The sequence below is a fragment of the Ambystoma mexicanum genome, unplaced genomic scaffold (genome assembly GCF_040938575.1).
Source record: "Ambystoma mexicanum isolate Mex_15411 unplaced genomic scaffold, UKY_AmexF1_1 Mex_scaf5, whole genome shotgun sequence".
Taxonomy (NCBI): Eukaryota; Metazoa; Chordata; class Amphibia; order Caudata; family Ambystomatidae; genus Ambystoma; species Ambystoma mexicanum.
Window position 1 is genome coordinate 2,180,323 of NW_027182466.1, and position 72,089 is coordinate 2,252,411.

Here is a 72,089-nt window from a genome sequence, read left to right on the forward strand (position 1 = left end):
TGAGACACTTCCGATAGCATGAGATGTGATATCTCAATGCTTCTAATATCAAAACTGAGACCCTCCCTATAGCATGATATGTGATATCTAAGTCCTTCCCATTCCAATCCTGAGACCCTTCCTATAGCATGAGATGTGATATCTCAATGCTTCTACCAAACCTGAGACCCTTCCTTTAGCATGAGATGTGATATCCAACTCCTTCCCATTCCAATCCTGAGACCCTTCCTATAGCATGAGAGGTGATATCTCAATACTTCTAATACCAAACCTGAGATCCTTCCGATAACATGAGATGTGATATCTCAATACTTCTAATACCAAACCTGAGATCCATCCTATAACATGAGATGTGATATCCAAATCCTTCCCCTTCCAAACCTGAGACCCTCCCTTTAGCATGAGATGTGATATCCAAATCCTTCCCATTCCAATCCTGAGACCCTTCTGATAGCATAAGATATGATATCTCAATGCTTCTATACCAAACCTGAGATCCTTTTCCGATAGCATGAGATGTGATATCTCAATACTTCTAATACCAAACCTGAGATCCTTCCTATAACATGAGATGTGATATCCAAATCCTTATCTTCCAAACCTGAGACCCTCCCTTTAGCATGAAATGTGATATCCAACTCCTTCCCATTCCAATCCTGAGACTCTTCTGATAGCATAAGATATGATATCTCAATGCTTCTATACCAAACCTGAGATCCTTCTGATAGCATGAGATGTGATATCTCAATACTTCTAATACCAAACCTGAGATCCTACCTCTAACATGAAATGTGATATCCAACTCTTTCCCCTTGCAAACCTGAGAGCCTTCCTCTAGCATGAGATGTGATATCCAAGTCCTTCCCATTCCAATCCTGAGACCCTTCCTATAACATGAGATGTGATATCCAACTCCTTCCCATTCCAACCTGAGACCCTTCCTATAGCATGAGATGGGATATCCAACTCCTTCCAAATCCAATCCCGATACCCTTCCGATAGCATGAGATCTGATATCCCAATGCTTCTACCAAACCTGAGACCCATACTATGGCATGAGATGTGATATCAAACTCCTTCCCATTCTAATCCTGAGACCCTTCCTATAGCTTGAGATGTGATATCCAACTCCTTCCCATTCCAATTCTGAGACCCTTCCTATACCATGAGACTTGATATCTCAATGCTTCTAATACCAAACCTGAGACCCGTCCTATAACATGAGATGTGATATCCAAATCCTTCCCCTTCCAAACCTTAGACCCTTCCGATAGCAGAGATGTGATATCTCAATGCTTATACCAAACCTGAGATCCTTCCTATAACATGAGATGTGATATCCAACTCCTTCCCATTCCAATCCTGAGACACTTCCTATAGCATGAGATGTGATATCTCACTGCTTATACCAAACCTGAGACACTTCCTATAGCATGAGATGTGATATCCAACTCCTTCCCATTCCAATCCTGAGACCCTTCCTATAGCATGAGATGTGATATCTCAATGCTTCTAATATCAAACTTGAGACCCTCCCTATAGCATGAGATGTGATACCCAAGTCCTTCCCATTCCAATCCTGAGACACTTCCTATAGCATGAGATGTGATATCTCTATGCTTCTAATACCAAACCTGAGATCCTTCCTCTAACATGAAATGTGATATCCAACTCCTTCCCTTTCCAAACCTAAGAGCCTATCTATAGCATGAGATGTGATATCCAAGTCCTTCACATTCCAACCCTTAGACCCTTCCTACAGCATGCAATTTGATATCTCAATGATTCTAATAACAAACCTGAGACCCGTCCTATAACATGAGATGGGATATTCAACTCCTTCCCATTCCAATCCTGAGACTCTTCCGATAGCAGAGATGTGATATCTCAATGCTTATACCAAACCTGAGACCCTTCCTATAACATGAGATGTGATATCCAAATCCTTCCCGTTCCAAACCTGAGACCCTTCCTTTAGCATGAGATGTGATATCCAGCTCCTTCCCATTCCAATCCTGAGACACTTCCGATAGCATGAGATGTGATATCTCAATGCTTCTAATATCAAAACTGAGACCCTCCCTATAGCATGATATGTGATATCTAAGCCCTTCCCATTCCAATCCTGAGACCCTCCCTATAGCATGAGATGTGATATCCAACTCCTTCCCATTCCAATCCTGAGACCCTTCCTAAAGCATGAGATATGATATCTCAATACTTCTAATACCAAACGTGAGATCCTTCCGATAACATGAGATGTGATATCCAAATCCTTCCCCTTCCAAACCTGAGACCCTCCCTTTAGCATGAGATGTGATATCCAACTCCTTCCTATTCCAATCCTGAGACTCTTCTGATAGCATGAGATGTGATATCTCAATGCTTCTAATACCAAACCTGAGATCCTTCCGATAGCATGATATGTGATATCTCAATGCTTCTAATACCAAACCTGAGATCCTTCCTATAACATGAGATGTGATATCCAAATCCTTCCCCTTCCAAACCTGAGACCCTCCCTTTAGCATGAGATGTGATATCCAACTCCTTCCCATTCCATTCCTGAGACCCTTCTGATAGCATGAGATGTGATATCTCAATGCCTCTAATACCAAACCTGAGATCCTACCTCTAACATGAAATGTGATATCCAACTCTTTCCCCTTCCAAACCTGAGAGCCTTCCTATAGCATGAGATGTGATATCCAAGTCCTTCCCATTCCAATCCTGAGACCCTTCCTATAGCTTGAGATGTGATATCCAACTCCTTCCCATTCCAATTCTGAGACCCTTCCTATACTATGAGACTTGATATCTCAATGCTTCTAATACCAAACCTGAGACCCGTAATATAATATGAGATGTGATATCCAAATCCTTCCCCTTCCAAACCTTAGACCCTTCCTTTATCATGAGATGTGATATCCAACTCCTTCCCATTCCAATCCTGAGACCCTTCCGATATCATGAGATGTGATATCTCAAAGCTTCTAATATCAAACTTGAGACCCTCCCTATAGCATGAGATGTGATATCCAAGTCCTTCCCATTCCAATCCTGAGACCCTTCCTATAGCATGAGATGTGATATCTCAATGCTTCTAATACCAAACCTGAGACCCTTCTTATAACATGAGATGGGAATATCCAACTCCTTCCCATTCCAATCCTGAGACCCTTCCGATAGCAGAGATGTGATATCTCAATGCTTATACCAAACCTGAGATCCTTCCTATAACATGAGATGTGATATCCAACTCCTTCCCATTCCAATCCTGAGACACTTCCTATAGCATGAGATGTGATATCTCACTGCTTATACCAAACCTGAGACCCTTCCCATAGCATGAGATGTGATATCCAACTCCTTCCCATTCCAATCCTTAGACCCTTCCTATAGCATGAGATGTGATATCTCAATGCTTCTAATACCAAACCTGAGACTCTTCCTATAACATGAGATGGGATATCCAACTCCTTCCCATTCCAATCCTGAGACCCTTTTGATAGCAGAGATGTGATATCTCAATGTTTATACCAAACCTGAGACCCTTCCTACGGCATGAGATGTCATATTCAACTCCTTCCCATTCCAATCCTGAGACCCTTCCTATAGCATGAGATGTGATATCCAACTCCTTCCCATTCCAATCCTGAGACCCTTCCTATAGCATGAGATGTGATGTCTCAATGCTTCTAATACCAAACCTGAGATCCTTCCTATAACATGAGATGTGATATCCAACTCCTTCCATTCCAATCCTGGACCCTTCCTATAGCATGAGATGTGATATCTCAATGCTTATACCAAACCTGAGACCCTTCCTATAGCATGAGATGTGATATCCAACTCCTTCCCATTCCAATCCTGAGACCCTTCCTATAGCCTGAGATGTGATATCTCAATGCCTCTAATACCAAACCTGAGATCCTTCCTCTAACATGAAATGTGATATCCAACTCCTTCACTTTCCAAACCTGAGAGCCTATCTATAGCATGAGATGTGATATCCAAGTCCTTCCCATTCCAATCCTTAGACCCTTCCTACAGCATGCAATATGATATCTCAATGATTCTAATAAAAAACCTGAGACCCATCCTATAACATGAGATGGGATATCCAACTCCTTCCCATTCCAATCCTGAGACACTTCCGATAGCAGAGATGTGATATCTCAATGTTTATACCAAACCTGAGACCCTTCCTATAACATGAGATGTGATATCCAACTCCTTCCCGTTCCAAACCTGAGACCCTTCCTTTAGCATGAGATGTGATATCCAGCTCCTTCCCATTCCAATCCTGAGACACTTCCGATAGCATGAGATGTGATATCTCAATGCTTCTAATATCAAAACTGAGACCCTCCCTATAGCATGATATGTGATATCTAAGTCCTTCCCATTCCAATCCTGAGACCCTTCCTATAGCATGAGATGTGATATCTCAATGCTTCTACCAAACCTGAGACCCTTCCTTTAGCATGAGATGTGATATCCAACTCCTTCCCATTCCAATCCTGAGACCCTTCCTATAGCATGAGAGGTGATATCTCAATACTTCTAATACCAAACCTGAGATCCTTCCGATAACATGAGATGTGATATCTCAATACTTCTAATACCAAACCTGAGATCCATCCTATAACATGAGATGTGATATCCAAATCCTTCCCCTTCCAAACCTGAGACCCTCCCTTTAGCATGAGATGTGATATCCAAATCCTTCCCATTCCAATCCTGAGACCCTTCTGATAGCATAAGATATGATATCTCAATGCTTCTATACCAAACCTGAGATCCTTTTCCGATAGCATGAGATGTGATATCTCAATACTTCTAATACCAAACCTGAGATCCTTCCTATAACATGAGATGTGATATCCAAATCCTTATCTTCCAAACCTGAGACCCTCCCTTTAGCATGAAATGTGATATCCAACTCCTTCCCATTCCAATCCTGAGACTCTTCTGATAGCATAAGATATGATATCTCAATGCTTCTATACCAAACCTGAGATCCTTCTGATAGCATGAGATGTGATATCTCAATACTTCTAATACCAAACCTGAGATCCTACCTCTAACATGAAATGTGATATCCAACTCTTTCCCCTTGCAAACCTGAGAGCCTTCCTATAGCATGAGATGTGATATCCAAGTCCTTCCCATTCCAATCCTGAGACCCTTCCTATAACATGAGATGTGATATCCAACTCCTTCCCATTCCAACCTGAGACCCTTCCTATAGCATGAGATGGGATATCCAACTCCTTCCAAATCCAATCCCGATACCCTTCCGATAGCATGAGATCTGATATCCCAATGCTTCTACCAAACCTGAGACCCATACTATGGCATGAGATGTGATATCAAACTCCTTCCCATTCTAATCCTGAGACCCTTCCTATAGCTTGAGATGTGATATCCAACTCCTTCCCATTCCAATTCTGAGACCCTTCCTATACCATGAGACTTGATATCTCAATGCTTCTAATACCAAACCTGAGACCCGTCCTATAACATGAGATGTGATATCCAAATCCTTCCCCTTCCAAACCTTAGACCCTTCCGATAGCAGAGATGTGATATCTCAATGCTTATACCAAACCTGAGATCCTTCCTATAACATGAGATGTGATATCCAACTCCTTCCCATTCCAATCCTGAGACACTTCCTATAGCATGAGATGTGATATCTCACTGCTTATACCAAACCTGAGACACTTCCTATAGCATGAGATGTGATATCCAACTCCTTCCCATTCCAATCCTGAGACCCTTCCTATAGCATGAGATGTGATATCTCAATGCTTCTAATATCAAACTTGAGACCCTCCCTATAGCATGAGATGTGATACCCAAGTCCTTCCCATTCCAATCCTGAGACACTTCCTATAGCATGAGATGTGATATCTCTATGCTTCTAATACCAAACCTGAGATCCTTCCTCTAACATGAAATGTGATATCCAACTCCTTCCCTTTCCAAACCTAAGAGCCTATCTATAGCATGAGATGTGATATCCAAGTCCTTCACATTCCAACCCTTAGACCCTTCCTACAGCATGCAATTTGATATCTCAATGATTCTAATAACAAACCTGAGACCCGTCCTATAACATGAGATGGGATATTCAACTCCTTCCCATTCCAATCCTGAGACTCTTCCGATAGCAGAGATGTGATATCTCAATGCTTATACCAAACCTGAGACCCTTCCTATAACATGAGATGTGATATCCAAATCCTTCCCGTTCCAAACCTGAGACCCTTCCTTTAGCATGAGATGTGATATCCAGCTCCTTCCCATTCCAATCCTGAGACACTTCCGATAGCATGAGATGTGATATCTCAATGCTTCTAATATCAAAACTGAGACCCTCCCTATAGCATGATATGTGATATCTAAGTCCTTCCCATTCCAATCCTGAGACCCTCCCTATAGCATGAGATGTGATATCCAACTCCTTCCCATTCCAATCCTGAGACCCTTCCTAAAGCATGAGATATGATATCTCAATACTTCTAATACCAAACGTGAGATCCTTCCGATAACATGAGATGTGATATCCAAATCCTTCCCCTTCCAAACCTGAGACCCTCCCTTTAGCATGAGATGTGATATCCAACTCCTTCCTATTCCAATCCTGAGACTCTTCTGATAGCATGAGATGTGATATCTCAATGCTTCTAATACCAAACCTGAGATCCTTCCGATAGCATGATATGTGATATCTCAATGCTTCTAATACCAAACCTGAGATCCTTCCTATAACATGAGATGTGATATCCAAATCCTTCCCCTTCCAAACCTGAGACCCTCCCTTTAGCATGAGATGTGATATCCAACTCCTTCCCATTCCATTCCTGAGACCCTTCTGATAGCATGAGATGTGATATCTCAATGCCTCTAATACCAAACCTGAGATCCTACCTCTAACATGAAATGTGATATCCAACTCTTTCCCCTTCCAAACCTGAGAGCCTTCCTATAGCATGAGATGTGATATCCAAGTCCTTCCCATTCCAATCCTGAGACCCTTCCTATAGCTTGAGATGTGATATCCAACTCCTTCCCATTCCAATTCTGAGACCCTTCCTATACTATGAGACTTGATATCTCAATGCTTCTAATACCAAACCTGAGACCCGTAATATAATATGAGATGTGATATCCAAATCCTTCCCCTTCCAAACCTTAGACCCTTCCTTTATCATGAGATGTGATATCCAAATCCTTCCCATTCCAATCCTGAGACCCTTCCGATATCATGAGATGTGATATCTCAAAGCTTCTAATATCAAACTTGAGACCCTCCCTATAGCATGAGATGTGATATCCAAGTCCTTCCCATTCCAATCCTGAGACCCTTCCTATAGCATGAGATGTGATATCTCAATGCTTCTAATACCAAACCTGAGACCCTTCTTATAACATGAGATGGGAATATCCAACTCCTTCCCATTCCAATCCTGAGACCCTTCCGATAGCAGAGATGTGATATCTCAATGCTTATACCAAACCTGAGATCCTTCCTATAACATGAGATGTGATATCCAACTCCTTCCCATTCCAATCCTGAGACACTTCCTATAGCATGAGATGTGATATCTCACTGCTTATACCAAACCTGAGACCCTTCCCATAGCATGAGATGTGATATCCAACTCCTTCCCATTCCAATCCTTAGACCCTTCCTATAGCATGAGATGTGATATCTCAATGCTTCTAATATCAAACTTGAGACCCTACCTATAGCATGAGATGTGATATCCAAGTCCTTCCCATTCCAATCCTGAGACACTTCCTATTGCATGAGATGTGATATCTCAATGCTTCTAATACCAAACCTGAGACTCTTCCTATAACATGAGATGGGATATCCAACTCCTTCCCATTCCAATCCTGAGACCCTTTTGATAGCAGAGATGTGATATCTCAATGTTTATACCAAACCTGAGACCCTTCCTACGGCATGAGATGTCATATTCAACTCCTTCCCATTCCAATCCTGAGACCCTTCCTATAGCATGAGATGTGATATCCAACTCCTTCCCATTCCAATCCTGAGACCCTTCCTATAGCATGAGATGTGATGTCTCAATGCTTCTAATACCAAACCTGAGATCCTTCCTATAACATGAGATGTGATATCCAACTCCTTCCATTCCAATCCTGGACCCTTCCTATAGCATGAGATGTGATATCTCAATGCTTATACCAAACCTGAGACCCTTCCTATAGCATGAGATGTGATATCCAACTCCTTCCCATTCCAATCCTGAGACCCTTCCTATAGCCTGAGATGTGATATCTCAATGCCTCTAATACCAAACCTGAGATCCTTCCTCTAACATGAAATGTGATATCCAACTCCTTCACTTTCCAAACCTGAGAGCCTATCTATAGCATGAGATGTGATATCCAAGTCCTTCCCATTCCAATCCTTAGACCCTTCCTACAGCATGCAATATGATATCTCAATGATTCTAATAAAAAACCTGAGACCCGTCCTGTAACATGAGATGGGATATACAACTCCTTCCCATTCCAATCCTGAGACACTTCCGATAGCAGAGATGTGATATCTCAATGTTTATACCAAACCTGAGACCCTTCCTATAACATGAGATGTGATATCCAACTCCTTCCCGTTCCAAACCTGAGACCCTTCCTTTAGCATGAGATGTGATATCCAGCTCCTTCCCATTCCAATCCTGAGACACTTCCGATAGCATGAGATGTGATATCTCAATGCTTCTAATATCAAAACTGAGACCCTCCCTATAGCATGATATGTGATATCTAAGTCCTTCCCATTCCAATCCTGAGACCCTTCCTATAGCATGAGATGTGATATCTCAATGCTTCTACCAAACCTGAGACCCTTCCTTTAGCATGAGATGTGATATCCAACTCCTTCCCATTCCAATCCTGAGACCCTTCCTATAGCATGAGAGGTGATATCTCAATACTTCTAATACCAAACCTGAGATCCTTCCGATAACATGAGATGTGATATCTCAATACTTCTAATACCAAACCTGAGATCCATCCTATAACATGAGATGTGATATCCAAATCCTTCCCCTTCCAAACCTGAGACCCTCCCTTTAGCATGAGATGTGATATCCAAATCCTTCCCATTCCAATCCTGAGACCCTTCTGATAGCATAAGATATGATATCTCAATGCTTCTATACCAAACCTGAGATCCTTTTCCGATAGCATGAGATGTGATATCTCAATACTTCTAATACCAAACCTGAGATCCTTCCTATAACATGAGATGTGATATCCAAATCCTTATCTTCCAAAGCTGAGACCCTCCCTTTAGCATGAAATGTGATATCCAACTCCTTCCCATTCTAATCCTCAGACTCTTCTGATAGCATAAGATATGATATCTCAATGCTTCTATACCAAACCTGAGATCCTTCTGATAGCATGAGATGTGATATCTCAATACTTCTAATACCAAACCTGAGATCCTACCTCTAACATGAAATGTGATATCCAACTCTTTCCCCTTGCAAACCTGAGAGCCTTCCTATAGCATGAGATGTGATATCCAAGTCCTTCCCATTCCAATCCTGAGACCCTTCCTATAACATGAGATGTGATATCCAACTCCTTCCCATTCCAACCTGAGACCCTTCCTATAGCATGAGATGGGATATCCAACTCCTTCCAAATCCAATCCCGATACCCTTCCGATAGCATGAGATCTGATATCCCAATGCTTCTACCAAACCTGAGACCCATACTATGGCATGAGATGTGATATCAAACTCCTTCCCATTCTAATCCTGAGACCCTTCCTATAGCTTGAGATGTGATATCCAACTCCTTCCCATTCCAATTCTGAGACCCTTCCTATACCATGAGACTTGATATCTCAATGCTTCTAATACCAAACCTGAGACCCATCCTATAACATGAGATGTGATATCCAAATCCTTCCCCTTCCAAACCTTAGACCCTTCCGATAGCAGAGATGTGATATCTCAATGCTTATACCAAACCTGAGATCCTTCCTATAACATGAGATGTGATATCCAACTCCTTCCCATTCCAATCCTGAGACACTTCCTATAGCATGAGATGTGATATCTCACTGCTTATACCAAACCTGAGACCCTTCCTATAGCATGAGATGTGATATCCAACTCCTTCCCATTCCAATCCTGAGACCCTTCCTATAGCATGAGATGTGATATCTCAATGCTTCTAATATCAAACTTGAGACCCTCCCTATAGCATGAGATGTGATACCCAAGTCCTTCCCATTCCAATCCTGAGACACTTCCTATAGCATGAGATGTGATATCCAACTGCTTCCCATTCCAATCCTGAGACCCTTCCTATAGCATGAGATGTGATATCTCTATGCTTCTAATACCAAACCTGAGATCCTTCCTCTAACATGAAATGTGATATCCAACTCCTTCCCTTTCCAAACCTAAGAGCCTATCTATAGCATGAGATGTGATATCCAAGTCCTTCACATTCCAACCCTTAGACCCTTCCTACAGCATGCAATATGATATCTCAATGATTCTAATAACAAACCTGAGACCCGTCCTATAACATGAGATGGGATATTCAACTCCTTCCCATTCCAATCCTGAGACTCTTCCGATAGCAGAGATGTGATATCTCAATGCTTATACCAAACCTGAGACCCTTCCTATAACATGAGATGTGATATCCAAATCCTTCCCGTTCCAAACCTGAGACCCTTCCTTTAGCATGAGATGTGATATCCAGCTCCTTCCCATTCCAATCCTGAGACACTTCCGATAGCATGAGATGTGATATCTCAATGCTTCTAATATCAAAACTGAGACCCTCCCTATAGCATGATATGTGATATCTAAGTCCTTCCCATTCCAATCCTGAGACCCTCCCTATAGCATGAGATGTGATATCCAACTCCTTCCCATTCCAATCCTGAGACCCTTCCTATAGCATGAGATATGATATCTCAATACTTCTAATACCAAACGTGAGATCCTTCCGATAACATGAGATGTGATATCCAAATCCTTCCCCTTCCAAACCTGAGACCCTCCCTTTAGCATGAGATGTGATATCCAACTCCTTCCTATTCCAATCCTGAGACTCTTCTGATAGCATGAGATGTGATATCTCAATGCTTCTAATACCAAACCTGAGATCCTTCCGATAGCATGAGATGTGATATCTCAATGCTTCTAATACCAAACCTGAGATCCTTGATATAACATGAGATGTGATATCCAAATCCTTCCCCTTCCAAACCTGAGACCCTCCCTTTAGCATGAGATGTGATATCCAACTCCTTCCCATTCCATTCCTGAGACCCTTCTGATAGCATGAGATGTGATATCTCAATGCCTCTAATACCAAACCTGAGATCCTACCTCTAACATGAAATGTGATATCCAACTCTTTCCCCTTCCAAACCTGAGAGCCTTCCTATAGCATGAGATGTGATATCCAAGTCCTTCCCATTCCAATCCTGAGACCCTTCCTATAGCTTGAGATGTGATATCCAACTCCTTCCCATTCCAATTCTGAGACCCTTCCTATACTATGAGACTTGATATCTCAATGCTTCTAATACCAAACCTGAGACCCGTAATATAATATGAGATGTGATATCCAAATCCTTCCCCTTCCAAACCTTAGACCCTTCCTTTATCATGAGATGTGATATCCAACTCCTTCCCATTCCAATCCTGAGACCCTTCCGATATCATGAGATGTGATATCTCAAAGCTTCTAATATCAAACTTGAGACCCTCCCTATAGCATGAGATGTGATATCCAAGTCCTTCCCATTCCAATCCTGAGACCCTTCCTATAGCATGAGATGTGATATCTCAATGCTTCTAATACCAAACCTGAGACCCTTCTTATAACATGAGATGGGAATATCCAACTCCTTCCCATTCCAATCCTGAGACCCTTCCGATAGCAGAGATGTGATATCTCAATGCTTATACCAAACCTGAGATCCTTCCTATAACATGAGATGTGATATCCAACTCCTTCCCATTCCAATCCTGAGACACTTCCTATAGCATGAGATGTGATATCTCACTGCTTATACCAAACCTGAGACCCTTCCCATAGCATGAGATGTGATATCCAACTCCTTCCCACTCCAATCCTCAGACCCTTCCTATAGCATGAGATGTGATATCTCAATGCTTCTAATATCAAACTTGAGACCCTACCTATGTCACGCCGCGCGCTCGCTCGCGGGCGTCGGCGCCACTTACCTGGGTTCCTGGTCCACGGCCGCAGCAGTCTCCTCCTTCATGGAGGCTGTACCCGCGGTGGCGACTCTCTTCACGCCGACCCGCGGTTCGGATGGGCGCCGTGGACGCCGCCATCTTGCGAGGATCTGCGCATGCGCGGATCGTCAGTATTCGACGTCCCGCGCATGCGCAGCATCGGAACATGCGTTCCAAGCCTCGTTTTGACCCCGGACCATAAATAGGCATCGCATACACAGGGACAACGCGTCTCAACGCGGTTGTTACTGTGTATGCGCTGCTGGAGCCTGGTGCTAGGTTTTCAGCCCTCCAGTTTCCAGGTCTGCCTTTCCTGCTCAGTCCTGCCTTTTCTCCTTACTCCTTACTCCTTCTTGCTTCTGGTCCTCCTACCCTTTCTTCCCCTATCTTCGTTACTAGCCAGCCCCTGGTTCAGGGTGGAGGAGGTTTCGTCTGGGTTCCTAGTAGTAGTGGGGACCCCTGTCAGTACTGCTTCTTCTTGCAGTTTGCTTTCCTTTGCCTGTCTTGTGCCCTGCAAGTACCTGTGCCTTACTGCCTTGGAAGTTCCTGAGTTCCTCTCCGTTTTCATCGGTGATTTCATCAAGCCTTCTCAGCCAGTGGAAACACTGTCCCGACGTCACGCTAATCCTGAGAAGTGCCACCCGTGGCGTTGGGAGTTGGTTCAGTGCCATCCTGTCATATACCGTCAGGAGGGGATTGGGCTAATTCCTCGCGTTACTCTTTCATCGGCTATCAAGACTTCGACAGACTGGCAACCTCAACTCCACTGTCTACAGGAAAAAGAGGTAAACCACGATCCCGTGAAGATACGTTTAACAGATTGAGACGCCTTAACCCCAGTTCCGACATGGACGACATACAGGAACTACGTGAAGAAATGCGTGCCATGCGTCTTGAAATGACCACTCTCCGCCAGGAGAACAACACCCTCAGACAGGCATTGGATCGGTGTTTGGCTAGTCCCGCACAACCTGTCACACCGTCAGAGAACTCCATGGCTTACACGACTCCGATGAAGTATGATGGTGATCCGCGTCGAGTGGCTGAGTTCTGTACTCATTGTCGGATCCATTTCCAGTTCAGATCAACTCATTTTGCTCAAGACAAGGCCAAGATCGGGTACATCCTTGGCAATCTGACCGGCAATGCACTCGCCTGGGCAGCACCTCTAGTCTCTACTAACAGTCCTCTGTTGAGTGATTTCACTGCCTTTGAGAAGGCCTTTTTGGACGTCTTTAAACCACCCAATTTGGCAGCCATGGCTCAGAATCAATTAATGGAGATCAAGCAAGGGTCAGATGACATAATCCGCTACATCAGTCGGTTTCGACAATTAGCAACTGATTCACAATGGCCTGAAATTACTCAAAAAACCTTGTTTCGTCGGGGATTACGAGAGGAGTACAAGGATGAATTACTGCACATTCCGGAGCCAGAAACATTGCCTGCTTTGGTGGAACAAGTCTTACGCATTGACCACAGGTTGACCGAACGACGGAGTGAACGCCGCAGGTCTGCCAGGTATCAATCGATTCCTCTTGCACAGAACCCCGGACCAGCTGTTTCTACTGAAGTAGGTCCAGAACCCATGCAGTTGGGTGCCGTCCGTGGTCCGTTGTCCGAGACCGAAAAGAAAAGAAGACGACAGAAGAATTTGTGCCTGTATTGCGGTGGTTCTGACCACTTTTTAGGCACCTGTCCGCTGCGCCCGTTGAAGAAACAGGAAAACTAACAGGCCCGTTGTTTGAGGCGAAGGCAGCAACGGGCCGCCCTTCTGATTCCGTCCTTCCTCCCATGAACTCAGTACCTTTGTTGATCCTGAAAATCGGTGTTGCCTGGCTTGGAAAATGTGTGCAGACCTGGGCCCTTTTGGATTGCGGAGCATCCGGCAACTACATCGATGCTTCATTTGCGATTGCCAAGGGGATCCGTTTACATAACAAGGAACGACCTACAGTGGTTGAGGTGATCGATGGGTCTACTTTGTCTTCGGGTCCTGTTTGCCAACACTCTGATCCCTTGTGGCTCTCTGTAGAAGGGCATCTCGAACGTATCTCCTTGGACGTCATCAAATCCCCCTCATTTCCGGTGGTTCTGGGGTTACCATGGTTGTTGTATCACAATCCCCAGGTCGACTGGACCGCTCGCTCTTTGATGTTTACTTCGACACGTTGCCCTAGTGATTGCGTAATCCATGAAACCTTTCCTGCAGTTATGGAGTCCCTCAATCCTGCTGACGTGTCTACTCGTCTATGTGCCACTCAATCGGTACCTCATGAATATGCTGACTACCACAAGGCGTTCTCCAAGCCTGAGGACATACCATTACCACCTCATCGGTACTTTGATTGTTCCATTGACATTCTGCCTGGTGCGATCATTCCCCACGGCAAGATTTATTCGTTGACTCAACTCGAGAAAGGCATCCTACAGGAGTACATTACGGATTGCCTGAACAAAGGCTACATTATACCCTCCAAATCCCCTGCGGGATTCCCGTTATTCTTCGTCAAAAAGAAAGAGGGCACTTTGCGCCCTTGTATTGACTATCGTCAATTAAACGAAATCACGAGGAAAGACAGGTACCCGTTACCACTCATCCGGGACATCATCGAATCTCTGAAATCAGCACAGATCTTCACCAAACTGGATCTAAGAGGGGCCTATCACTTGGTGCGGATTAAGAATGGAGATGAGTGGAAGACGGCCTTCAAAACGCCTATTGGTCACTTCGAATACAGGGTGATGCCGTTTGGACTCTGCAATGCCCCGGCAGTCTTTCAACGGTTCATGGACGATGTCTTTTCTGACCTTATTGGGATTTCTGTCTGGGTTTACCTTGACGACATATTGGTTTTTTCTGACTCTCGTACTGCACACGTAGTGCATGTTCAGGAAGTCCTCCGGAGGTTAATACACAACGGCCTGTATACCAAAATCGAAAAATGTCAATTTCATAAGGAAAACATGGAGTTTCTGGGTTATGTGATCAGCAACACAGGAGTACAGATGGATCCCGCAAAACTGCAAGCTATACAAGAATGGAAACCACCACATGGCGTGAAGTCGCTTCAAAGGTTCTTGGGCTTTGCCAACTTTTATCGGCGTTTCATCCCACGCTTTTCTAAACTGGCCAACAGTCTAACCCGCCTGACCAGTACCAAGGTGCCGTTTATTTGGGACACGCAGGCCGAGGAGGCATTCCTGGAATTAAAGAAATCTTTCATGTCGGCTCCTGTTCTTAGACACCCAGATGATGAAAAACCATTTGTGGTTGAGACAGACGCTTCTGACTACGCAATCGGTGCGGTCTTACTACAGCAAGATGCAGTCACAGGAACAGAGCACCCGGTGGCATATTACTCAAGGAAATTGTCAGTGAGCGAGAGAAACTATGCAGTGATAGAAAAGGAACTACTGGCAATAAAAGCTGCCTTCGAGGAATGGAGACATCACTTGCTGGGTGGGAGGTACTCGGTGGTGGTTCGCACAGATCACCGCAATCTACAGTTCCTGCGCTCTTTGCAATGCAGAACTTCCCGTCATGCTCGTTGGGCCTTTTTCTTTTCACAGTTTGATTTCACTGTCACGTACATTCCTTGTTCCCAGAACACGAAGGCTGATGCCTTGTCTCGTTCTTTGGAAAATAACGTTGAAGGTGTCAATGAACCGGAACCTTTGATTGCATCCAAACATTTTCTATTGATGCTGACTCCCCGGCTCCAACAGTTTGTTGAGGCCACACGTACGGATCCCACAAGAGCACAGATACTACAACGTGCCGACATTAAGGAACGTGACGGCTTGTTGTTCTTCAAGAATCGTCTGTACGTTCCCACATTGGAACTCCAGAAAATCATTCTACAGAATTGCCATGATTCCGTCGTTTGCGGTCACCGTGGAGTCCGCACAACACAAGAACTGGTTGCACGACAGTACTGGTGGCCTGGATGGGCTACACTGGTAAAGCAATACGTGGACTCCTGTCCTGTATGTGCCCAGACCAAGATTCCTCGCAAAAGGCCAATTGGCCTTCTGAAACCCACGCCTACGCCTCCGTACCCTTGGCATACCATCGCCACGGATTTCATCGTTGACCTGCCCTTGTCCGGTGGATTTACCTGTATAATGGTGGTGGTGGATTGTTTCACCAAGACGGCTCATTTCTTGCCCTTTCCTAAGCTGCCCACTGCATCTCAGATGGCACGATGTTTTCTACATGAGGTGTAACGCCTTCATGGTCTTCCGGAGAAGATCTTGTCAGATCGGGGGTCTCAATACATCTCTTCCTTTTGGGGTCAACTGTGTCGGCATTTGGACATTCAGCGAGCCCTGAGTTCCGGCTATCATCCGCAGACTAATGGACAGACAGAACGTACCAATCAGACCCTTGAGCAATACCTACGTTGTTATGCCAATGCTACCCAAGACAACTGGTCGGAATGGTTGGACACCGCGGAAGCAGCTTACAACAACGCTGTTCATTCCGCTACTGGACTCAGCCCCTTTTTTTGCTCTACTGGTCTTCATCCTCGCCTGCTGCCTATTCATCCAACGTATTCCAGCACCGTTCCTTCCGCAGATGCCCTGGTGTCCCTGATCCGCGATCAACATCGTCTGGCGGCCAGTACCTTGGCAGCGGCACAAGCACATATGAAGGAGCAGGCTGACAAGAGACGGAGCCCGGAGCCTGTCCTTCATGTTGGGGACATGGTTTGGCTATCCTCCAAGAATCTACCGGTACGCAACTTACCTGTGAAACTAGCCCCCCGCTTTTTTGGTCCCTTCCGCGTCTCTGAGCGTATTTCCTCTGTTGCCTTTCGTTTGTCTTTGCCTCGCTCTTGGAGGATCCATCCTGTCTTTCATGTTTCCCTTTTAAAGCCCTATGTGCCCGATGTTATGGGTCGTACCTGTTCCCGTCCTGCCCCGCTACTGGTTCGGGGGGTCCCTGAATTTGAGGTGCAGGAGATTTGTGATTCATGAATACGGCGCGGTGTTCTGCAGTTCCTGGTCAGCTGGAAGGGTTATCCAGCTTGTGACCGCACTTGGGAACCGCGCTCCTTCGTGCATGCACCGCGCCTGGTTCGGGATTTCTATCTCCGCTTTCCTTGGAAACCCGGTGCTCCGGGGTTGTCCGGGAGGGGGTATGGTGTCACGCCGCGCGCTCGCTCGCGGGCGTCGGCGCCACTTACCTGGGTTCCTGGTCCACGGCCGCAGCAGTCTCCTCCTTCATGGAGGCTGTACCCGCGGTGGCGACTCTCTTCACGCCGACCCGCGGTTCGGATGGGCGCCGTGGACGCCGCCATCTTGCGAGGATCTGCGCATGCGCGGATCATCAGTATTCGACGTCCCGCGCATGCGCAGCATCGGAACATGCGTTCCAAGCCTCGTTTTGACCCCGGACCATAAATAGGCATCGCATATACAGGGACAACGCGTCTCAACGCAGTTGTTACTGTGTATGCGCTGCTGGAGCCTGGTGCTAGGTTTTCAGCCCTCCAGTTTCCAGGTCTGCCTTTCCTGCTCAGTCCTGCCTTTTCTCCTTACTCCTTACTCCTTCTTGCTTCTGGTCCTCCTACCCTTTCTTCCCCTATCTTCGTTACTAGCCAGCCCCTGGTTCAGGGTGGAGGAGGTTTCGTCTGGGTTCCTAGTAGTAGTGGGGACCCCTGTCAGTACTGCTTCTTCTTGCAGTTTGCTTTCCTTTGCCTGTCTTGTGCCCTGCAAGTACCTGTGCCTTACTGCCTTGGAAGTTCCTGAGTTCCTCTCCGTTTTCATCGGTGATTTCATCAAGCCTTCTCAGCCAGTGGAAACACTGTCCCGACGTCACGCTAATCCTGAGAAGTGCCACCCGTGGCGTTGGGAGTTGGTTCAGTGCCATCCTGTCATATACCGTCAGGAGGGGATTGGGCTAATTCCTCGCGTTACTCTTTCATCGGCTATCAAGACTTCGACAGACTGGCAACCTCAACTCCACGGTCTACAGGAAAAAGAGGTAAACCACGATCCCGTGAAGATACGTTTAACAACCTATAGCATGAGATGTGATATCCAAGTCCTTCCCATTCCAATCCTGAGACACTTCCTATAGCATGAGATGTGATATCTCAATGCTTCTAATACCAAACCTGAGACCCTTCCCATAGCATGAGATGTGATATCCAACTCCTTCCCATTCCAATCCTCAGACCCTTCCTATAGCATGAGATGTGATATCTCAATGCTTCTAATGTCAAACTTGAGACCCTACCTATAGCATGAGATGTGATATCCAACTCCTTCCCATTCCAATCCTGAGACCCTTTTGATAGCAGAGATGTGATATCTCAATGTTTATACCAATCCTGAGACCCTTCCTACGGCATGAGATGTCATATTCAACTCCTTCCCATTCCAATCCTGAGACCCTTCCTATAGCATGAGATGTGATATCCAACTCCTTCCCATTCCAATCCTGAGACCCTTCCTATAGCATGAGATGTGATGTCTCAATGCTTCTAATACCAAACCTGAGATCCTTCCTATAACATGAGATGTGATATCCAACTCCTTCCATTCCAATCCTGGACCCTTCCTATAGCATGAGATGTGATATCTCAATGCTTATACCAAACCTGAGACCCTTCCTATAGCATGAGATGTGATATCCAACTCCTTCCCATTCCAATCCTGAGACCCTTCCTATAGCCTGAGATGTGATATCTGAATGCCTCTAATACCAAACCTGAGATCCTTCCTCTAACATGAAATGTGATATCCAACTCCTTCACTTTCCAAACCTGAGAGCCTATCTATAGCATGAGATGTGATATCCAAGTCCTTCCCATTCCAATCCTTAGACCCTTCCTACAGCATGCAATATGATATCTCAATGATTCTAATAAAAACCCTGAGACCCGTCCTATAACATGAGATGGGATATCCAACTCCTTCCCATTCCAATCCTGAGACACTTCCGAAAGCAGAGATGTGATATCTCAATGTTTATACCAAACCTGAGACCCTTCCTATAATATGAGATGTGATATCTAACTCCTTCCCGTTCCAAACCTGAGACCCTTCCTTTAGCATGAGATGTGATATCCAGCTCCTTCCCATTCCAATCCTGAGACACTTCCGATAGCATGAGATGTGATATCTCAATGCTTCTAATATCAAAACTGAGACCCTCCCTATAGCATGATATGTGATATCTAAGTCCTTCCCATTCCAATCCTGAGACCCTTCCTATAGCATGAGATGTGATATCTCAATGCTTCTACCAAACCTGAGACCCTTCCTTTAGCATGAGATGTGATATCCAACTCCTTCCCATTCCAATCCTGAGACCCTTCCTATAGCATGAGAGGTGATATCTCAATACTTCTAATACCAAACCTGAGATCCTTCCGATAACATGAGATGTGATATCTCAATACTTCTAATACCAAACCTGAGATCCATCCTATAACATGAGATGTGATATCCAAATCCTTCCCCTTCCAAACCCGAGACCCTCCCTTTAGCATGAGATGTGATATCCAAATCCTTCCCATTCCAATCCTGAGACCCTTCTGATAGCATAAGATATGATATCTCAATGCTTCTATACCAAACCTGAGATCCTTCCGATAGCATGAGATGTGATATCTCAATACTTCTAATACCAAACCTGAGATCCTTCCTATAACATGAGATGTGATATCCAAATCCTTATCTTCCAAACCTGAGACCCTCCCTTTAGCATGAGATGTGATATCCAACTCCTTCCCATTCCAATCCTGAGACTCTTCTGATAGCATAAGATATGATATCTCAATGCTTCTATACCAAACCTGAGATCCTTCTGATAGCATGAGATGTGATATCTCAATACTTCTAATACCAAACCTGAGATCCTACCTCTAACATGAAATGTGATATCCAACTCTTTCCCCTTGCAAACCTGAGAGCCTTCCTATAGCATGAGATGTGATATCCAAGTCCTTCCCATTCCAATCCTGAGACCCTTCCTATAACATGAGATGTGATATCCAACTCCTTCCCATTCCAACCTGAGACCCTTCCTATAGCATGAGATGGGATATCCAACTCCTTCCAAATCCAATCCCGATACCCTTCCGATAGCATGAGATCTGATATCCCAATGCTTCTACCAAACCTGAGACCCATACTATGGCATGAGATGTGATATCAAACTCCTTCCCATTCTAATCCTGAGACCCTTCCTATAGCTTGAGATGTGATATCCAACTCCTTCCCATTCCAATTCTGAGACCCTTCCTATACCATGAGACTTGATATCTGAATGCTTCTAATACCAAACCTGAGACCCGTCCTATAACATGAGATGTGATATCCAAATCCTTCCCCTTCCAAACCTTAGACCCTTCCGATAGCAGAGATGTGATATCTCAATGCTTATACCAAACCTGAGATCCTTCCTATAACATGAGATGTGATATCCAACTCCTTCCCATTCCAATCCTGAGACACTTCCTATAGCATGAGATGTGATATCTCACTGCTTATACCAAACCTGAGACCCTTCCTATAGCATGAGATGTGATATCCAACTCTTTCCCATTCCAATCCTGAGACCCTTCCTATAGCATGAGAGGTGATATCTCAATGCTTCTAATATCAAACTTGAGACCCTCCCTATAGCATGAGATGTGATACCCAACTCCTTCCCATTCCAATCCTGAGACCCTTCCTATAGCATGAGAGGTGATATCTCAATACTTCTAATACCAAACCTGAGATCCTTCCGATAACATGAGATGTGATATCTCAATACTTCTAATACCAAACCTGAGATCCATCCTATAACATGAGATGTGATATCCAAATCCTTCCCCTTCCAAACCCGAGACCCTCCCTTTAGCATGAGATGTGATATCCAAATCCTTCCCATTCCAATCCTGAGACCCTTCTGATAGCATAAGATATGATATCTCAATGCTTCTATACCAAACCTGAGATCCTTCCGATAGCATGAGATGTGATATCTCAATACTTCTAATACCAAACCTGAGATCCTTCCTATAACATGAGATGTGATATCCAAATCCTTATCTTCCAAACCTGAGACCCTCCCTTTAGCATGAGATGTGATATCCAACTCCTTCCCATTCCAATCCTGAGACTCTTCTGATAGCATAAGATATGATATCTCAATGCTTCTATACCAAACCTGAGATCCTTCTGATAGCATGAGATGTGATATCTCAATACTTCTAATACCAAACCTGAGATCCTACCTCTAACATGAAATGTGATATCCAACTCTTTCCCCTTGCAAACCTGAGAGCCTTCCTATAGCATGAGATGTGATATCCAAGTCCTTCCCATTCCAATCCTGAGACCCTTCCTATAACATGAGATGTGATATCCAACTCCTTCCCATTCCAACCTGAGACCCTTCCTATAGCATGAGATGGGATATCCAACTCCTTCCAAATCCAATCCCGATACCCTTCCGATAGCATGAGATCTGATATCCCAATGCTTCTACCAAACCTGAGACCCATACTATGGCATGAGATGTGATATCAAACTCCTTCCCATTCTAATCCTGAGACCCTTCCTATAGCTTGAGATGTGATATCCAACTCCTTCCCATTCCAATTCTGAGACCCTTCCTATACCATGAGACTTGATATCTGAATGCTTCTAATACCAAACCTGAGACCCGTCCTATAACATGAGATGTGATATCCAAATCCTTCCCCTTCCAAACCTTAGACCCTTCCGATAGCAGAGATGTGATATCTCAATGCTTATACCAAACCTGAGATCCTTCCTATAACATGAGATGTGATATCCAACTCCTTCCCATTCCAATCCTGAGACACTTCCTATAGCATGAGATGTGATATCTCACTGCTTATACCAAACCTGAGACCCTTCCTATAGCATGAGATGTGATATCTCAATGCTTCTAATATCAAACTTGAGACCCTCCCTATAGCATGAGATGTGATACCCAAGTCCTTCCCATTCCAATCCTGAGACACTTCCTATAGCATGAGATGTGATATCTCAATGCTTCTAATACCAAACCTGAGACTCTTCCTATAACATGAGATGGGATATCCAACTCCTTTCCATTCCAATCCTGAGACCTTTTCGATAGCAGAGATGTGATATCTCAATGTTTATACCAAACCTGAGACCTTTCCTACGGCATGAGATGTCATATTCAACTCCTTCCCATTCCAATCCTGAGACCCTTCCTATAGCATGAGATGTGATATCCAACTCCTTCCCATTCCAATCATGAGACCCTTCCTATAGCATGAGATGTGATGTCTCAATGCTTCTAATACCAAACCTGAGATCCTTCCTATAACATGAGATGTGATATCCAACTCCTTCCATTCCAATCCTGGACCCTTCCTATAGCATGAGATGTGATATCTCAATGCTTATACCAAACCTGAGACCCTTCCTATAGCATGAGATGTGATATCCAACTCCTTCCCATTCCAATCCTGAGACCCTTCCTATAGCCTGAGATGTGATATCTCAATGCCTCTAATACCAAACCTGAGATCCTTCCTCTAACATGAAATGTGATATCCAACTCCTTCACTTTCCAAACCTGAGAGCCTGTCTATAGCATGAGATGTGATATCCAAGTCCTTCCCATTCCAATCCTTAGACCCTTCCTACAGCATGCAATATGATATCTCAATGATTCTAATAAAAAACCTGAGACCCGTCCTATAACATGAGATGGGATATCCAACTCCTTCCCATTCCAATTCTGAGACACTTCCGATAGCAGAGATGTGATATCTCAATGTTTATACCAAACCTGAGACCCTTCCTATAACATGAGATGTGATATCCAACTCCTTCCCGTTCCAAACCTGAGACCCTTCCTTTAGCATGAGATGTGATATCCAGCTCCTTCCCATTCCAATCCTGAGACACTTCCGATAGCATGAGATGTGATATCTCAATGCTTCTAATATCAAAACTGAGACCCTCCCTATAGCATGATATGTGATATCTAAGTCCTTCCCATTCCAATCCTGAGACCCTTACTATAGCATGAGATGTGATATCTCAATGCTTCTACCAAACCTGAGACCCTTCCTTTAGCATGAGATGTGATATCCAACTCCTTCCCATTCCAATCCTGAGACCCTTCCTATAGCATGAGAGGTGATATCTCAATACTTCTAATACCAAACCTGAGATCCTTCCGATAACATGAGATGTGATATCTCAATACTTCTAATACCAAACCTGAGATCCATCCTATAACATGAGATGTGATATCCAAATCCTTCCCCTTCCAAACCTGAGACCCTCCCTTTAGCATGAGATGTGATATCCAACTCCTTCCCATTCCAATCCTGAGACCCTTCTGATAGCATAAGATATGATATCTCAATGCTTCTATATCAAACCTGAGATCCTTCCGATAGCATGAGATGTGATATCTCAATACTTCTAATACCAAACCTGAGATCCTTCCTATAACATGAGATGTGATATCCAAATCCTTATCTTCCAAACCTGAGACCCTCCCTTTAGCATGAGATGTGATATCCAACTCCTTCCCATTCCAATCCTGAGACTCTTCTGATAGCATAAGATATGATATCTCAATGCTTCTATACCAAACCTGAGATCCTTCTGATAGCATGAGATGTGATATCTCAATACTTCTAATACCAAACCTGAGATCCTACCTCTAACATGAAATGTGATATCCAACTCTTTCCCCTTGCAAACCTGAGAGCCTTCCTATAGCATGAGATGTGATATCCAAGTCCTTCCTATTCCAATCCTGAGACCCTTCCTATAACATGAGATGTGATATCCAACTCCTTCCCATTCCAACCTGAGACCCTTCCTATAGCATGAGATGGGATATCCAACTCCTTCCAAATCCAATCCCGATACCCTTCCGATAGCATGAGATCTGATATCCCAATGCTTCTACCAAACCTGAGACCCATACTATGGCATGAGATGTGATATCAAACTCCTTCCCATTCTAATCCTGAGACCCTTCCTATAGCTTGAGATGTGATATCCAACTCCTTCCCATTCCAATTCTGAGACCCTTCCTATACCATGAGACTTGATATCTCAATGCTTCTAATACCAAACCTGAGACCCGTCCTATAACATGAGATGTGATATCCAAATCCTTCCCCTTCCAAACCTTAGACCCTTCCTTTATCATGAGATGTGATAGCCAACTCCTTCCCATTCCAATCTTGAGACCCTTCCGATATCATGAAATGTGATATCTCAATGCTTCTAATATCAAACTTGAGACCCTCCCTATAACATGAGATGGGAATATCCAACTCCTTCCCATTCCAATCCTGAGACCCTTCCGATAGCACAGATGTGATATCTCAATGCTTATACCAAACCTGAGATCCTTCCTATAACATGAGATGTGATATCCAACTCCTTCCCATTCCAATCCTGAGACACTTCCTATAGCATGAGATGTGATATCTCACTGCTTATACCAAACCTGAGACCCTTCCTATAGCATGAGATGTGATATCCAACTCCTTCCCATTCCAATCCTGAGACCCTTCCTATAGCATGAGATGTGATATCTCAATGCTTCTAATATCAAACTTGAGACCCTCCCTATAGCATGAGATGTGATACCCAAGTCCTTCCCATTCCAATCCTGAGACACTTCCTATAGCATGAGATGTGATATCCAACTGCTTCCCATTCCAATCCTGAGACCCTTCCTATAGCATGAGATGTGATATCTCTATGCTTCTAATACCAAACCTGAGATCCTTCCTCTAACATGAAATGTGATATCCAACTCCTTCCCTTTCCAAACCTAAGAGCCTATCTATAGCATGAGATGTGATATCCAAGTCCTTCACATTCCAACCCTTAGACCCTTCCTACAGCATGCAATATGATATCTCAATGATTCTAATAACAAACCTGAGACCCGTCCTATAACATGAGATGGGATATTCAACTCCTTCCCATTCCAATCCTGAGACTCTTCCGATAGCAGAGATGTGATATCTCAATGCTTATACCAAACCTGAGACCCTTCCTATAACATGAGATGTGATATCCAAATCCTTCCCGTTCCAAACCTGAGACCCTTCCTTTAGCATGAGATGTGATATCCAGCTCCTTCCCATTCCAATCCTGAGACACTTCCGATAGCATGAGATGTGATATCTCAATGCTTCTAATATCAAAACTGAGACCCTCCCTATAGCATGATATGTGATATCTAAGTCCTTCCCATTCCAATCCTGAGACCCTCCCTATAGCATGAGATGTGATATCCAACTCCTTCCCATTCCAATCCTGAGACCCTTCCTATAGCATGAGATATGATATCTCAATTCTTCTAATACCAAACGTGAGATCCTTCCGATAACATGAGATGTGATATCCAAATCCTTCCCCTTCCAAACCTGAGACCCTCCCTTTAGCATTAGATGTGATATCCAACTCCTTCCTATTCCAATCCTGAGACTCTTCTGATAGCATGAGATGTGATATCTCAATGCTTCTAATACCAAACCTGAGATCCTTCCGATAGCATGAGATGTGATATCTCAATGCTTCTAATACCAAACCTGAGATCCTTCCTATAACATGAGATGTGATATCCAAATCCTTCCCCTTCCAAACCTGAGACCCTCCCTTTAGCATGAGATGTGATATCCAACTCCTTCCCATTCCATTCCTGAGACCCTTCTGATAGCATGAGATGTGATATCTCAATGCCTCTAATACCAAACCTGAGATCCTACCTCTAACATGAAATGTGATATCCAACTCTTTCCCATTCCAATCCTGAGACCCTTCCTACAGCTTGAGATGTGATATCCAACTCCTTCCCATTCCAATTCTGAGACCCTTCCTATACTATGAGACTTGATATCTCAATGCTTCTAATACCAAACCTGAGACCCGTAATATAACATGAGATGTGATATCCAAATCCTTCCCCTTCCAAACCTTAGACCCTTCCTTTATCATGAGATGTGATATCCAACTCCTTCCCATTCCAATCCTGAGACCCTTCCGATATCATGAGATGTGATATCTCAAAGCTTCTAATATCAAACTTGAGACCCTCCCTATAGCATGAGATGTGATATCCAAGTCCTTCCCATTCCAATCCTGAGACCCTTCCTATAGCATGAGATGTGATATCTCAATGCTTCTAATACCAAACCTGAGACCCTTCTTATAACATGAGATGGGAATATCCAACTCCTTCCCATTCCAATCCTGAGACCCTTCCGATAGCAGAGATGTGATATCTCAATGCTTATACCAAACCTGAGATCCTTCCTATAACATGAGATGTGATATCCAACTCCTTCCCATTCCAATCCTGAGACACTTCCTATAGCATGAGATGTGATATCTCACTGCTTATACCAAACCTGAGACCCTTCCCATAGCATGAGATGTGATATCCAACTCCTTCCCATTCCAATCCTCAGACCCTTCCTATAGCATGAGATGTGATATCTCAATGCTTCTAATATCAAACTTGAGACCCTACCTATAGCATGAGATGTGATATCCAAGTCCTCCCCATTCCAATCCTGAGACACTTCCTATAGCATGAGATGTGATATCTCAATGCTTCTAATACCAAACCTGAGACTCTTCCTATAACATGAGATGGGATATCCAACTCCTTCCCATTCCAATCCTGAGACCCTTTTGATAGCAGAGATGTGATATCTCAATGTTTATACCAAACCTGAGACCCTTCCTACGGCATGAGATGTCATATTCAACTCCTTCCCATTCCAATCCTGAGACCCTTCCTATAGCATGAGATGTGATATCCAACTCCTTCCCATTCCAATCCTGAGACCCTTCCTATAGCATGAGATGTGATGTCTCAATGCTTCTAATACCAAACCTGAGATCCTTCCTATAACATGAGATGTGATATCCAACTCCTTCCATTCCAATCCTGGACCCTTCCTATAGCATGAGATGTGATATCTCAATGCTTATACCAAACCTGAGACCCTTCCTATAGCATGAGATGTGATATCCAACTCCTTCCCATTCCAATCCTGAGACCCTTCCTATAGCCTGAGATGTGATATCTGAATGCCTCTAATACCAAACCTGAGATCCTTCCTCTAACATGAAATGTGATATCCAACTCCTTCACTTTCCAAACCTGAGAGCCTATCTATAGCATGCGATGTGATATCCAAGTCCTTCCCATTCCAATCCTTAGACCCTTCCTACAGCATGCAATATGATATCTCAATGATTCTAATAAAAAACCTGAGACCCGTCCTATAACATGAGATGGGATATCCAACTCCTTCCCATTCCAATCCTGAGACACTTCCGATAGCAGAGATGTGATATCTCAATGTTTATACCAAACCTGAGACCCTTCCTATAACATGAGATGTGATATCCAACTCCTTCCCGTTCCAAACCTGAGACCCTTCCTTTAGCATGAGATGTGATATCCAGCTCCTTCCCATTCCAATCCTGAGACACTTCCGATAGCATGAGATGTGATATCTCAATGCTTCTAATATCAAAACTGAGACCCTCCCTATAGCATGATATGTGATATCTAAGTCCTTCCCATTCCAATCCTGAGACCCTTCCTATAGCATGAGATGTGATATCTCAATGCTTCTACCAAACCTGAGACCCTTCCTTTAGCATGAGATGTGATATCCAACTCCTTCCCATTCCAATCCTGAGACCCTTCCTATAGCATGAGAGGTGATATCTCAATACTTCTAATACCAAACCTGAGATCCTTCCGATAACATGAGATGTGATATCTCAATACTTCTAATACCAAACCTGAGATCCATCCTATAACATGAGATGTGATATCCAAATCCTTCCCCTTCCAAACCTGAGACCCTCCCTTTAGCATGAGATGTGATATCCAAATCCTTCCCATTCCAATCCTGAGACCCTTCTGATAGCATAAGATATGATATCTCAATGCTTCTATACCAAACCTGAGATCCTTCCGATAGCATGAGATGTGATATCTCAATACTTCTAATACCAAACCTGAGATCCTTCCTATAACATGAGATGTGATATCCAAATCCTTATCTTCCAAACCTGAGACCCTCCCTTTAGCATGATATGTGATATCCAACTCCTTCCCATTCCAATCCTGAGACTCTTCTGATAGCATAAGATATGATATCTCAATGCTTCTATACCAAACCTGAGATCCTTCTGATAGCATGAGATGTGATATCTCAATACTTCTAATACCAAACCTGAGATCCTACCTCGAACATGAAATGTGATATCCAACTCTTTCCCCTTGCAAACCTGAGAGCCTTCCTATAGCATGAGATGTGATATCCAAGTCCTTCCCATTCCAATCCTGAGACCCTTCCTATAACATGAGATGTGATATCCAACTCCTTCCCATTCCAACCTGAGACCCTTCCTATAGCATGAGATGGGATATCCAACTCCTTCCAAATCCAATCCCGATACCCTTCCGATAGCATGAGATCTGATATCCCAATGCTTCTACCAAACCTGAGACCCATACTATGGCATGAGATGTGATATCAAACTCCTTCCCATTCTAATCCTGAGACCCTTCCTATAGCTTGAGATGTGATATCCAACTCCTTCCCATTCCAATTCTGAGACCCTTCCTACACCATGAGACTTGATATCTCAATGCTTCTAATACCAAACCTGAGACCCGTCCTATAACATGAGATGTGATATCCAAATCCTTCCCCTTCCAAACCTTAGACCCTTCCGATAGCAGAGATGTGATATCTCAATGCTTATACCAAACCTGAGATCCTTCCTATAACATGAGATGTGATATCCAACTCCTTCCCATTCCAATCCTGAGACACTTCCTATAGCATGAGATGTGATATCTCACTGCTTATACCAAACCTGAGACCCTTCCTATAGCATGAGATGTGATATCCAACTCCTTCCCATTCCAATCCTGAGACCCTTCCTATAGCATGAGATGTGATATCTCAATGCTTCTAATATCAAACTTGAGACCCTCCCTATAGCATGAGATGTGATACCCAAGTCCTTCCCATTCCAATCCTGAGACACTTCCTATAGCATGAGATGTGATATCTCAATGCTTCTAATACCAAACCTGAGACTCTTCCTATAACATGAGATGGGATATCCAACTCCTTTCCATTCCAATCCTGAGACCCTTTCGATAGCAGAGATGTGATATCTCAATGTTTATACCAAACCTGAGACCCTCCCTACGGCATGAGATGTCATATACAACTCCTTCCCATTCCAATCCTGAGACCCTTCCTATAGCATGAGATGTGATATCTCAAGACCCTTCCTATAGCATGAGATGTGATATCCAACTCCTTCCCATTCCAATCCTGAGACCCTTCCTATAGCCTGAGATGTGATATCTGAATGCCTCTAATACCAAACCTGAGATCCTTCCTCTAACATGAAATGTGATATCCAACTCCTTCACTTTCCAAACCTGAGAGCCTATCTATAGCATGAGATGTGATATCCAAGTCCTTCCCATTCCAATCCTTAGACCCTTCCTACAGCATGCAATATAATATCTCAATGATTTTAATAAAAAACCTGAGACCCGTCCTATAACATGAGATGGGATATCCAACTCCTTCCCATTCCAATCCTGAGACACTTCCGATAGCAGAGATGTGATATCTCAATGTTTATACCAAACCTGAGACCCTTCCTATAACATGAGATGTGATATCCAACTCCTTCCCGTTCCAAACCTGAGACCCTTCCTTTAGCATGAGATGTGATATCCAGCTCCTTCCCATTCCAATCCTGAGACACTTCCGATAGCATGAGATGTGATATCTCAATGCTTCTAATATCAAAACTGAGACCCTCCCTATAGCATGATATGTGATATCTAAGTCCTTCCCATTCTAATCCTGAGACCCTTCCTATAGCATGAGATGTGATATCTCAATGCTTCTACCAAACCTGAGACCCTTCCTTTAGCATGAGATGTGATATCCAACTCCTTCCCATTCCAATCCTGAGACCCTTCCTATAGCATGAGAGATGATATCTCAATACTTCTAATACCAAACCTGAGATCCTTCCGATAACATGAGATGTGATATCTCAATACTTCTAATACCAAACCTGAGATCCATCCTATAACATGAGATGTGATATCCAAATCCTTCCCCTTCCAAACCTGAGACCCTCCCTTTAGCATGAGATGTGATATCCAAATCCTTCCCATTCCAATCCTGAGACCCTTCTGATAGCATAAGATATGATATCTCAATGCTTCTATACCAAACCTGAGATCCTTCCGATAGCATGAGATGTGATATCTCAATACTTCTAATACCAAACCTGAGATCCTTCCTATAACATGAGATGTGATATCCAAATCCTTATCTTCCAAACCTGAGACCCTCCCTTTAGCATGAGATGTGATATCCAACTCCTTCCCATTCCAATCCTGAGACTCTTCTGATAGCATAAGATATGATATCTCAATGCTTCTATACCAAACCTGAGATCCTTCTGATAGCATGAGATGTGATATCTCAATACTTCTAATACCAAACCTGAGATCCTACCTCTAACATGAAATGTGATATCCAACTCTTTCCCCTTGCAAACCTGAGAGCCTTCCTATAGCATGAGATGTGATATCCAAGTCCTTCCCATTCCAATCCTGAGACCCTTCCTATAACATGAGATGTGATATCCAACTCCTTCCCATTCCAACCTGAGACCCTTCCTATAGCATGAGATGGGATATCCAACTCCTTCCAAATCCAATCCCGATACCCTTCCGATAGCATGAGATCTGATATCCCAATGCTTCTACCAAACCTGAGACCCATACTATGGCATGAGATGTGATATCAAACTCCTTCCCATTCTAATCCTGAGACCCTTCCTATAGCTTGAGATGTGATATCCAACTCCTTCCCATTCCAATTCTGAGACCCTTCCTATACCATGAGACTTGATATCTCAATGCTTCTAATACCAAACCTGAGACCCGTCCTATAACATGAGATGTGATATCCAAATCCTTCCCCTTCCAAACCTTAGACCCTTCCGATAGCAGAGATGTGATATCTCAATGCTTATACCAAACCTGAGATCCTTCCTATAACATGAGATGTGATATCCAACTCCTTCCCATTCCAATCCTGAGACACTTCCTATAGCATGAGATGTGATATCTCACTGCTTATACCAAACCTGAGACCCTTCCTATAGCATGAGATGTGATATCCAACTCCTTCCCATTCCAATCCTGAGACCCTTCCTATAGCATGAGATGTGATATCTCAATGCTTCTAATATCAAACTTGAGACCCTCCCTATAGCATGAGATGTGATACCCAAGTCCTTCCCATTCCAATCCTGAGACACTTCCTATAGCATGAGATGTGATATCTCAATGCTTCTAATACCAAACCTGAGCCTATAAAGGCCTCGTACACAAAGATCAATGTCCACACATCTCATTGGATGATTATGAAATGTTTATAGCATATGTGAAATTATGTTACACACCCCATCGACCCGCCACCCAAGTGAGCCCAACACACCCCCTCCACCCTCCTACCTCCCCCCCGAACACCAGTGTCCGAAGATGCTCATTGTCAGTGGGCAGACGCTATTGCAAGCCCCCTCTCCGGGTATCAGGGGCACCCCTGCCTGTGGAGCGCAGGTTCCTCCCAGATCTACGTTGGGGGCTGCCCTGGACGGAACTTGCAACGGATGATGTCTCTGCCTCTCACGTCCATGCATGTCCCTAAGGGTTTGTGAGAGCTCAGTGAGCACACGGCGCACAGCGGCAAGTTCAGCACATACGTCTTTGGACGTCGCATGCAGTTGCCCCCTATGGCTCTCGGTGCTTCTCTCCATTTGTGCCCTTAGTGTCTCTGTACTTCTCTCCATTTCTGCCCTAAGTGTCTCAGTTGATGTTTCTATGGCTGCCTTGGTGCCCCCACATTCATCAGCATGGTCCTTGAGGAGCGTGGCCAGTTGCTGCTGTTGCACGATCACCTGGTCGAGGGACTGTTGCCTCTGCTGTGCCATGGCCATTTGCGGTGGTGTCACAGAGGGGCTGGACACCTCATGTTGCCTTGCCACAGGGCTTGTGGGGGATGGCCAGTCGTCGTCTTGTGGGTTCCCCTGCGTGGTATATGCTATAGGGAGGGTCTCAGTTTTGATATTAGAAGCATTGAGATATCACATCTCATGCTATCGGAAGTGTCTCAGGATTGGAATGGGAAGGAGCTGGATATCACATGTCATGCTAAAGGAAGGGTCTCAGGTTTGGAACGGGAAGGAGTTGGATATCACATCTCATAGTCTTCAGTAGGCCGAATGCCTGTTCTATGACTACACGGGTACGTGAGTGGGCATGGTTGTAGTCCTCCTCAGGCTGGTTCTGTGGGTTCCGGAGTGGTGTAAGGAGCCATATCTTCAGTGGATACCCGGCATCACCTGTATGTGGACAATAAAGGATGTTTGTGGAATGACATTGCTACGTACGCCCCCCCCCTCCTGCCAGGTCATTGCCGCATCACATACCCCACATTATCATGCATGAAATGAGACTCACCGAGTAGCCAGGATCTGTTCCCTGCGTGTCGCTCCATGTAGCGTGGTATTCTAGAGTTCCTCAAGACCATAGAATCATGGGTTGATCCAGGAAAGCGTGCACAACAATGTGTAATGATCCTGTTGGAGTCACACACCATTTGTACATTAAGAGAATGAAATTGTTTTCGGTTGCGGTACTGAGCCTCCATGGCATGTGGGACGACCAATTCAACATGGGTGCAGTCGATGGCACCAATGCAACCCGGTATGCCGCCAAGTGCATGGAATCCCACTTTTGTGTTCGTAATTTCCTGCTCCGAGCGTGGTAGAGAGATGTAGTCGTCTGCGTGCTTCAGGAGGGCATCGAGCACTTACAATAGTGTCCGTGAGAACACTGGCTGTGAAATGCCATGCAACTGTCCGACTGTGTGCTGGTAGGTGCCTGTGGCCAGGAAGTGGAGTACAGACACCACCTTCAGTAGGGGTGGGATGGCGGTTGGGCTATCTATCATGCTGACAAGGTCAGCCTGTGTCATGTCCACAATGGCGGTTATGGTGTCCCGGTCCAAACGGTAGAGGGTGTGGATCTGCTCATCCGTGAGGTTGAACGGATGTGCTCGGAGGCGTGGGATTGCGGGCTGCCTGCGTGGTGGTAGTGGCTGTGCTGGCGGGCCTTGCTGGCCCTGCCTTGCCCTCCTCCTCCTCCTGCGTCTCCTCTGTGCGGCCGGTTGTTGTAGTAGTTGGTGTTCGTCTTCTTCTTGAAGTTGGAGTACTTGCAGTGCTATCAGGTCCCCCAGGGCCAACATCGCTAGTCCTGCCGGTAGCATTTTGGAGTGGGTGTGGTTGTGTGAGGGGGTTGGGTGTGCAATTTATGTGTTTTCAAGCTGTATTGCCTCCACCTGTGGTGATTCATTCCACCTGTGCAAGCTGCAATCCCCTTTGGGCGAGCACGTCCCGCACGCAACGCTGCAATTCGACGCATGGCATCTTGCTATTACAATCATGTATTTGATCCCGATGGCAGTGAAATATTGGTTCATATGTTCATTCTGCTATGGTCCCATTGTTTCACATACTATCTTTGCAGTCGCGAACAAACTTGTGAAGGGTCAGTGGAATGTAGTACTCGATTAACGGTGGACCCTCATGCAGCACTGTACCGCGGTTCACCGACGGGCGGGGCGTCCCATTTGTGAGTGAAGCCACTTTGCATTTTCACACATTGCCGCACTACATGGATGGATTTGTTATTTCAAGCGGTCACAGATGCCTTTTCGACGTGATGTTGCAAATGAGGAATTCGAAGGACGGCGCTTTCGGTCTTCAGCTAGCGGCGAGGAGACGCCCACAGGTCTGACTGCAAATATAACGTTCTATTGTTTAATGTCCTTGGGACAGGGGCCATGGCGAGAATGCAATGATTGATATGAATAGTATGGGATGCGCAATAGCGTGGTGGACGATAAGTCAGGACGTTCCCAAATACATGTTACTTCACAACACTGGAATTCCGGCCTGGAGCACAGTGGATTTTGCAGACTGCATTGCGCACAGACTCAATGGAAATTTCACATGTTATGTGAGTACATAATCAGGCGTTTTCATACCGGGATGAGGGAATGATGTATGGATGCATGGACAGATGATTTGATGGAGAGTTTGCCATGTACAGGGCTTTTTGGAATCTATCCACCTCCCCTGCGCTATGTGATGCAGAGCTGCCATAGTGGGACCATCGTCTATCTGGCCTTGTTGAACCCTCCCTGTCTCGACGCGCCTTCAAACACTTGTGTCTATGCACGTTACTAATCCCATCGAATGGATTCTGTTTTGACAGACGCATGCACACAAACACTCGTTTGTAATAGTGTTTTCACCTCGATATTTATAGTTATGATTCGCAAGTGATATTTGGGTGGGAATAATCCTTTGGAGTGGGCTAGCATGCATATGGCTGTAGATTTAGTGTGATCATTGAAGTGAGTAATACAAATCAAGTTCTGATGGCCATACTATTCTTTTTCATTTCATTTGGGTGACAGGTATCTCCTCCCCTTTTGCCGCTGCCATCTGTATGCCACTCCTGCAGATGGCTTTTACTCCCGACACCTGCTGCTTCGAGTTAATCAGTGGAGCACCATTACGATCTTATGGGACGATCGCCAATGGGCCACATGCCCTTACGCGGTACTAGTGGCTAGGAGCAACATTTCGACCTTTCAGCTGGACTAGTGCCTACCTAATGGGACGGCCCTGCGGTTCTAGGCGCTTCCATGTTGCCTTTTTTAACGTGAATGTAGCCCCTGTGTACCATGAAGGAACAGGGCGTCACACAAGAAGAAGCTGGTCATTTATTGCGGATGCAGCCCACAATGATGAAATATATTTTGGGGTTCATGACCTAATGGCTGTATGGGCTTGGTGATTTTGTGGTGCATTAAATTTCTATTCTGATATTAACCGTGTAGCGTTATTCTTTGCAAGTAATGTAGCATATTCCTATTTGTGGAGCGATGTATTGTGAGTAGATCTGCATTGGGTTCCGGCTTATGAGTATAGTTGCGTGGTACTGTACTGGCCGCGTTTGCCTACGAAGCCCAGTGTGGTCAGGGATAGGGGCTACCATTATGACTGTTTTGATGATGTCATGCTCAGGGGCGGGGGATTAGCTTTTGTGTAACAGATGCCGGTCAGCCAGGTGGATTGGTGGAATGATGTGATTATCAGTATATGGCTGGTCACAGGTGCCTGTGTTTGCGTGCGCTTCTTGGAGGGAGACTGAGGTCATGTCCATTGGAATAGCTTCTGTATTCGTGCCATCTGTGCCCTGCAGCTCCCATTGGCCCCTCTTGAGATGTGCCTGGCTGCTCAGTCACTCTGCCAACTTGTGTGGTACATGCTTATGCTGATGGTTGGTTTGTTTACTGGCAGGAGTACAGGGCTGGTGCAGTCTCACTCAGGATACTGCTTTGAATGTTGCCTTACACTGGTGTCAGTCGATGGGGGGGCCTGTTTTTGTTTGTCTCATTTTTCTGCTCATGTTGCTGTACTTGAACCTTCACATGCCTGTGCTGCATCAGTGCGGCAATGGTGCCATGGCAAATATGGATGGCCACTCACAGGGTGTTAAGACGGATTTCTGAACTCTGTCCTGGTGGCGCAGAGGTTCAGAAGGCCAACCTAATTACTTGGAACAGGGTAACCTCTGGACAAGCCAGACCAATCAAGGTAGCGATCGCGGCGGTCAAGACTAGGTCTCAAGAGGGGTGAGGGTGACTGAAAGCCCGCAATGAGCACACAAAGCAAGAGCGCTTACAAACTACTCCAAACAGTTGTTTATATCAAAAATAGATACACATTTATTATAAGGCCTTGAAACTAATAACCACAGTAAAAGCAGCAATATACAACGATATTAAACCAACACATACACTATCCACCCAATATATATACAGAATACACAGTTTCACAGCATTAGCAGCACGAAATATGTTATCCACCTGCAGGGGAAGGAAAACAGGCAGTGCGAACCAATGCGAGTGATATGTCCGCCTTCTGAGGCCCCTAACTGGATGGTAGTCCAATCCCTACGAAGAGTGGAGCCTAGCGCTCAAAAGTACCTGCACACGCCGGTGCCAATGGGCAGAAGGTGAAGCTCTTCGGAGGACGTTGAACAGCTCTGTAGGGAGCTCTAATGAAGGAGAACACGGTCCGCGACTCTAGCGCAGCCTCCACTGTGAGGCAGAAGCCGGGCGCGAGTACGGACAAGGGGTGCTGTATTCACAGCGGGGAAAAGCAAAGGGCACTGCAGGAGGGCGACCAGATCCTAGCTAATCTACTCACCGGTCCCCGAAGCAAGCAGGCCCGAGCTTCTCCTCGATAGATGCAGCTTCTGGCAGGTTCTGAAGAGCAGGGAACGTCTCGTCGTCGTGCAGAGTAAAAAGACGTCCCGATCGAAGAAACAAGCACAGTTTTGTCGCCACCGCAGGGCAACGGAACGGCCGGGTGTATTCAAGCCAAACGAGCACCGCTCACCTCTAGCTTAGGACTGCTAAGCAAACGAAGCGTGTGAGCATGCCCCGGACTCAGAATACCACCCAACCTGTCGGCGATTACAGAGCAGGCCTCCTTAGTAAGCTGGTCAGTCAACTGGATGGCCCAGAGACACTTCCGAAGGCTTACAGCAGGAGTTGATGAAGGTGCCGGGAATAGCTGGTCCTGCTATTCCAATAGGTCGAAGCGCCAGTACAGGCCTTCTTGTTCGATCTTAGGTGGAAAGGGCTTCACCGGACGACAGCAATGAGGAGCAGAAGTTCTTCAGGGGGTCACCAGTGATTCCTCGGTCCAGCCTCGTGTTCGCAGGATACTTGGCTCCTGTATCCCTGGGTTCGTAAGAACTCAGGAGATCGACATGGTAGTGGTGTTTCCAGCTCCCTCTTATCCACGGTTCCCTTCGCGCCAAAACGGAGGGGAGCCAATGGGAGATCCGCTCATCAACACCCATACCATACGTGGACCAATCACGGACCACAGTGGTCCCAGGCATTCACACCACCCTAGACTCTCTGGCACCCAGGATGTGTATTGGGACCAGACAGCCCAGCCCACATCCTGGGGGCACTCAAACGACATGTAGAAGCCCGCGAAAGCAACCGTGTTTCGCGGGAAACTACATGCCCAAATAAGGAAGGCCCCGGGTCGCCTGACCTGGGGGAAGGTAAAGGGAGCAAGACGGACAGTGGACGAGACAAAGGAGCCTCGTGGTCCGGCCATTTTGTGTAGCCGGGCCACCCTTTTGTGTTCGCGGCAAAAACGTGCTCAGAACGGCAAAAGGAGCTCAAAATAAACCAAATGATCGCTGCCACCAGCCCAGTCCCTGAATGACTTGCACCGATCCAAAAACCATCCTACAAGAGTGTCTAGGGTCTGTAGAAGGCTAGAGACCCAAGAGAGCTGTAACTTAGCTTACAGTGCCCTCTTGTGTCGTGTTGCACTAAAATGGCGACACGATAAGAGAAACTACGGGAAACAGCGTTCCCCGGTACTGACTGTCTTAAGGGCATGTCAGTTTCCCCGTAAGAAAGGAGCGAAAGCCCAGAGGAGTACAGCAGAAGGCTGCACTTCTCTGGCAAAGTCAAGAAAACAGGTTGAAAACAATAGCAAAAAGTTTAGGGGTTGCCACATGGAAGGAAAGTTCCCTACAATAACGAAATCTTTCCTAACACTCGCCCCTCCCAGACTATGGACAGGGGGAACTAATCCACCCCTGGATGAGTCTCTTGTTCAGGTCGGTAAAACATTCGGGACAACCCATCAGCATTGCTATGTTGGACACCTGGCCTATGCTCAATAGTGAAGTCGAAGCCTTGTAGACTTATGGACCACCTAAGCAACTTTGGATTCTCCCCCTTCATGTTCATTAGCCACTTTAACGGCTTATGGTCAGTCTGCACAGTGAAGTGGGTCCCATAGAGGTAGGGCCGCAGCTTCCTTAGGGCCCACACAACAGAGAAACATTCTTTCTCTACCGTGGACCATCTGAGCTCTCTGTCCTTAAGCTGGCGACTAATAAAACCGATAGGGTGTTCCTTACCCTTCTCATCTACTTGTGATAGTACAGCTCCTATCCCAGTGTCAGAGGCATCCGTCTGCACGATAAAAGGTCTTTGATAATCAGGGGCCCTGAGCACAGGGGCCTGGCACAAGGAGTCTTTCAAGCCATTGAAGGCCTTCTCACACTCGTCAGTCCAAGTTACCTTCTTGGGTTTCTTCGGAGTTGTGAGGGCAGTCAGAGGAGCAGCTATGGTGCCATAGTCTGCCATAAAATTGCGGTAATAACCCGTGAGTCCTAAGAAGGCTCTCACTTGGGTTTGTGTAGTGGGGGTAGGCCAGTCTTGTACTGCTTGTACTTTACTGGGGAGAGGCTGTATCCTTCCTCCACCTACTTCATGCCCAAGGTAAACCACTGAGCCTTGTCCAATCTGGCATTTACTCGCCTTTATGGTCAAGTGGGCTTTCTGAAGAGCCTGGAGCACAATCCCGAGGTGTTTCACATGGTCTTCCCAGGTGGCACTGAAAACTGCTATATCGTCCAGATATGCAAGACAGAATTCGTCCAACCCATTCAACACATGATTCACAAGCCTCTGGAAAGTGGCAGGTGCATTCTTCAATCCGAACGGCATTACCCGGAATTGGTAAAGCCCGTCGGGAGTTGAAAATGCTGTCTTCTCCTTGGCATGTTCTGCTAAAGCTATTTGCCAATAGCCCGCAGTCAGGTCAAACGTGCTGAGGTACTTGGAGGCACCCAAGGTATCCACCAGCTCGTCAGTTCGAGGCAAGGGGTGAGCGTCTGTCTTGGTGACAGCATTCAGAGCCCTGTAATCCACGCAGAACCTCAATTCAGAGGTGCCTGCCTTTGGAACCAGAACCACAGGACTGGACCAAGGACTACTAGAGGGTTCAATCACCCCAAGGTCTAACATCTTGTTGACCTCGGTCTTAATATAAGACCGTACTTTATCCGACATCCTGTATCCCCTACTTTTGGTAGGTACACTGTCTCCTGTGTCAATGTTATGTTTGCACCAAGGTGTCAAACCAGGCGACTGTGAAAACAGGGGGGAAAACTGCCTAAGCAAACTTTTCACCTCAGCCTGCTGATCAGAAGTCAGGTGAGGGGCCACTCGGACACCCTCAACGGAGCTATCTGAAGGACCGCTTTGGAACAGGTCGGGAAGAGGTTCTGACTCCTCTTCCTCAACGTCTGACGCCAGTAGCAGTGCTTCGATTTCGACTCTTGGGACGAAAGCCTTCAGCCTATTTACGTGGAACACTTTTGGGGCCTGTCCAGGCCTTCCAAGGTCCACTAAATAGTTCACCTCACCCAGGGGCTCCACCACTGTGTAAGGGCCTGACCATTTGTCCTGTAAAGCGCGAGGCCTTATAGGGTTCATGATCAGGACTTGCTGACCAGGGGTAAAGTGAATTAAGGAAGCTTTCTGGTCGTACCAATGTTTCACCAGCGCTTGTCCTGCCTTCAACTTTTCACTAGCCAAGCCCATCAGGAGTACCATCCGTTTTCTGAGCCCTAGCACATAGTCAACTACATTGGTAGTAACCGGGGGAGTGGGCATCTCCCATCCCTCTTTGACGATGGCTAAGGGTCCCCGTACGGGATGACCGAACAGAAGTTCGAAGGGGCTGAAGCCAACACCCTCCTGTGGTACCTCTCTGTAGGCAAACAACAAGCATGGTAAAAGAAGGTCCCATTTCCTCCTCTGGGGCTCCTCCAGAGCCCCAATCATGCTCTTTAACGTTCTGTTGAAACGTTCCACCAGACCATTGGTCTGGGGGTGATATGCAGAAGAGAACTTGTAGGTGACCCCACATTCTTTCCACATAGCCTGCATATACTTCGACATAAAGTTGCTGCCACGATCTGACACAACTTCTTTAGGGAAGCCAACCCTAGTAAATATGCCGAGTAACGCTTTTGCAACTGACTTGGCAGTTACAGTCTTTAATGGGATGGCCTCAGGATACCTGGTTGCATGGTCGACCAGCACCAGGATAAACCTATTGCCTGAGGATGTTTGCGGGTCAAGGGGACCAACGATGTCGATCCCTACCCTTTCAAATGGTACCCCCACAACTGGGAGCGGTACCAACGGAGCTTGGATTGTCGCGCCAACCTTACCAGACAACTGGCAGGAGGCACAACTCCTGCAGTGACTTTCTACTTGCACCCCCATCTTGGGCCAGTAGAAGTGCATAGATAACCTTTGCTTGGTCCTCTTCATTCCAAGGTGACCAGCAAGGGGAACTTCATGCGCCAACTGCAGGAGGAAGGGTCTAACAGAAAGGGGAACCACCAACCTCCTATGGTCTCCTTCTGTAGACTCTGTGGGCTCACTGTACAGGAGTCCACCTTCCCAATAAATCCGATGCTTCCCAGGAGGTTCACCCTCAAGCTGGGAGCAGGCCTGTCTCCTTAGGCCTTCCAGAGATGGGCACTCACGTTGGCCCTTACTGAAGTCGTCCCTATCAGGACCTCCTTCAACTAACAAGTCTTTTAGTTCAGGATGGTCGTTGGGGTCGAACACTTCAGGCATCGCCACCTCCTCGTCAGGCTCGGGCGATTGACCAACTCCCTCCACCGCAGTGGTAGGCGAGCTCGGGGGAATATTCTCTTTCCCCCGTCGGGACTTGTTGACTCCTTTCGCCTTGGGTTTCCCCTTCGGCTGGGGCGGCGTATTGGACTTGGCCAATGCTGCCCGTGCTTGAGACCGTGTGTAGGGTCTTTCGGCAGTGTCTCCTACGAGCCCTAGAGCTCTGAGATCATTGCCCAACAAGACCTTTCCCGGGACGTTTCTCTGAATGCTCACTGGAATCCTAACTGCTGTACCATTTAAAGTTAGATTAACAGGGATCACGGGAAACATACGGAGGGGGCCGTCAGCCAACTTAGTGGGCATCAGAGTAGCTCTGGCAACTTCCTCTGAGTCTACCAAGGTAGAATCCACTACAGTTCGACTGCACCCACTATCCCTAAGAGCTGGAGTATCCACTCCATTGATCAGCACACTGTCTTTAAAGTAGTGCTTGGTATTATCCGGAATCCTAGCATACGCCTCTGCGACTTTAGGCTCCCAGGAACCCAGGGACACTAAAACTACCTCAGCCTCTATTCCGCTGGGAAATGAGTCTGAGGAGAAGGATGCTCCTGTAATCTCTTCTTCCTCGTAGGAGGAGAAGGCCAGATTAGCGGAGTGGACCCCCAAAGGTCTAACCTTACAACGGGGATCCCCCTTCACATGGTCAGTTGCTCCACAAGAAAAACAAGCCCCATTGGGTCTGTTTACGTAGGGAGGCTTATTATAACCAGAGTTCTGTTTCGGAGGCGAACCTCCACTACCCTGTGAGTTCTCGGATGGCTTACCCTTATTTTTCTTTTTGTGGCCCTTATGGGAAGAAGATTTAGCAGATTCCCCACCCTCCATATCTTTGGACTTTTTCCCTTCCTCCTGCTTACCAGGATGAGTTTTGTCCTTATGGGACACTCGATGTGACACCCATAAGTCTGCTGCAATGGCCAGCTTCTTAGGATCTATCTCCTTCGAATCGGCCAAATGCTGCTTAAGCTCCGGGGAAGAAGAAGCAAAAATGTGTTCCAGCATGACCAGATTGATCATGCCTTCGAAGGTAGAAACCTTATAACCTTCAACCCAGCCAGTCAAGTTTTTCAGGGACTCAGCTACATACGACACCCAAGTACCACCTTCCTTTTTCTTATACTCTCTAAACCTTTTCAAATATTGGGTCGGAGTCTTCCCAAACTTTAAAATGAGAGTCTGCTTCAACATTGCAAAATCAGCGCGCTCAGCCTTCGACATTTCCATAATGGCACTGCAACCAGAATGGGGCAGTCTGCTGAGTAACCATGCAATCTTATCCGCATTATCAACCTCCTGAACCTCGCATGCATACTCAAACGCATTTAACCAGTCCATAATGTCATTTCGTTCCTCATACACACTGAGCAGATCTTTTGGAAACCGTGGATGAGAGGAAGCCCCAGAACCATGTCCAGGACCCTTGGACCCATTTGCGAACTGAAGCTTGGCCAGTTCCAACTGGTGATCCCTGTCTTTTTGTTTTTCTGCCTGGTCGATTTTCAGTTTGGCTATGCTGAATTCAAGCTCCTGCTGCCTAAACCGCAGCTCTTGCTTCTTGAATTCAAGCATAGCCTCCCCATCAACACTGGCAGAGGAAACGTTAGACATTACATCCTCCCTGTCCTCGTGGTCGTGATGGATCAGTGCAGCGGCAGAACCGTCGGTTCTGCCAGTGAGAGCAGCCCCACCACCTTCTGCACTGTCCTCGGAAGTTATAGCGTCAAGCTGCGCTTCTTGCCACGCCACGATTCTCTGGATCATTTCCAATTTAGTGCCTTGAGAGGAAACCCCTCTCTCCGCACACATCTTCCCCAATGTTTCAGATTTCGAAGCATTTAAGGTTAATAAAGTATTCGTTTCCATACTGTTGATAGGACTATGGCCTTTTTAACGTTATATTCAATACTTTACTGCGTGTCCTGGTTGGAATAACCTGAAAACGCCTTAGCTCGTGCGCAACACTGGATACCTTCAGTCGTATCCCACCGCTGTACACCAATTTGTTAAGACGGATTTCTGAACTCTGTCCTGGTGGCGCAGAGGTTCAGAAGGCCAACCTAATTACTTGGAACAGGGTAACCTCTGGACAAGCCAGACCAATCAAGGTAGCGATCGCGGCGGTCAAGACTAGGTCTCAAGAGGGGTGAGGGTGACTGAAAGCCCGCAATGAGCACACAAAGCAAGAGCGCTTACAAACTACTCCAAACAGTTGTTTATATCAAAAATAGATACACATTTATTATAAGGCCTTGAAACTAATAACCACAGTAAAAGCAGCAATATACAACGATATTAAACCAACACATACACTATCCACCCAATATATATACAGAATACACAGTTTCACAGCATTAGCAGCACGAAATATGTTATCCACCTGCAGGGGAAGGAAAACAGGCAGTGCGAACCAATGCGAGTGATATGTCCGCCTTCTGAGGCCCCTAACTGGATGGTAGTCCAATCCCTACGAAGAGTGGAGCCTAGCGCTCAAAAGTACCTGCACACGCCGGTGCCAATGGGCAGAAGGTGAAGCTCTTCGGAGGACGTTGAACAGCTCTGTAGGGAGCTCTAATGAAGGAGAACACGGTCCGCGACTCTAGCGCAGCCTCCACTGTGAGGCAGAAGCCGGGCGCGAGTACGGACAAGGGGTGCTGTATTCACAGCGGGGAAAAGCAAAGGGCACTGCAGGAGGGCGACCAGATCCTAGCTAATCTACTCACCGGTCCCCGAAGCAAGCAGGCCCGAGCTTCTCCTCGATAGATGCAGCTTCTGGCAGGTTCTGAAGAGCAGGGAACGTCTCGTCGTCGTGCAGAGTAAAAAGACGTCCCGATCGAAGAAACAAGCACAGTTTTGTCGCCACCGCAGGGCAACGGAACGGCCGGGTGTATTCAAGCCAAACGAGCACCGCTCACCTCTAGCTTAGGACTGCTAAGCAAACGAAGCGTGTGAGCATGCCCCGGACTCAGAATACCACCCAACCTGTCGGCGATTACAGAGCAGGCCTCCTTAGTAAGCTGGTCAGTCAACTGGATGGCCCAGAGACACTTCCGAAGGCTTACAGCAGGAGTTGATGAAGGTGCCGGGAATAGCTGGTCCTGCTATTCCAATAGGTCGAAGCGCCAGTACAGGCCTTCTTGTTCGATCTTAGGTGGAAAGGGCTTCACCGGACGACAGCAATGAGGAGCAGAAGTTCTTCAGGGGGTCACCAGTGATTCCTCGGTCCAGCCTCGTGTTCGCAGGATACTTGGCTCCTGTATCCCTGGGTTCGTAAGAACTCAGGAGATCGACATGGTAGTGGTGTTTCCAGCTCCCTCTTATCCACGGTTCCCTTCGCGCCAAAACGGAGGGGAGCCAATGGGAGATCCGCTCATCAACACCCATACCATACGTGGACCAATCACGGACCACAGTGGTCCCAGGCATTCACACCACCCTAGACTCTCTGGCACCCAGGATGTGTATTGGGACCAGACAGCCCAGCCCACATCCTGGGGGCACTCAAACGACATGTAGAAGCCCGCGAAAGCAACCGTGTTTCGCGGGAAACTACATGCCCAAATAAGGAAGGCCCCGGGTCGCCTGACCTGGGGGAAGGTAAAGGGAGCAAGACGGACAGTGGACGAGACAAAGGAGCCTCGTGGTCCGGCCATTTTGTGTAGCCGGGCCACCCTTTTGTGTTCGCGGCAAAAACGTGCTCAGAACGGCAAAAGGAGCTCAAAATAAACCAAATGATCGCTGCCACCAGCCCAGTCCCTGAATGACTTGCACCGATCCAAAAACCATCCTACAAGAGTGTCTAGGGTCTGTAGAAGGCTAGAGACCCAAGAGAGCTGTAACTTAGCTTACAGTGCCCTCTTGTGTCGTGTTGCACTAAAATGGCGACACGATAAGAGAAACTACGGGAAACAGCGTTCCCCGGTACTGACTGTCTTAAGGGCATGTCAGTTTCCCCGTAAGAAAGGAGCGAAAGCCCAGAGGAGTACAGCAGAAGGCTGCACTTCTCTGGCAAAGTCAAGAAAACAGGTTGAAAACAATAGCAAAAAGTTTAGGGGTTGCCACATGGAAGGAAAGTTCCCTACAATAACGAAATCTTTCCTAACACAGGGCACTTGGAGCCCCTAGATTCATTTGTTCGTTGGCATGCATGGGTGACTTGTACATTTGACTGGTTGCATTGTGTGACTTCATTGCACCTACGAGGAGTTGTGCAATGTGGCCAGGGAGTGGTGTACAGGCACTCAGTAGGGCCGTTTACGGTTGATTCGCGATGCCGTACTTCTCACCATGGCGGAATGGTACTTTCCGCCATGCTTGATGGCGTTAGGTACATGTCCGCTAGGGTCAGAATTCGCGTACCATTGCGCCATGGTGGTAATTACGGTTTGGCATGGCGCGCGTGCGCGTACTTGGTGCAGTTAGCGTTGGCGTTCACTACGGTGTCGCTAATGGCATCGTACTTTACGGTGACGGGTCATAATCGCACCGAGCGCTATTCGATGGCGGTATTCCATTTCCGCCATCGTTTTTCGATTTCCGCCAGGGTCGTTATGAGGGCCACTGTCTTTAAAGTAGTGCTTGGTATTATCTGGAATCCTAGCATAAGCCTCTGCGACTTTAGGCTCCCAGGAACCCAGGGAAACTAAAACTACCTCAGCCTCTATCCCGCTGGGAAATGAGTCTGAGGAGAAGGATGCTCCTGTAATCTCTTCTTCCTCGTAGAAGGAGAAGGCCAGATTAGCGGAGTGGACCCCCAAAGGTCTAACCTTACACGGGGATCCCCCTTCACGTGGTCAGTTGCTCCACAAGCAAAACAAGATCCATTGGGTCTGTTTACATAGGGAGGCTTATTGTAACCAGAGTTCTGTTTCGGAGGCTGACCTCCACTACCCTGTGAGTTCTCTTGTGTCTTACCCTTATTTTTCTTTTTGTGGCCCTTTTGAGAAGAAGATTTATCAGATTCTCCACCCTCCTTATCTTTGGACTTTTTCCCTTCCTCCTGCTTACCAGGATGAGTTTTGTCCTTATGGGACACTCGATGTGACACCCATAAGTCTGCTACAATGGCCAGCTTCTTAGGATCTATCTCCTTCGAATGGGCCAAATGCTGCTTAAGCTCCGGGGAAAAAGATGCAAAAATGTGTTCCAGCATGACAAGCAGGAATCGCTGGTGACCCGCTGAAGGACTCCTCCTTTGCACTGCTGTCGTCCTGTGAAACCCTTTCCTCCTTTGATCGAACCAGAAGGCCTGTACTGGTGCTTCGACCTTTGGAATAGCAGGAACAGCTATTCTCGGCGACTTCATCATCTCCTGCCAGTAAGCCTTCGGAAGCGTCTCTGGGCCATCCAGTTGACTGACCAGCTTACACGGGAGTCCTGCTCTGTAACCGCCGCCAGGTTGTGTTGTATTTCGAGTCCTTGTCACTCTCACACGCTTAGTACACTTGGCGTTCCCAAGTCTGAAGTGAGTAGTGTACATTTGGCTCAGATAAACACGGCCGCTCCGTTGCCCTGCTGTGGTGACAAAACTGTGCAGGTTTCTTCGATTGGGACGTCTTTTTTCTCTACACGACGACAAGGCATTCCCGGCTCTTCTGAACCTGCCAGCTGCTGAAACTAACGTGGAGAAACCTGGGTCTGCTTGCATCGGGGACCGGTGAGTAGTATAGCTAGGATCTGGTCGCCCTCCTGCAGTAGCCCATTGCTTTTCCCCGCTGTGTAAAAACAGCACCCTTTTGTCCGTACTAGCGCTCTGCTTCTGCTCACTGTGGAGGCTGCGCTTGAGTCGCGGAACCTGTTCTTCTTCTGTTGTGCACTAACCCGAACTGCCTGACTTCCTCCGAAGAGCTTCTCCTTTTGCCCGTTGGCACCAGCGTGTGCAGGTACTTTGAGCACAAGGCTCCACTCTTCGCAGGGCTCGGACTTCCATCTAGTTAGGTGCCCCTGAAGGCGAACTGAGTCTAAAGCATTATCGCACTGCCTGTTTTCCTTCCCTTTCAGGTGGACTACACATTTCGTGCATATAACGCTTGCGACTGTCGTATTTGTATATATATTGTGTTGATATGGTATGTGTTGGCTTAATATTGTGATATTGTGATTTTCTCGCTACGGTCATTGTTTTAAAGGCCTTAAAATAAATTTGTATATATTTTTGATATAACAACTGTTTGGAGTAGTTTGTAAGTGATCTTGCTTTGTGTGCTCATTGCGGGCTTTCAGTCACCCTCACCCCTCTTGAGACCTAGTCTTGACCGCCGCGATCGCTACCTTGATTGGTCTGGCTCGTCCAGAAGTTACCCTGTTCCAAGTAATTAGGTTGGCCTTCTGAACTTCTGCGCCACCAGGACAGAGTTCAGAAATCCGTCTTAACAAATTGGTGTACAGTGGTGGGATACGACTGAAGGTATCCAGTGTTGCGCACGAACTAGGGCATTTCAGGTTATTCCAACCAGGACACGTAGTGAATTGTTGTAGTATAACTTTAAAAAGGCCATAGTCCTATCTAACAGTATGGAAACAAATACCTTGTTAACTTTAAATGCTTCCAAATCAGAAACATTGAAGAAGATGTGTGCGGAGAGAGGTGTTTCCTCTCAAGGCACTAAATTGGAAATGATCCAAAGAATCGTGGCGTGGCAAGAAGCGCAGCTTGACGCTATAACTTCTGAGGACAGTGCAGAAGGTGGTGGGGCTGCTCTCACTGGTAGAACCGACGGTTCTGCCGCTGCACTGATCCATCGCGACCACGAGGACAGGGAGGATGTGATGTCTAATGTTTCCTCTGCCAGTGTTGATGGGGAGGCTATGCTTGAATTCAAGAAGCAAGAGCTGCGGTTTAGGCAGCAGGAGCTTGAATTCAGCATAGCCAAACTAAAAATCGAACAGGCAGAAAAACAAAAAGACAGGGATCACCAGTTGGAACTGGCCAAGCTTCAGTTTGCAAATGGGTCCAAGGGTCCTGGACATGGGTCTGGGGCTTCCTCTCATCCACGGTTTCCGAAAGATCTGCTCAGTGTGTATGAAGAAAGGAATGACATTATGGACTGGCTGAATGCGCTTGAGTATGCATGCGAAGTTCAACAAGTTGACAATGCTGATAAGATTGCCTGGTTACTCAGCAGACTGCCCCATTCTGGCTGTAGTGCCATTATGGAAATGTCGAAGGCTGAGCGAGCTGATTTCGCAATGTTAAAGCAAACTCTCATTTTAAAGTTTGGGAAGACTCCGGCCCAATATTTGAAACGTTTCAGAGAGTATAAGAAAAAGGAAGGTGGTACTTGGGTATCTTATGTCACTGAATCCTTGAAAAACTTAACTGGCTGGGTCGAAGGTTATAAGGTTTCTACCTTCGAAGGCATGATAAATCTTGTCATGCTGGAACACATTTTTGCTTCTTCTTCCCCGTAGCTTAAGCAGCATTTGGCCGATTCGAAGGAGATAGATCCTAAGAAGCTGGCCATTGCAGCAGACTTATGGGTGTCACATCGCGTGTCCCATAAGGACAAAACTCATCCTGGTAAGCAGGAGGAAGGGAAAAAGTCCAAAGATATGGAGGGTGGAGAATCTGCTAAATCTTCTTCTCATAAGGGCCACAAAAAGAAAAATAAGGGTAAGACACAAGAGAACTCGCAGGGTAGTGGAGGTCCGCCTCCGAAACAGAACTCTGGTTACAATAAGCCTCCCTATGTAAACAGACCCAATGGATCGTGTTTTGCTTGTGGATCAACTGACCATGTGAAGGGGGATCCCCGTTGTAAGGTTAGACCTTTGGGGGTCCACTCCGCTAATCTGGCCTTCACCTCCTATGAGGAAGAAGAGATTACAGGAGCATCCTTCTCCTCAGACTCATTTCCCAGCGGGATAGAGGCTGAGGTAGTTTTAGTGTCCCTGGGTTCCTGGGAGCCTAAAGTCGCAGAGGCTTATGCTAGGATTCCGGATAATACCAAGCACTACTTTAAAGACAGTGTGCTGATCAATGGAGTGGATACTCCAGCTCTGAGGGATAGTGGGTGCAGTCGCACTGTAGTGGATTCTACCTTGGTAGACTCAGAGGAAGTTGCCAGAGCTACTCTGATGCCCACTAAGTTGGCTGACGGCCCCCTCCGTATGTTTCCAGTAATACCTGTAAATCTTACTTTAAATGGTACAGCAGTCAGGATTCCAGTGAGCATTCAGAGAAATGTCCCGGGAAAGGTCTTGTTAGGTAATGATCTCAGAGCTTTAGGGCTCGTAGGAGACACTGCCGAAAGACCCTACACACGGTCTCAAGCACGGGCAGCATTGGCCAAGTCCAATACGCCGCCCCAGCCAAAGGGGAAACCCAAGGAGAAAGGAGTCAACAAGTCACGACGAGGGAAAGAGAATATTCCCCCGAGCTCGCCTACCACTGCGGTGAAGGAAGTTGGTCAATCGCCCGGGCCTGACGAGGAGGTGGCGATGCCTGAAGTATTTGACCCCAACGATCATCCTGAACTAAAAGACTTGTTAGTTGAAGGAGGTCCTGATAGGGACGAATTCAGTAAAGGCCAACGTGAGTGCCCATCTCTGGAAGGCCTAAGGAGACCGGCCTGCGCCCAGCTTGAGAGTGAACCTCCTGGGACGCATAGGATTTATTGGGAAGGTGGACTCCTGTATAGCGAGCCCACAGAGTCTACAGAAGGAGACCATAGGAGGTTGGTGGTTCCCCTTGCTGTTAGGCCCTTCCTCCTGCAGTTGGCGCATGAAGTTCCCCTTGCTGGTCACCTTGGTATGAAGAGGACCAAGCAAAGGTTATCCATGCACTTCTACTGGCCCAAGATGGGGGTGCAAGTAGAAAGTCACTGCAGGAGTTGTACCTCCTGCCAGTTGTCTGGTAAGGTTGGCGCGACAATCCAAGCTCCGTTGGTACCGCTCCCAGTTGTGGGGGTACCATTTGAAAGGGTAGGGATCGACATCGTTGGTCCCCTTGACCCGCAAACATCCTCGGGCAATAGGTTTATCCTGGTGCTGGTCGACCATGCAACCAGGTATCCTGAGGCCATCCCATTGAAAACTGTAACTGCCAAGTCAGTTGCAAAAGCTTTACTCGGCATATTTACTAGGGTTGGCTTCCCTAAAGAAGTTGTGTCAGATCGTGGCAGCAACTTTATGTCGAAGTATATGCAGGCTATGTGGAAAGAATGTGGGGTCACCTACAAGTTCTCTTCTGCATACCACCCCCAGACCAATGGTCTGGTGGAACGTTTCAATAGAACGTTAAAGAGCATGATTGGGGCTCTGGAGGAGCCTCAGAGAAGAAAATGGGATCTTCTGTTACCATGCTTACTGTTTGCCTACCGAGAGGTACCACAGGAGGGTGTTGGCTTCAGCCCCTTCGAACTTCTGTTCGGTCATCCCGTACGGGGACCCTTAGCCATCGTCAAAGAGGGATGGGAGATGCCCACTCCCCCTGTTACTACCAACGTAGTTGATTATGTGCTAGGGCTCAGAAAACGGATGGTACTTCTGAAGGGCTTGGCTAGTGATAAATTGAAGGCAGGGCAAGCGCTGGTGAAACATTGGTACGACCAGAAAGCTTCCCTCATCAACTTTACACCTGGTCAGCAAGTCCTGATCATGAATCCCATAAGGCCTCGAGCTTTACAGGACAAATGGTCAGGCCCTTACACAGTGGTGGAGCCCCTGGGTGAGGTTAACTATTTAGTGGACCTTGGAAGGCCTGGACAGGCTCCAAAAGTGTTTCACGTAAATAGGCTGAAGGCTTTCGTCCCAAGAGTCGAAATCGCAGCACTGCTACTGGCTTCAGATGTTGAGGAAGAGGAGTCTGAACCTCTCCCCGACCTGTTCCAAAGCGGTCCTTCAGATAGCTCCTTTGAGGGTGTCCGAGTGGCCCCTCACCTGACTTCTGATCAGCAGGCTGAGGTGAAAAGTTTGCTTAGGCAGTTTTCCCCCCTGTTTTCACAGTCGCCTGGTTTGACACCTTGGTGCAAACATAACATTGACACAGGAGACAGTGTACCTACCAAAAGTAGGGGATACAGGATTTCAGACAAAGTACGGTCTTATATTAAGACCGAGGTCAACAAAATGTTAGACCTTGGGGTGATTGAACCCTCTAGTAGTCCTTGGTCCAGCCCTGTGGTTTTGGTTCCAAAGGCAGGCACTTCTGAATTGAGGTTCTGCGTGGATTACAGGGCTCTGAATGCTGTCACCAAGACAGATGCACACCCCTTGCCTCGAACAGATGAGCTGGTGGATACTTTGGGTGCCTCCAAGTACCTCAGCACGTTTGACCTCACTGCTGGTGGTCAAGACTAGGTCTCAAGAGGGGTGAGGGTGACTGAAAGCCTGCAATGAGCACACAAAGCAAGGACACTTACAAACTACTCCAAACAGGTGCTATATTAAAAATATATACACATTTATTCCAAGGCCTTTAAAACAATGACCGTAGTGAGAAATCACAATACAACTCTAGTAAACCAACACATACCATACCAATACAATATATATACAAATACAAACAAGTCTCAAGCGTTAGATGCACGAAATGTGTAGTCCACCTAAAAGGGAAGGAAAACAGGCAGTGCGAAATAATGCTTAGACCCAGTCCGCCTTCAGAGGCACCTAACTAAAAGGAAGTCCGAGCCCTACGAAGAGTGGAGCCTTGTGCTCAAAAGTACCTGCACACGCTGGTGCCAACGGGCAAAAGGGGAGTCTCTTCGAGGGAGATCAGGCAGTTCAGTTTAGTGCACAAACGAAGAAGAACAGTGTTCCGCGACTCAAGGGCAGAAGCAGAGCGCGAGTACGGAGAGGCGTGCTGTTTTGACACAGCGGGGAAAAGCTATGGGTTCCTGCAGGAGGGCGACCAGTTCCTAGCTATGCTACTCACCGGTCCCCGATGCAAGCAGACCCAGGCTTCTCCGCGTCAGTTTCAGTCGCTGGCAGGTTCAGAAGAGCAGGGGATGTCTCGTCGTCGTGTTGAGTCTGCAGCAGCAGAGTTGAGTAAAAGACGTCCCAAACGAAGGAACCCGCACAGTTTGTTACCACAGCAGGGCAACGGAGCGGCCGTGTGTATCTGAGCCAAATGTACACTACTCACTTCAGACCTGGGAACGCCAAGTGTACGAATCGTGTGAGAGTGACAAGGACTCGATATACTACACAACCTGGTGGCAGTTACAGAGCAAGACTCCTGTGTAGGCTGGTCAGTCTGCTGGATGGGCCAGAGACGCTTCCGAAGGCTTACTAGCAGGAGCTGGTGAAGATGCCGAGAATAGCTGTCCCCGCTATTCCAAGGGTCGAAGTACTAGTACAGGCCTTCTGGTTCGATCAAAGGTGAAAAGGGTTTCACAAGGCGACAGCAGTGCAGAGGAGCAGTCCTTCAGCGGGTCACCAGCGATTCCTCGGTTCAGCCTCTTGGTTGCAGGATACTTGGCTCCTGTATTCCTTCGTTCGTGAGAACTCAGGAGATCGACATGGTAGTGGTGTTTCCAGCCCCCTCTTATCCACGGTTCCCTTCGCGCCAAAACAGTGGGGACCCAATGGGAGATCCGCTCATCAACACTCACACCATTCGTGGACCTATCACGGACCACGGTGGTCCCAGGCATTCACACGGGACCAGACATCCCAGCCCACATCCTGGAGGCACACACAAGACATGTAGAAGCCCGCGAAAGCATCCGTGTTTCGCGGGAAAGTACATGCCCAAATAAGGAAGGCCCCGGGTCGGCTCGACCTGGGGAAGGTGAAGGGAGCAAGACGGTCAGTGGACAGGACAAAGGAGCCTCGTGGTCTGGCCAATTTTGGGAGCCAGGCCATCATTTTGGGTTAAGTGCGAGAAACGCGCTTAGAACGCCAAAAGGAGCTCAAAACACAAGAAACGATCGCTGCCACCATTCCCGTCCGTGAATCACTTGCACCGATCAGTTACAATCCTGAAAGAGTATCTAGGGCATGTAGAAGGCTAGAATCCCAAGAGAGCAGTAACTTAGCTTACAGTGCCCTCTTGTGTCATGTTGCACGAAAGCCGCAACATGATAAAAGAAACTACGGGAAACAGCGTTCCCCGGTGCTGAATGTCTTAAGGGCATGTCAGTTTCCCCGTAAGAAAAGAGCGAAAGCCCAGAGGAGTGCGGCAGAAGGCTGCACTTCTCTGGCAAAGTCAAGAACAAGGTGAAAAACAACAGCAAAAAGTTTAGGGGTTGCCACATGGAAGGAAAATTACCTACAATTACGAAATCTTTCCTAACAGATATCACATCTCATGTTATAGGAAGAGTCTCAGGTTTGGTATAAGCATTGAGATATCACATCTCTGCAATCGGAAGTGTCTCAGGATTGGGATGGGAAGGAGTTGGATATCCCATCTCATGTTATAGGACGGGTCTCAGGATTGTTATTAGAATCATTGAGATATCATATATATTGCATGCTGTAGGAAGGGTCTAAGGATTGGAATGGGAAGGACTTGGATATCACATCTCATGCTATGGATAGGCTCTCAGGTTTGGAAAGGGAAGGAGTTGGATATCACATTTCATGTTAGAGGAAGGATCTCAGGTTTGGTATTAGAGGCATTGAGATATCACATCTCATGCTATAGGAAGGGTCTCAGGATTGGAATGGGAAGGAGTTGGATATCACATCTCATGCTATAGGAAGGGTCTCAGGTTTGGTATAAGCATTGAGATATCACATCTCATGCTATAGGAAGTGTCTCAGGATTGGAATGGAAGGAGTTGGATATCACATCTCATGTTAAACGAAGGATCTCAGGTTTGGTATTAGAAGCATTGAGACATCACATCTCATGCTATAGGAAGGGTCTCAGGATTGGAATGGGAAGGAGTTGGATATCACATCTCATGCTATAGGAAGGGTCTCAGGCTTGGTATAAGCATTGAGATATCACATCTCATGCTATCGGAAGGGTCTCAGGATTGGAATGGGAAGGAGTTGTATATGATATCTCAAGCCATAGGAAGGGTCTCAGGTTTGGTATAAGCTTTGAGATATCACATCTCTGCTATCGGAAGGGTCTCAGGATTGGAATGGGAAGGAGTTGGATATCCCATCTCATGTTATAGGAAGAGTCTCAGGTTTGGTATTAGAAGCATTGAGATATCACATCTCATGCTATAGGAAGTGTCTCAGGATTGGAATGGGAAGGACTTGGATATCACATCTCATGCTATAGGGAGGGTCTCAAGTTTGATATTAGAAGCATTGAGATATCACATCTTATGCTATAGGAAGGGTCTCAGGATTGGAATGGGAAGGAGTAGGATATCACATCTCATGCTATAGGAAGGATCTCAGGTTTGGTATAAGCATTGAGATATCACATCTCTTCTATCGGAAGGGACTCAGGATTGGAATGGGAAGAGTTGGATATTCCATCTCATGTTATAGGAAGGGTCTCAGGTTTGGTATTAGAAGCATTGAGATATCACATCTCATGCTATAGGAAGGGTCTCAGGATTGGAATGGGAAGGACTTGGATATCACATCTCATGCTATAGGGAGGGTCTCAAGTTTGATATTAGAAGCATTGAGATATCACATCTCACGATATCGGAAGGGTCTCAGGATTGGAATGGGAAGGAGTTGGATATCACATCTCATGATAAAGGAAGGGTCTAAGGTTTGAAGGGGAAGGATTTGGATATCACATCTCATGTTATAGGACGGGTCTCAGGTTTGGTATTAGAAGCACTGAGATATCAAGTCTCATGGTATAGGAAGGGTCTCAGAATTGGAATCAGAAAGAGTTGGATATCACATCTCAAGCTATAGGAAGGGTCTCAGGATTGGAATGGGAAGGAGTTTGATATCACATCTCATGCAATAGTATGGGTCTCAGGTTTGGTATAAGCATTGGGATATCACATCTCATGCTATCGGAAGGGTATCAGGATTGGATTTGGAAGGAGCTGGATATCCCATCTCATGCTATACGAAGGGTCTCAGGTTGGAATGGGAAGGAGTTGGATATCACATCTCATGTTATAGGAAGGGTCTCAGGATTGGAATGGGAAGGACTTGGATATCACATCTCATGCTATAGGAAGGCTCTCAGGTTTGGAAGGGGAAAGAGTTGGATATCACATTTCATGTTAGAGGTAGGATCTCAGGTTTGGTATTAGAGGCATTGAGATATCACATCTCATGCTATCAGAAGGGTCTCAGGATTGGAATGGGAAGGAGTTGGATATCACATCTCATGCTAAAGGGAGGGTCTCAGGTTTGGAAGGGGAAGGATTTGGATATCACATCTCATGTTATAGGAAGGATCTCAGGTTTGGTATTAGAAGCATTGAGATATCACATCTCATGCTATCGGAAGGATCTCAGGTTTGGTATTAGAAGCATTGAGATATCACATCTCATGCTATCAGAATGGTCTCAGGATTGGAATCGGAAGGAGTTGGATATCACATCTCATGCTAAAGGGAGGGTCTCAGGTTTGGAAGGGGAAGGATTTGGATATCACATCTCATGTTATCAGAAGGATCTCAGGTTTGGTATTAGAAGTATTGAGATATCACATCTCATGCTATAGGAAGGGTCTCAGGATTGGAATGGGAAGGAGTTGGATATCACATCTCAAGCTATAGGAAGGGTCTCAGGTTTGGTATAAGCATTGAGATATCACATAACATGCTATAGGAAGGGTCTCGGGATTGGAATGGGAAGGAGTTGGATATCACATCTCATGTTATAGGAAAGATCTCAGGTTTGGTATTAGAAGCATTGAGACATCACATCTCATGTTATAGGAAGGGTCTCAGGATTGGAATGGGAAGAAGTTGGATATCACTTCTCATGCTATAGGAAGAGTCTCAGGTTTGGTATAAGCATTGAGATATCACATCTCATGATATAGGAAGGGCTCAGGATTGGAATGGGAAGGAGTTGTATATGACATCTCATGCCATAGGAAGGGTCTCAGGTTTGGTATAAGCATTGAGATATCACATCACATGCTATAGGAAGGGTCTCAGGATTGGAATGGGAAGGACTTGGATATCACATCTCATGCTAAAGGGAGGGTCTCAGGTTTGGAAGGGGAAGGATTTGGATATCACATCTCATGTTATAGGAAGGATCTCAGGTTTGGTATAAGAAGCATTGAGATATCACATCTCATGCTATCGGAAGAATCTCAGATTTGGTATTAGAGGCATTGAGATATTACATCTCATGCTATCAGAAGAGTCTCAGGATTGGAATGGGAAGGAGTTGGATATCACATCTCATGCTATAGGAAGGATCTCAGGTTTGGAACGGGAAGGAGTTGGATATCACATCTCATGTTATAGGAAGAGTCTCAGATTTGGTATAAGCATTGAGATATCACATCTCTGCAATCGGAAGTGTCTCAGATTTGGGATGGGAAGGAGTTGGATATCACATCTCATGCTATAGGAAGGGTCTCAGGTTTGGAACGGGAAGGAGTTGGATATCCCATCTCATGTTATAGGACTGGTCTCAGGTTTGGTATTAGAAGCATTGAGATATCACATCACATGCTGTAGGAAGGGTCTCAGGTTTGGAATGGGAAGGAATTGGATATCACATCTCATGTTATAGGAAGGGTCTCAGGTTTGGTATAAGCATTGAGATATCACATCTCTGCTATCGGAAGTGTCTCAGGATTGGAATGGGAAGGAGTTGGATATCACATCTCATGTTATAGGACGGGTCTCAGGTTTGTTATTAGAATCATTGAGATATCATATTGCATGCTGTAGGAAGGGTCTAAGGATTGGAATGGGAAGGACTTTGATATCACATCTCATGCTATAGGTAGGCTCTCAGGTTTGGAAAGGGAAGGAGTTGGATATCATATTTCATGTTAGAGGAAGGATCTCAGGTTTGGTATTAGAGCCATTGGATATCACATCTCATGTTATAGGAAGGGTCTCAGGATTGGAGTGGGAAGGAGTTGGATATCACATCTCATGCTATAGGAAGGGTTTTAGGTTTGGTATAAGCATTGAGATATCACATCTCATGCTATAGGAAGGGTCTCAGGATTGGAATGGGAAGGATCTGTATATGACATCTCATGCCATAGGAAGGGTCTCAGGTTTGGTATAAGCATTGAGATATCACATCTCTGCTTTCGGAAGGGTCTCAGGATTGGAATGGGAAGGAGTTGGATATCCCAACTCATGTTATAGGAAAAGTCTCAGGTTTGGTATTAGAAGCATTGAGATATCACATCTCATGCTATAGGAAGTGTCTCAGGATTGGAATGGGAAGGACTTGGATATCACATCTCATGCTATAGGGAGGGTCTCAAGTTTGATATTAGAAGCATTGAGATATCACATCTCATGCTATAGGAAGGGTCTCAGTATTGGAATGGGAAGGAGTTGGATATCACATCTCATGCTATAGGAAGGGTCTCAGGTTTGGTATAAGCATTGAGATATCACATCTCTGCTATCGGAAGGGTCTCAGGATTGGAATGGGAAGGAGTTGGATATTCCCATCTCATGTTATAGGAAGGGTCTATCAGGTCTTAGCATGAGACTCTTCCTATAACATGAGATGTGATATCCAACTCCTTCCCATTCCAATCCTGAGACCCTTCCGATAGCTTGAGATGTGATATCTCAATGCTTCTAATATCAATACTGAGACCCTCCCTATAGCATGAGATGTGATATCTAAGTCCTTCCCATTCCAATCCTGAGACCCTTCTGATAGCAGAGATGTGATATCTCAATGCTTATACCAAACCTGAGACCCTTCCTATAGCATGAGATGTGATATCCAACTCCTTCCCATTCCAATCCTGAGACCCTTCCTATAGCATGATATGTGAAATCTCAATGCTTCTACCAAAACTGAGACCCTTCCTTTAGCATGAGATGTGATATCCAACTCCTTCCCATTCCAATCCTGAGACCAGTCCTATAGCATGAGATGTGATATCTCAATGCTTCTAATACCAAACCTGAGATCCTTCCTATAACATGAGATGTGATATCCAACTCCTTCCCATTCCAATCCTGAGACCCTTCCTATAGCATGAGATGTGATATCTCAATGCTTCTAATACCAAACCTGAGATCCATCCGATAGCATGAGATGTGATATCTCAATGCTTCTAATACCAAACCTGAGATCCTTCCTATAACATGAGATGTGATATCCAAATCCTTCCCCTTCTGAACCTGAGACCCTCCCTTTAGCATGAGATGTGATATCCAACTCCTTCCCATTCCAATCCTGATACCCTTCTGATAGCATGAGATGTGATATCTCAATGCCTCTAATACCAAACCTGAGATCCTAACTCTAACATGAAATGTGATATCCAACTCCTTCTCTTTCCAAACCTGAGAGCCTTCCTATAGCATGAGATGTGATATCCAAGTCCTTCCCATTCCAATCCTGAGACCCTTCCTATAACATGAGATGTCATATCCAACTCCTTCCCATTCCAACCTGAGACCCTTCCTATAGCATGAGATGGGATATCCAACTCCTTCCAAATCCAATCCTGATACCCTTCCGATAGCATGAGATGTGATATCCCAATGCTTCTACAAAACCTGAGACCCATACCATGGCATGAGATGTGATATCAAACTCCCGTCCTATACCATGAGACTTGATATCTCAATGCTTCTAATACCAAACCTGAGACCGGTCCAATAACATGAGATGTGATATCCAAATCCTTCCCCTTCCAAACTTTAGACCCTTCCTTTATCATGAGATGTGATATCCAAGTCCTTCCCATTCCATTCCTGAGACCCTTCCTATAGCATGAGATGTGATATCTCAATGCTTCTAATACCAAACCTGAGACCCTTCCTATAACATGAGATGTGATATCCAAGTCCTTCCCATTTCAATCCTGAGACCCTTCCTATAGCATGAGATGTGATATCTCAATGCTTCTAATACCAAACCTGAGACCCTTCCTATAACATGAATTCTGATATCCAAGTCCTTCCCATTCCAATCCTGAGACCCTTCCAATAGCAGAGATGTGATATCTCAATGCTTCTAATATCAAACCTGAGACCTGTCCTATAACATGAGATGGGAAATCCAACTCCTTCCCGTTCCAAACCTGATACCCTTCCTATAGCATGAGATGTGATATCCAATTCCTTCCCATCCCAATCCTGAGACACCTCCGATAGCAGAGATGTGATATCTCAATGCTTATACCAAACCTGAGACTCTTCCTATAACATGAGATGTGATATCTAACTCCTTCCCGTTCCAAACCTGAGACCCTTCCTATAGCATGAGATGTGATATCCAACTCCTTCCCATTCCAATCCTGAGACCCTTCCTATAGCATGAGATGTGATATCTCAATGCTTATACCAAATCTGAGACCCTTCCTATAGCATAAGATGTGATATCCAACTCCTTCCCATTCCAATCCTGAGACCCTTCCTATAGCATGAGATGTGATATCTCAATGCTTCTAATACCAAACCTGAGATCCTTCCTATAACATGAGATGTGATATCCAACTCCTTCCCATTCCAATCCTGAGACCCTTATGATAGCATGAGATGTGATATCTCAATGCCTCTGATACCAAACCTGAGATACTTCCGATAGCATGAGATGTGATATCTCAATGCTTTTAATACCAAACCTGAGATCCTTCCTATAACATGAGATGTGATTTCCAAATCCTTCCCCTTCCAAACCTGAGACCCTCCCTTTAGCATGAGATGTGATATACAACTCCGTCCCATTCCAATCCTGAGACCCTTCTGATAGCATGAGATGTGATATCTCAATGCCTCTAATACCAAACCTGAGATCCTACCTCTAACATGAAATGTGATATCCATCTCCTTCCCTTTCCAAACCTGAGACCCTGCCTATAGCATGAGATGTGATATTCAAGTCCTTCCCATTCCAATCCTGAGACCCTTCCTATAGCATGTGATGTGATATCTCAATGCGTATACCAAACCTGAGACCCTTCCTATGGCATGAGATGTCATACACAACTCCTTCCCATTCCAATCCTGAGACTCTTCCTATAGCATGAGATGTGATATCTCAATGCTTATACCAAACCTGAGACCCTTCCTATAGCATGAGATGTGATATCCAACTTCTTCCCATTCCAATCCTAAGACCCTTCCTATAACATGAGATGTGATGTCTCAATGATTCTAATACCAAACCTGAGATCTTTCCTATAACATGAGATGTGATATCCAACTCCTTCCCATTCCAATCCTGAGACCCTTCCTATAGCATGAGATGTGATATCTCAATGCTTATAGCAAACCTGAGACCCTTCCTATAGCTTGAGATGTGATATCCAACTCCTTCCCATTCCAATCCTGAGACCCTTCCTATAGCATGAGATGTGATATCTCAAGGCCTCTAATACCAAACCTGAGATCCTTCCTCTAACATGAAATGTGATATCCAACTCCTTCCCCTTCCTAACCTGAGACCCTTCCTATAGCATGAGATGTGATATCCAACTCCTTCCCATTCCAATCCTGAGACCCTTCCGATAGCTTGAGATGTGATATCTCAATGTTTCTAATATCAATACTGAGACCCTCCCTATAGCATGAGATGTGATATCTAAGTCCTTCCCATTCCAATCCTGAGACCCTTCCGATAGCAGAGATGTGATATCTCAATGCTTATACCAAACCTGAGACCCTTCCTATAGCATGAGATGTGATATCCAACTCCTTCCCATTCCAATCCTGAGACCCTTCCTATAGCATGATATGTGAAATCTCAATGCTTCTACCAAAACTGAGACCCTTCCTTTAGCATGAGATGTGATATCCAACTCCTTCCCATTCCAATCCTGAGACCAGTCCTATAGCATGAGATGTGATATCTCAATGCTTCTAATACCAAACCTGAGATCCTTCCTATAACATGAGATGTGATATCCAACTCCTTCCCATTCCAATCCTGAGACCCTTCCTATAGCATGAGATGTGATATCTCAATGCTTCTAATACCAAACCTGAGATCCTTCCGATAGCATGAGATGTGATATCTCAATGCTTCTAATACCAAACATGAGATCCTTCCTATAACATGAGATGTGATATCCAAATCCTTCCCCTTCCGAACCTGAGACCCTCCCTTTAGCATGAGATGTGATATCCCACTCCTTCCCATTCCAATCCTGATACCCTTCTGATAGCATGAGATGTGATATCTCAATGCCTCTAATACCAAACCTGAGATCCTCCCTCTAACATGAAATGTGATATCCAACTCCTTCCCTTTCCAAACCTGAGAGCCTTCCTACAGCATGAGATGTGATATCCAAGTCCTTCCCATTCCAATCCTGAGACCCTTCCTATAACATGAGATGTCATATCCAACTCCTTCCCATTCCAACCTGAGACCCTTCCTATAGCATGAGATGGGATATCCAACTCCTTCTTATGCCAAACCTGAGACCCTTCCTATGGCATGATATGTGATATCCAACTCCTTGCCATTCAAATCCTGAGACCCTTCCTATAGCATGAGAAGGGATATCCAACTCCTTCCCAATCCAATCCTGAGACCCTTCCGATAGCAGAGATGTGATATCTCAACGCTTCTACCTAACCTGAGACCCTTCCTATAAGATGAGATGTGATATCCAATTCCTTCCCATTCCAAACCTGAGACCCTTACTATTGGATGAGATGTGATATCCAACTCCTTCCCATTCCAACCCTGAGACCCTTCCTATACCATGAGATGTGATATCTCAATGCTTCTAATACCAAACCTGGGTCCCGTCCTATAACATGAGATATGATATCCAAATCCTTCCCCTTCCAAACCTGAGAACCTTCCTTTAGCATGAGATGTGATATCCAAATACTTCCCATTCCAATCCTAAAACCCTTCCTATAGCATGAGATGTGATATCTCAATGTTTCTAATAAAAAACCTGAGACCCTTCCTATAGCAAGAGATGCGATATCCAAATCCTTCCCATTCCAATCCTGAGACCCTTCCTATAACATGAGATGTGATATCCAACTCCTTCCCATTCCAACCTGAGACCCTTCCTATAGCATGAGAAGGGATATCCAACTCCTTCCCAATCCAATCCTGAGACCCTTCCGATAGCAGAGATGTGATATCTCAATGCTTATACCAAACCTGAGACCCTTCCTATGGCATGAGATGTGATATCCAACTCCTTGCCATTCAAATCCTGAGACCCTCCCTATAACAAGAGATGTCATATCCAACTCCTTCCCATTCCAAACCTGAGATCCTTCCTTTAGCATGAGATGTAATATCCAAATCCTTCACATTCCAATCCGGAGACCCTTCCTATAGCATGAGATGTGATATCTCAATGCTTCTAATACCAAACATGAGATCCTTCCTATAACATGAGATGTGATATCCAACTCCTTCCCATTCCAAACCTGAGACCCTTCCGATAGCATGAGATGTGATATCTCAATGCTTCAAAAACCAAACATGAGAACCATCCTATAACATGAGATGTGAAATCCAAATCCTTCCCTTCCCAAACCTGAGACTCTTCCTATAGCATGAGATGTGATATCTCAATGCTTCTACCAAACCTGAAACCCTTCCTATAGCATGAGAAGTGATATCCAACTCCTTCCCATTCCAATCCTGAGACACTTCCTATAGCATGAGATGTGATATCACAATGCTTCTAATACCAAACCTGAGACCCGTCCTATAACATGAGATGTGATATCCAAATCCTTCCCCTTCCAAACCTTAGACCCTTCCTTTATCATGAGATGTGATATCCAAGTCCTTCCCATTCCATTCCTGAGACCCTTCCTATAGCATGAGATGTGATATCTCAATGCTTCTAATACCAAACCTGAGACCCTTCCTATAACATGAGATGTGATATCCAAGTCCTTCCCATTCCAATCCTGAGACCCTCCCTTTAGCATGAGATGTGATATCCAACTCCTTCCCATTCCAATCCTGAGACCGTTCTGATAGCATGAGATGTGATATCTCAATGCTTCTAATACCAAACCTGAGATCCTTCCGATAGCATGAGATGTGATATTTCAATTCTTCTAATACCAAACCTGAGATCCTTCCTATAACACGAGATGTGATATTCAAATCCTTCCCCTTCCAAACCTGAGACCCTCCCTTTAGCATGAGATGTGATATCCAACTCCTTCCCATTCCAATCCTGAGACCCTTCTGATAGCATGAGATGTTATATCTCAATGCCTCTAATACCAAACCTGAGATTCTACCTCTAACATGAAATGTGATATCCAACTCCTTCCCCTTCCAAACCTGGGAGCCTTCCTATAACATGAGATGTGATATCAAAGTCCTTCCCATTCCAATCCTGAGACCCTTCTTATAACATGAGATGTGATATCCAACTCCTTCCCATTCCAATCCTGAGACCCTTCCTATAGCATGAGATGTGATGTCTCAATGCTTCTAATACCAAATCTGAGATCCTTCCTATAACATGAGATGTGATATCCAACTCCTTCCATTCCAATCCTGAGACCCTTCCTATAGCATGGGATGTGATATTTCAATGCTTATAGCAAACCTGAGACCCTTCCTATAGCATGAGATGTGATATCCAAATCCTTCCCATTCCAATCGTGAGACCCTTCCTATAGCATGAGATGTGATATCTCAATGCCTCTAATACCAAACCTGAGATCCTTCCTCTAACATGAAATGTGATATCCAAATCCTTCCCTTTCCAAACCTGAGAGCCTACCTATAGCATGAGATGTGATATCCAACTCCTTCCCATTCCAATCCTGAGACCCTTCCTATAGCATGAGATGTGATATCTCAATGCTTATACCAAACCTGAGACCCTTCCTATAGCATGAGATGTGATATCCAAATCCTTCCCATTCCAATCCTGAGACCCTTCCTATAGCATGAGATGTGATATCTCAATGCCTCTAATACCAAACCTGAGATCCTTCCTTGAACATGAAATGTGATATCCCACTCCTTCCCTTTCCAAACCTGAGAGTCTACCTATAGCATGAGATGTGATATCCAAGTCCTTCCCATTCCAATCCTTAGACACTTCCTACAGCATGAGATGTGATATCTCAATGATTCTATTACCAAACCTGAGACCCGTCCTATAACATGAGATGGGATATCCAACTCCTTCCCATTTCAATCCTGAGAAACTTCCGATAGCAGAGATGTGATATCTCAATGCTTAGACCAAACCTGAGACCCTTCCTATAACATGAGATGTGATATCCAACTCCTTCCCGTTCCAAACCTGAGACCCTTTCTATAGCAAGAATCTAATATCCAACTCCTTCCCATTCCAATCCTGAGACCATTCCTATAGCATGAGATGTGATATCTCAATGCTTCTAATACCAAACCTGAGACCCTTCCTATAACATGAGATGTGATATCCAAGTCCTTCCCATTCCAATCCTGAGACCCTCCCTTTAGCATGAGATGTGATATCCAACTCCTTCCCATTCCAATCCTGAGACCGTTCTGATAGCATGAGATGTGATATCTCAATGCTTCTAATACCAAACCTGAGATACTTCCGATAGCATGAGATGTGATATCTCAATGCTTTTAATACCAAACCTGAGATCCTTCCTATAACATGAGATGTGATTTCCAAATCCTTCCCCTTCCAAACCTGAGACCCTCCCTTTAGCATGAGATGTGATATACAACTCCTTCCCATTCCAATCCTGAGACCCTTCTGATAGCATGAGATGTGATATCTCAATGCCTCTAATACCAAACCTGAGATCCTACCTCTAACATGAAATGTGATATCCATCTCCTTCCCTTTCCAAACCTGAGACCCTGCCTATAGCATGAGATGTGATATTCAAGTCCTTCCCATTCCAATCCTGAGACCCTTCCTATAGCATGTGATGTGATATCTCAATGCGTATACCAAACCTGAGACCCTTCGTATGGCATGAGATGTCATATACAACTCCTTCCCATTCCAATCCTGAGACTCTTCCTATAGCATGAGATGTGATATCTCAATGCTTATACCAAACCTGAGACCCTTCCTATAGCATGAGATGTGATATCCAACTTCTTCCCATTCCAATCCTAAGACCCTTCCTATAACATGAGATGTGATGTCTCAATGATTCTAATACCAAACCTGAGATCTTTCCTATAACATGAGATGTGATATCCAACTCCTTCCCATTCCAATCCTGAGACCCTTCCTATAGCATGAGATGTGATATCTCAATGCTTATAGCAAACCTGAGACCCTTCCTATAGCTTGAGATGTGATATCCAACTCCTTCCCATTCCAATCCTGAGACCCTTCCTATAGCATGAGATGTGATATCTCAAGGCCTCTAATACCAAACCTGAGATCCTTCCTCTAACATGAAATGTGATATCCAACTCCTTCCCCTTCCTAACCTGAGACCCTTCCTATAGCATGAGATGTGATATCCAACTCCTTCCCATTCCAATCCTGAGACCCTTCCGATAGCTTGAGATGTGATATCTCCATGTTTCTAATATCAATACTGAGACCCTCCCTATAGCATGAGATGTGATATCTAAGTCCTTCCCATTCCAATCCTGAGACCCTTCCGATAGCAGAGATGTGATATCTCAATGCTTATACCAAACCTGAGGCCCTTCCTATAGCATGAGATGTGATATCCAACTCCTTCCCATTCCAATCCTGAGACCCTTCCTATAGCATGATATGTGAAATCTCAATGCTTCTACCAAAACTGAGACCCTTCCTTTAGCATGAGATGTGATATCCAACTCCTTCCCATTCCAATCCTGAGACCAGTCCTATAGCATGAGATGTGATATCTCAATGCTTCTAATACCAAACCTGAGATCCTTCCTATAACATGAGATGTGATATCCAACTCCTTCCCATTCCAATCCTGAGACCCTTCCTATAGCATGAGATGTGATATCTCAATGCTTCTAATACCAAACCTGAGATCCTTCCGATAGCATGAGATGTGATATCTCAATGCTTCTAATACCAAACATGAGATCCTTCCTATAACATGAGATGTGATATCCAAATCCTTCCCCTTCCGAACCTGAGACCCTCCCTTTAGCATGAGATGTGATATCCCACTCCTTCCCATTCCAATCCTGATACCCTTCTGATAGCATGAGATTTGATATCTCAATGCCTCTAATACCAAACCTGAGATCCTCCCTCTAACATGAAATGTGATATCCAACTCCTTCCCTTTCCAAACCTGAGAGCCTTCCTACAGCATGAGATGTGATATCCAAGTCCTTCCCATTCCAATCCTGAGACCCTTCCTATAACATGAGATGTCATATCCAACTCCTTCCCATTCCAACCTGAGACCCTTCCTATAGCATGAGATGGGATATCCAACTCCTTCTTATGCCAAACCTGAGACCCTTCCTATGGCATGATATGTGATATCCAACTCCTTGCCATTCAAATCCTGAGACCCTTCCTATAGCATGAGAAGGGATATCCAACTCCTTCCCAATCCAATCCTGAGACCCTTCCGATAGCAGAGATGTGATATCTCAACGCTTCTACCTAACCTGAGACCCTTCCTATAAGATGAGATGTGATATCCAATTCCTTCCCATTCCAAACCTGAGACCCTTACTATTGGATGAGATGTGATATCCAACTCCTTCCCATTCCAACCCTGAGACCCTTCCTATACCATGAGATGTGATATCTCAATGCTTCTAATACCAAACCTGGGTCCCGTCCTATAACATGAGATATGATATCCAAATCCTTCCCCTTCCAAACCTGAGAACCTTCCTTTAGCATGAGATGTGATATCCAAATACTTCCCATTCCAATCCTAAAACCCTTCCTATAGCATGAGATGTGATATCTCAATGTTTCTAATAAAAAACCTGAGACCCTTCCTATAGCAAGAGATGCGATATCCAAATCCTTCCCATTCCAATCCTGAGACCCTTCCTATAACATGAGATGTGATATCCAACTCCTTCCCATTCCAGCCTGAGACCCTTCCTATAGCATGAGAAGGGATATCCAACTCCTTCCCAATCCAATCCTGAGACCCTTCCGATAGCAGAGATGTGATATCTCAATGCTTATACCAAACCTGAGACCCTTCCTATGGCATGAGATGTGATATCCAACTCCTTGCCATTCAAATCCTGAGACCCTCCCTATAACAAGAGATGTCATATCCAACTCCTTCCCATTCCAAACCTGAGATCCTTCCTTTAGCATGAGATGTAATATCCAAATCCTTCACATTCCAATCCGGAGACCCTTCCTATAGCATGAGATGTGATATCTCAATGCTTCTAATACCAAACATGAGATCCTTCCTATAACATGAGATGTGATATCCAACTCCTTCCCATTCGAAACCTGAGACCCTTCCGATAGCATGAGATGTGATATCTCAATGCTTCAAAAACCAAACATGAGAACCATCCTATAACATGAGATGTGAAATCCAAATCCTTCCCTTCCCAAACCTGAGACTCTTCCTATAGCATGAGATGTGATATCTCAATGCTTCTACCAAACCTGAAACCCTTCCTATAGCATGAGAAGTGATATCCAACTCCTTCCCATTCCAATCCTGAGACACTTCCTATAGCATGAGATGTGATATCACAATGCTTCTAATACCAAACCTGAGACCCGTCCTATAACATGAGATGTGATATCCAAATCCTTCCCCTTCCAAACCTTAGACCCTTCCTTTATCATGAGATGTGATATCCAAGTCCTTCCCATTCCATTCCTGAGACCCTTCCTATAGCATGAGATGTGATATCTCAATGCTTCTAATACCAAACCTGAGACCCTTCCTATAACATGAGATGTGATATCCAAGTCCTTCCCATTCCAATCCTGAGACCCTCCCTTTAGCATGAGATGTGATATCCAACTCCTTCCCATTCCAATCCTGAGACCGTTCTGATAGCATGAGATGTGATATCTCAATGCTTCTAATACCAAACCTGAGATCCTTCCGATAGCATGAGATGTGATATTTCAATTCTTCTAATACCAAACCTGAGATCCTTCCTATAACACGAGATGTGATATTCAAATCCTTCCCCTTCCAAACCTGAGACCCTCCCTTTAGCATGAGATGTGATATCCAACTCCTTCCCATTACAATCCTGAGACCCTTCTGATAGCATGAGATGTTATATCTCAATGCCTCTAATACCAAACCTGAGATTCTACCTCTAACATGAAATGTGATATCCAACTCCTTCCCCTTCCAAACCTGGGAGCCTTCCTATAACATGAGATGTGATATCGAAGTCCTTCCCATTCCAATCCTGAGACCCTTCCTATAACATGAGATGTGATATCCAACTCCTTCCCATTCCAATCCTGAGACCCTTCCTATAGCATGAGATGTGATGTCTCAATGCTTCTAATACCAAATCTGAGATCCTTCCTATAACATGAGATGTGATATCCAACTCCTTCCATTCCAATCCTGAGACCCTTCCTATAGCATGGGATGTGATATTTCAATGCTTATAGCAAACCTGAGACCCTTCCTATAGCATGAGATGTGATATCCAAATCCTTCCCATTCCAATCGTGAGACCCTTCCTATAGCATGAGATGTGATATCTCAATGCCTCTAATACCAAACCTGAGATCCTTCCTCTAACATGAAATGTGATATCCAAATCCTTCCCTTTCCAAACCTGAGAGCCTACCTATAGCATGAGATGTGATATCCAACTCCTTCCCATTCCAATCCTGAGACCCTTCCTATAGCATGAGATGTGATATCTCAATGCTTATACCAAACCTGAGACCCTTCCTATAGCATGAGATGTGATATCCAAATCCTTCCCATTCCAATCCTGAGACCCTTCCTATAGCATGAGATGTGATATCTCAATGCCTCTAATACCAAACCTGAGATCCTTCCTTGAACATGAAATGTGATATCCCACTCCTTCCCTTTCGAAACCTGAGAGTCTACCTATAGCATGAGATGTGATATCCAAGTCCTTCCCATTCCAATCCTTAGACACTTCCTACAGCATGAGATGTGATATCTCAATGATTCTATTACCAAACCTGAGACCCGTCCTATAACATGAGATGGGATATCCAACTCCTTCCCATTTCAATCCTGAGAAACTTCCGATAGCAGAGATGTGATATCTCAATGCTTAGACCAAACCTGAGACCCTTCCTATAACATGAGATGTGATATCCAACTCCTTCCCGTTCCAAACCTGAGACCCTTTCTATAGCAAGAATCTAATATCCAACTCCTTCCCATTCCAATCCTGAGACCATTCCTATAGCATGAGATGTGATATCTCAATGCTTCTAATACCAAACCTGAGACCCTTCCTATAACATGAGATGTGATATCCAAGTCCTTCCCATTCCAATCCTGAGACCCTCCCTTTAGCATGAGATGTGATATCCAACTCCTTCCCATTCCAATCCTGAGACCCTTCTGATAGCATGAGATGTTATATCTCAATGCCTCTAATACCAAACCTGAGATTCTACCTCTAACATGAAATGTGATATCCAACTCCTTCCCCTTCCAAACCTGGGAGCCTTCCTATAACATGAGATGTGATATCGAAGTCCTTCCCATTCCAATCCTGAGACCCTTCCTATAACATGAGATGTGATATCCAACTCCTTCCCATTCCAATCCTGAGACCCTTCCTATAGCATGAGATGTGATGTCTCAATGCTTCTAATACCAAATCTGAGATCCTTCCTATAACATGAGATGTGATATCCAACTCCTTCCATTCCAATCCTGAGACCCTTCCTATAGCATGGGATGTGATATTTCAATGCTTATAGCAAACCTGAGACCCTTCCTATAGCATGAGATGTGATATCCAAATCCTTCCCATTCCAATCGTGAGACCCTTCCTATAGCATGAGATGTGATATCTCAATGCCTCTAATACCAAACCTGAGATCCTTCCTCTAACATGAAATGTGATATCCAAATCCTTCCCTTTCCAAACCTGAGAGCCTACCTATAGCATGAGATGTGATATCCAACTCCTTCCCATTCCAATCCTGAGACCCTTCCTATAGCATGAGATGTGATATCTCAATGCTTATACCAAACCTGAGACCCTTCCTATAGCATGAGATGTGATATCCAAATCCTTCCCATTCCAATCCTGAGACCCTTCCTATAGCATGAGATGTGATATCTCAATGCCTCTAATACCAAACCTGAGATCCTTCCTTGAACATGAAATGTGATATCCCACTCCTTCCCTTTCCAAACCAGAGAGTCTACCTATAGCATGAGATGTGATATCCAAGTCCTTCCCATTCCAATCCTTAGACACTTCCTACAGCATGAGATGTGATATCTCAATGATTCTATTACCAAACCTGAGACCCGTCCTATAACATGAGATGGGATATCCAACTCCTTCCCATTTCAATCCTGAGAAACTTCTGATAGCAGAGATGTGATATCTCAATGCTTAGACCAAACCTGAGACCCTTCCTATAACATGAGATGTGATATCCAACTCCTTCCCGTTCCAAACCTGAGACCCTTTCTATAGCAAGAATCTAATATCCAACTCCTTCCCATTCCAATCCTGAGACCATTCCTATAGCATGAGATGTGATATCTCAATGCTTCTAATACCAAACCTGAGATCCTTCCTATGACATGAGATGTGATATCCAATTCCTTCCCATTCCAAACCTGAGACCCTTCCTATAGCATGAGATGTGATATCTCAATGCTTCTAATACCAAACCTGAGATCCTTCCTATAACATGAGATGTGATATCCAAATCCTTCCCCTTCCAAACCAGAGACCCTCCCTTTAGCATGAGATGTGATATCCAACTCCTTCCCATTCCAATCCTGAGACATTTCTGATAGCATGAGATGTGATATCTCAATGCCTCTAATACCAAACCTGAGATCCTACCTCTAACATGAAATGTGATATCCAACTCCTTCCCCTTGCAAACCTGAGAGCCTTCCTATAGCATGAGATGTGATATCGAAGTATTTCCCATTCCAATCCTGAGACCCTTCCTATAACATGAGATGTGATATCCAACTCCTTCCCATTCCAACCTGAGACCCTTCCTATAGCATGAGATGGGATATCCAACTACTTCCAAATCCAATCCTGATACCCTTCCGATAGCATGAGATGTGATATCTCAATCCCTCTAATACCAAACCTGAGATCCTTCCTATAACATGAGATGTGATATCAAAATCCTTCCCCTTCCAAACCTGAGACCCTCCCTTTAGCATGAGATGTGATATCCAACTCCTTCCCATTCCAATCCTGAGACCCTTCTGATAGCATGAGATGTGATATTCAATGCCTCTAATACCAAACCTGAGATCCTACCTCTAACATGAAATGTGATATCCAACTCCTTCCCTTTCCAAACGTGAGAGCCTCCCTATAGCATGAGATGGGATATTCAAGTCCTTCCCATTCCAATCCTGAGACCCTTCCTATAGCATGAGATGTGATATCTCAATGCTTCTAATACCAAACCTGAGACCGTTCCTATAACATAAGATGGGATATCCAACTCCTTCCCATTCCAATCCTGAGACCCTTCCGATAGCAGAGATGTGATATCTCAATGCTGATACCAAACCTGAGACCCTTCCTATGGCATGAGATGTCATATACAACTCCTTCCCATTCCAATCCTGAGACCATTCCTATAGCATGAGATGTGATATCTCAATGCTTCTAATACCAAACCTGAGATCCTTCCTATGACATGAGATGTGATATCCAATTCCTTCCCATTCCAAACCTGAGACCCTTCCTATAGCATGAGATGTGATATCTCAATGCTTCTAATACCAAACCTGAGATCCTTCCTATAACATGAGATGTGATATCCAAATCCTTCCCCTTCCAAACCAGAGACCCTCCCTTTAGCATGAGATGTGATATCCAACTCCTTCCCATTCCAATCCTGAGACATTTCTGATAGCATGAGATGTGATATCTCAATGCCTCTAATACCAAACCTGAGATCCTACCTCTAACATGAAATGTGATATCCAAC